Source organism: Haemaphysalis longicornis, unplaced genomic scaffold (assembly GCF_048455015.1).
Source record: "Haemaphysalis longicornis isolate Haplotype H1 unplaced genomic scaffold, Haemaphysalis longicornis Haplotype H1 scaffold_2, whole genome shotgun sequence".
Lineage (NCBI taxonomy): Eukaryota > Metazoa > Arthropoda > Arachnida > Ixodida > Ixodidae > Haemaphysalis > Haemaphysalis longicornis.
The window spans coordinates 35,349,328-35,421,416 of NW_027526295.1; the positions used below are offsets into that span (position 1 = coordinate 35,349,328).

At 47.6% G+C, this 72,089-nt stretch overlaps 1 protein-coding gene across 1 annotated transcript; it reads left to right on the forward strand.

Moving 5' to 3' along the window:
• Positions 1 to 11,635: 11,635 nt before the first annotated feature.
• LOC144170896 (uncharacterized) lies at positions 11,636 to 43,051 on the forward strand. The gene is made up of 3 exons (XM_077700911.1): positions 11,636 to 11,816; positions 12,268 to 12,462; positions 41,435 to 43,051. The coding sequence occupies exons 1-3, from the start codon at positions 11,636 to 11,638 to the stop codon at positions 42,049 to 42,051; spliced, it is 993 nt and encodes a 330-aa protein (XP_077557037.1). The 3' UTR covers positions 42,052 to 43,051.
• Positions 43,052 to 72,089: the final 29,038 nt, after the last annotated feature.

Genomic DNA, 72,089 nt, shown 5'->3' on the forward strand with positions numbered 1-72,089 from the left:
GTCAGTTGTATCGTTACTTTTGAGATACGTTTTTCAATTTTCTCAGAGCGCACTTTTCTGTGTAATTGGTTTTCGTTGTCTGAAGGCAGCATCCCGTCATATGACAGCAATCATGCACTTACGTTTGACTTAGCTTCATAGACGTCACAAGTTTTCAGCTCGAAAGACCAGTACAAACAAAAAATCCGCGTTTTTTACATAAACGTACTTTTTAACTAATTCGTTGTCAGGTGTAGAGCGATCGGAGGAGCACAGATGCTGCCTTACTGGTGTCATTAACCGTCTTGTACTTTTGTCTAAATGTAGCATTTCTACATCTGCGTGTTGTATGCCATTGCATGGCGTTTTGAAGACGAGTGTGTGCGTGGCATAAATTAGAAGTGGGCAGTTGCCTGTTCTCGTGTCTGAAATGCCCATCAGTTTTCTCATTCTGCAATTTCTATATTTTTTTGAGCAATTTAGCTGGCATGTCAGTGGTGCCGCACACGTTTGCGGTACATTTCAAAACATTCCGAAGGTTCATGTTCGCAAAAAGGCACCCCGCGAAGTTCACAACCTTCTTGCCACTGTAGGGTACAGTCAACAAGATTCTGGATTAATTAGCAACCCCCCGAAGGTCTGACAGCTCACAGCCCTCTTTAGCCAGAGCACCTCTACCGTTTTTATCAAATGAACAGCCAGTGACCATTGAAGGTTGTGTTCATGGATGCCCTCTTGGCGAATCGGATCCTAGTGCTAATCTCGGTGGTTGGGGGAGGCCACCTGACTCCCAAAGTTTTGCCGAGCAAGAGCTTCAAGGAATCAGCCCAATCACTGATGAGTGGACAGATGAGTGGATTTGGGTAGATTCCGATGATGAGTCAGGTGATTTCAGACGTGCTGGTGATGGTGATTCAGACAGCCAACCCACTAGCTGTGCCAGCAGCCTAGCAGAATGGGCTGTAACTCATAACATCACCCACAAGTCTCCCTCGCCAAGTTTAGTACTCTTAAAAGCGCACGAGTGTTTTGTTGAACTCTCTAAAGATGCTCATAACCTTTTAAAGACTCCACGCACGACAGCAAAGAGAGCTGGCTTTGTGTTATTGAAGCCCGGATCTTATTGCCACTACGGCCTCAAAGAAGGATTGCAGCGGGTCATTTTGAACTCGTAGCAGTGCCCCGAACCGATCGCAGTTGGCTTTAACATTGATGGTCTTCTGTTGTCCAAGAGCACTAATAGAGTCCTTTGGGCGATTCAGCGCCTTGTTCATGGCTGTGTTGGCAGTTTGCCAAATCCGTTTGTTGTATTGGCATTTGTTGGGACTTCGAAGCCAGACTCGGCGAATGACTATTTGAGGCCTTTTGTCGGAGTTTACTGATGTCATTTACAACACTTTGCCTATCTCTGGTAAGGCAGTACGCATGGAACTACGGCACATCGCATGCGATGCTCCAGCCCGTGCTTTTGCGTTTAGCGTAAAAGGGCATACAAGCTACAATGGTTGCCCCAAGTGTACAGCCGAAACTGATCGTGGTGACAAGGTGCACTTCACTACAACAGCAGGCCATCCCCGGACTGAGCAGTCTTTGCGCGCTCAGAAAGACATAGAACACCACAATGGGACGTCTGTTCTGACTGAATTGCCGATCGACCTTGTGCGCTGCGGGCTTCTTGACACGATGCACCTGGTGTACCTTGGCGTGACCAGGAAGCTTGTAAATCTCTGGCTAGCTGCAGGTGGGATTGGGGGGCTGTACGTGACTGCATCTGAGAGCACCACTGCTCGTTGCAGAAGCACGTGCCAGATGAGTTTGTGCGCAAGCCAAGGTCTCTGAAAGTGGACAGGTGGAAAGCCACAGTGTTTCGGCTTCTTCATTACACTCGACCAGTAGTTCTTCAGTGCATGCCAGAAAGCATTTACCTAAACTTTGTAACTCTGCATGCAGCAGTGTCTATTCTAAGCACCAGGTCCTTATGTGAGATGTATGCAGACTATGCAGATCGCCTTCTAGCACATTTTGTGAAGGAATTTGCCGACCTGTATGGAGGCACAACTGTGTCCTATAATGCACAGTGTTCTCCATCTTGCAGCTGCCGCGGGACAACATGACACCCTGGACAGTTTTTTTGCATTTCCTTTTGAGAAGCATATGCAGGCCATAAAAAAGCTAATCCACAAACCAGCCTCCCCCTTAGCCAGATCTACTACAGGATGGCACAGAGAAATGTGCACGTGAAGTGCTCTGGTGGGAGCTCCAGAGAAAGCTATGAACTGTTGGGCAGCCATGAGGGAGGAGGCCTTCCATTGCAGTGTGTACCACCCGAGTACAGTGAACGTGGGTTTCAACGTTTTCCGTTGAGCATAAAGCAAGGCAACAGCTGTGGCAAAGTCAACAAAGACATCATTATGATTGACAGCTTTGCTCACAGAAAGGAAAATGGCCTCCCATGCATTGTAGGCCGGCAGTTCAAGGAATTGGAACCGCTCTATGAACATCCTTTTGACTCAACGATACTTGGTATTGCTGTTGTGGGAAAGCTGTCCTCCACGAAGTGTTGGTTGATAGAAGCTGTTACGAAGTACGAAGTTGGTTAATCTTCCATACAAGCAAAAGTTTGTGGTGATTCCCATGCTACATACAAGCTGAAGTTATCTGTGAGTGTGCTAGCTTGTCTAAGAAGACAAAACTGCAAATTGCAGTCATGTAGCTGCATTACCGTATTTGCTCAATTATAAATCAATAGTTTCAAGCACAAAGTTGTATGCATAAGTCGGTCAACTTAGATTTACAGCCAAACGTGCCGAGTACTCATTAAAACCAGAATAGCATGAAGTTCGCACCACCTAAAAGTAGAGTTGCTTCAGTAAAGTAAAAGTTGCTTCACTAAAAGTAGTGTAGCCTATAGTATCCACAGATCTAGCCAAACAAAGTGCAAGCGACGAGCTGCGATTTTGATTATCCTTATGCAGCGTTTTATTTTGGGTTAATTTACAATAGACGTTTGCCTGCTTGGCGCCACTATGTACCCGTATCATGATGGGGCTGTCTTTAAAGCAAAGTTTTGCTTGCATACACAAGCTCACCGAGCCTCTCAACAAGGGTACAACTCAGCATTGATGAAACATCCGCATTGGGGGTGGGGTGGGGGTCTTGATACAATTAGCTGTAGATGAAAGTGTACACAGAATAAATCGTGCACGCAATGGAGTCACCAGGAAAAACACAAGAACTCGAGCTCCTGTTGAAGTGCTCATTTGTGCCTGGGCTTTTCAGGGGGCTCGACAAGAAACGTGCACGGGAGATATATGCTAAGGAGAATTTCCCTTTTGTCGCACCTTAAGAGTTGGTAGTGGGCCAAAATGCAAAGTACCACTGTGCCATTGCCCAAGCTCCTTTCTGTCCTCAGTGACATTACAGACATCGCTGCTCATTTCATGACACCAGACTGTAATGACATTGAGCCTCGTGCCTACAAGAACTTTACAGATGGCATGGTGTACAGAGAGCAGCTTGGTTCAGCGATTTCAAAGGGCAGCTCATGTACCATTGTTCTGATGTTCTATACAGATGAGATTGAGGTATCCAATCCTACAGGTGTAAAGCGGGGACTTCATCAGCTCCTAGCAGTCTATTGTTCAGTGCTGAACATTCCCATCAGATACAGGTCACAGCTTCAGAGCATATATTTAGTGATGCTCATCCGTTCTGCTCATGTAAAGACGTATGGTCTGCATGCTCTGCTGCAGCCTCTGGTACATGACCTGAAGCAGCTGTTTGAGGAAGGTTTGGAGTGTTCACCTTTCAAGTTGCTATGGAAAAGGCTCAAGTAATGGTGTATGCCTTCTGCGGGGATAACTTATCCCTAAACCACCTAGGTGACTTTTCCTGCTGCTTTAGCCGTGGGCGGGTCTGCCGATTCTGTATGGTGTCAGACAAGCAGTTGGCACTGAAGACAAGTGGACACCTGTGTCAGATACGTACAGCAAGCAGGCGTGAGCACCATCTGCAAGCCATCACCATAAATACAGCTGTGAGCAAAAGTCTTTATGGTGTAAACGAGGCATCTCCACTGCTAAAGCTGCCTTACTTCGATGTCACTCGCCAGCTACCACCTGACATTATGCACGACATTTTGGAGGGAGGAGCGGAGTGTGTCCTATGGGATATCTTGAATGGACTTCTGTCTTATGGGCTTCTCTCCAGGCAAGACCTGGATGTAGTGTCCTCATTCGAGTTTGGGCCAAATGACGCAAAAAACAAGCCTGTGCAAATCAACATGACCTTCCTCACGAATATATGTACTCTGCAGGGAACTGCCTCCAGCAAGTGGTGTTTGCTGAGGTTTCTGCCGTTCATTCTTGGAGAGTGAATCCCTGAAGAAAATTAGAACTGGGAGCTTCTGCTGCTATACCGAGTAATTGCGGATCTCCTGTTTGCACCAGTGATTCACTCACAGGACCTTGCTTGCTTTTATGTGCTTGTGAAGTCATTCTTGACGGCATTTTCAGAGCGCTACATTGCAAACTCAATAACACCAAAGCTCCATTATATGGTGCATTATTTAAGGCTTATTCGGGAAGTTGGACCCCTTAAGCACGTGTGGTCGATGCGGTTTGAGGCGAAGCATCAGTATTTCAAGAAGATGGCAGCCTCCATCAAGAACTTCAAGAACTTGACTCTCTCTCTTGGGAAGAGGCACCAGGTCAAACAGAGACATCAGCTATGCATTTTCCAGGTGTATGAAGGGCTAGAAACATTTCAGAGTAAGCCTGCAGACTGGAGTACATTCCCAGATTTTGTCCAAGAAGCCTTGCCAGAAACAAGCCACCAAGTCCAATGTGCAGTGCTCGACCACTGCAAGCACAGACAAGGGAGTGTTCTGGTTGCAAAAAATGAAGACTCCCTAGAGTTCCATGCCATTGAGTTTCTTCTTGTTGCAAATGGCGAACTGTACATCCTCACAAGAAGCCTGGTGATAGAATACTTTGAGCGACACAGGTTCTGTTACCATGTCCACAAGTCTGCTAAGCAGCAACTCCACAAAGCTGGAGAAAAGTTCCAGTACTGTCTGCTGGACTTGTCTGATGAGTGTTGTACCCTAGTTACATGGGCACACCTAACCATGGTTACGCCTAACTATAGTTACCCAGCTTAACCGCAGTTAGCGCTAACCATGGTCAGCTGCTGTTACACGCAATCCGAGCGTGTGTGTCAAGCAGTCACGTGGTCTATGCAATTGCGAAATGACAAATTATGTTCAAGCTACTGTAATGACAAAAAATAGATGTTGCAAGTTTATAACAAACTATTCGAAACAGCAGTTGCAAAACTATCTATGTTAGCGCACACGTTTACGTTTTTTTTTCTTTAGACAGCGCGAATGTAAAAACAACCCGTCAACACTGCCTACGAAGCCACCCAACAAGCCAAGGTCAGCCAAAGCTAGCACTGTAAAAACGTTGTTGTGGGTCGTCGTCGTGTTGTTGGAGTGCACTTTTGCCATTCCAGATCGCTTCTGCTACCTTTTACCTCTTGCACTGTTTCCGTTGCGTCAAGTATTTAGTGTGACTTGTTTGCCGTGTGTAATGTGTGTGTTTTAAGTGATGTCCGCACGACTTGCGCCCCATGAGCGAACGACGGCTGCAAGCGTCGGAACGCTTTTACGTGCTATTTCACTTGTCGTGAAGTGTTCGGTGTGCTTTGTTTACTGTACGTAGTGTGTGTGTGTGTTTTACGTAACGCTCGCGTGACTGCGTCACATTGAGGACAGTGGCTCTAAGCGTGGGAACGCTTCTGCTATGTGGTGCTGTTTTACCTATTGTGATGTGTTCAGTGTGCTTTGTTTGCTGCGCGTAGTGTGTGTGTGGGGGGGAGTTTGATGATGGTTGGTGTTTTATGGCGCAAGGCCAACGAGGGCAAAGAGCGCCAAAGAAGTTATTGAGTTTTCATCAGACCGTAAGTACTAAAACATGTAACTAAAAGTAAAGGTGATGCAAAACAAAAGACAATGGAGATGGCTGGTGTATAGGGCCAGGGTGATTACACATGATATGACAAGAGCTGCAGGAAGTTTACCTCAGCTAAAAACTTAAAAACACGTTGACTAGAAAACATTGGTTCGTCGGCTAAAAAGTGTGATGGGTGCAAAGGAATGTGTCGTCTGTATAATTCAGGGAAATGTTTGTGTCGTGTTGTGTCAAGTGCCTTGCATGTGATTAGTATGTGGACTACGGATAGGCCCTTTCCACACCTGCTACACGTGGGTCCCGAAGTTCCAGTGAGCAGGTGGGAGTGCGTAACATGTGTGTGGCCTATCCGCAGCCTAGCCAGGGCGACTTCAGTGTATCTGTTGTGTGAGTCAGTTATGTAGCGTCCCAGTTGTGGTTTTATTATGTGTAGTTTGTTGTCTGTTTGTTGACTCCAGCGTAATTGCCATGTGTTACGAAGCTGTCGTCTGATGAGTGTCTTTAGGTCGGTGTAAGGTACTGTTGTTATGTCAACTGTGGTCATGAGAGCAGCAGCACCAGCCATTTGATCAGCAGTCTCATTGCCAGGGATCCCACAGTGACCTGGTACCCAGCATATAGTTATTTGAAGATTTGAGGCATATGCAGTCATTATTACCTTGAAAAGAACATTGATCACATAGTTTTTAGATGTCTTTCCTGATGACAGTGCCTGTACAACGCTTAGAGAATCTGTGTAGACGATGGACTTTGGAATTTTATGTTCGAGGATGTGGTTTGAAACGAGTAAAATGCCATAGGCTTCTGCCGTGTAAATACTGCTATGAGAATTCATTGTTTTAGTAACGGTAAAATTTGGTCCGTGCGCTGCACAAGATACACTAAAACCATTTTTCGACGCGTCGCTATAGAATTCTGCGCACCTGTACTTGTCCTGCAGGAACAAGAAGTGCTGCAGAATTGCACTCCTGGGTACCCTATTTTTTTCTACTAATGTGAATGATAGGTCGCATGATATAGGATGTAGATGCCATGGTGGAATTAAATTATGAATGGGTGTCTTGTGCGTGTCTGAAAGAGGGACCGTGAGTGCAGAAGCCTCCTCCCTAACTCTGAGAGAGAAAGGTAAGGAAATGGATGGCCTGTTTAAAAAGTGTTGCAAGTTTGATGTATTGTTCATGACGGAATTAAAAGGATGGTCGGTAAGGGACACAATCTTAGATGCATACAGCAGGTCAACATACTCCCGCTGATGCCCTAGACACCACTTGTCGCACTCGACATAAAGGCTTTCGACAGGGCTAGTGCGGAAAGCGCCGCTTGAGAGGCGAAGGCCAAGATGCAGCACTGGGTCGAGCATTCTCAGTGCGGTCTTTGTCGCCGACCCATACACGACACTGCCGTAGTCGAGCCGAGACCCCACCAACGCCGTGTACAGGCGCAGCAGGAGTTGTTTGTCGGCCCCATAAGATTGATGTGACAGAACCTTAAGAATATTCATTGTTTTTAGGCATTTACATTTGAGCTGTCTGATATGAGGGATGAATGTAAGTTTTTCGTCGAATAAAATACCTAAAAACTTGTGCTCCTTGTTCACAGGAATTGGCACATTCGCAAGAGTGATGTCTGGGTCCGGGTGGACACCACGCTTCCTGGAGAATACAACACAAGAGCTCTTTCCGGGATTAATTTTAAAACCATTCTTGTCTGCCCAGCCGGCAAGTTTCTTTACACCAAGCTGGACTTGACGTTCACAGATTGACATATTGCATGATTTATAGGATATCTGGACGTCATCTACATACATGGAATAAGAGATTGTAGGTGGCAGTGCCTTACCTAGAGAGTTCATTTTTACTATGAAGAGAGTGCAGCTCAACACGCCACCTTGTGGCACGCCATTTTCTTGCACGTGAACTTTTGAGAGGGCACCACCGACTCTTACTCGGAACGTTCTGTCTGACAAGTAACTGACAAGAGCGTTCAACATGTTACCTGAAACACCGAAACACTTCAGGTCACTGAGGATCCCGTAGCGCCAAGCGGTGTCGTAGGCCTTCTCGAGGTCGAAAAACACAGTTACACAATACTGTTTATGCACGAAGGCATCCTTAATATAAGATTCAAGAGCTACGAGTTGATCATTCGTGGATCGCCCCGCCCTGAAGCCTGCATGGCAGCTCTAGAGAAGACCGTTGTACTCAAGGAAGTACACGAGCCTGCGATTTATCATCTTCTCGAAGAGCTTGCACAGGCAGCTCGTCAGGGCAATAGGACGGTAACTTGAGGGGGACGACGGGTCCTTTCCCTCCTTCAGGAAAGCTACAACTATAGCCTCCTTCCAAGAGTTTGGAATGTTCCCCGAAAGCCAAATCTTGTTATATAGGTGTAAGAGTGTTAGAAGAGTGTCTGCGTGCAGGTGTTGTATCATTGTGTATGTGATGTTGTCTGGGCCGGGAGCTGAGGGTTTACACGTGCTCAAAGCAGCCCTCAGCTCATGCAGTGAAAACTCTGAGTTATAAGAAGATGTTGACCTATTGTTATCTAGTATAGGCTTCTTTTCGGCCATTTGTTTGTGTTTAACGAAAGTGTTTGTGTAGTGTGCTGAACTAGAAACGTGTTGGAAGTGTTGTGCGAGTGTGTCAGCCTGGTCTTCGAGTGTGTCCCCTGTTGTGCTGACCAGAGGCAGGCTGTGTGTTTGTTATCCTTTGAGTGTACGTATTCTCGTCCATACTTTCCGTGTGTCTGTGTAGGAGTTAATTGATGTTATGAATGTACGCCAACTATCGCGTTTTGACTCACGGCGCACACGTTTTCCTAACGCCTTGGCCCGTTTGAACAAAATGAGGTTACCCGACGTGGGGTACCGACGAAGGACACCCCACGCCTTGTTCTGGGCCTCTCGCGCCCGCCTACAGTCCTCATTCCACCACGGCCTCCGCTGGTTGCGCGGGGCACCAGAGGCGTGGGGAATGGACCTTTCGGCGGCGTCGAGGATGTGCGCCGTGAGCAGTTGGGTAGCTTCTTCAACGTGTAGGTGTCCTATGGATGTGTGGTGTAGTTTGGATGTCTCTGTAAATGTATTCCAGTTAGCTCTTGCTTCATTAAACCTTTTATGGGAAGATGGACTGCTCGGGCCTGTACCTATATGCGTTAATGAAGTGGGGAAATGGTCACTACCATATGGGTCTGTGCCCACGCCCCATTCAAGACATGGAAAGAGAATTGCAGAACCAATAGCCAAGTCAAGATGTGAGTATGCGTTGTGACCTGTGTTATGGTATGTAGGCTGTTTCTGTTGAAAAGGCATGCTCCAGAGGATGTTAAAAACTTCTCTATCAGGCGACCTCGGGCATCCGTGCGAGAAGAGCCCCAAAGAGAGTTATGAGCATTAAGGTCGCCTGTAAGGATGTACGGTTCGGGCAGCTGGTCAACCAGCGCCTCGAAGTCAGAACTCAAAAGTGTAACATCAGGAGGAATGTATATGGAGCATACCGTTATCAACCTATTAAATATTATTGTTCGAATTGCTACAGCCTCAAGGACAGTGTTCAAGGTGACAGGGTGGCATGCTAAGGATTTGTGGGCAATTATGGCCACACCGCCAGAAGAGTGTGTGCAGCCATCCCTGTCTTTCCTGTATACCAGGTAACTATTCAAGAAATTTGTGTGTTTGGAATTAAGATGTGTTTCCTGGACACACATTAAACTTGGCTGATTGGCATGCAGAATCTCATGCACGTCGTCAAGATTATTCAGAAGGCCTCTGCAGTTCCACTGAACAATGTTTTCTCTTCCCATTATGATGTGTTAGAGCTACTGGAGTGTGATTATTTATGTAGGGTCTTTCGGGGCTTGCACTCTTGGAAGGGGTTTTCTGACCTTCTCTACTGACCTGGACGTCGCAGCCCGTTCCTTCCGCTGCGATGAAAGCCGGAAGGGCTCGACGTCCATGTCGTCATCTGATGGCAAGGGGGTGCCCAGCGGACTGGGCCCCCTTGACGTGGTACCCTTTCGGGTGTTCTTTGCCTGCGCTGCCAGTGCCGAAGGCGTGGGGAGCACCACAGGTGGCACAGGCAGTGAGGCGGGAGAGGGGGTCGCTGCGACTGCCTCCGTCTCCATCTCCGTGCCCTTGCGTGTGCTTTGGGCCGGTGGAGAGGAAGCAGTGGATGCAGCGGCATCCCCAACAGACGTTGTTGCCACCACAGCCGCTGCTGGGTGAGCGAGCGGTGCGGAGGTGGGTTGGGCTGCCATAGGCAACCCAGGGGGGGGCGGGACCAAGTCCGACTCGCGGTACTGGGTCCCCGCCGAAACCAAACGCCGCTCCGCCCCCCGGCGAGCTGCGTCGGCGTACCTGCCCAGAGGGAAGGAGGCGAACCTCTTTCGCGCCTCTGGGAAGGTGATGTTTTCGGTTATCTTAAGGTTAATGATTTTTTTTTCAAGATGAAACTTTTCACAAGCGCGAGAGTATGCTGCGTGTGGACCCTGGCAATTCGGGCAGGTGAAGTTGGTTGCAGTGCAGTTGTCAGAGAGATGATCGTGCTGGGCGCATTTGGCACATGTTGTTCTGCCTCGACAGGAGTTGGTACCATGCCCGAACCTCTGGCACTTGAAACAGCGCCTCGGGTTCGGGATGTACGGCCGGACAGAACAACGGATGAAACCTGCGTTGACATGCTCGGGCAGTGTGCAGCGGTCAAAAGTCAGGATCAGATGTTTGGTGGCTATTTCTTTGTTCTCTCTCCTGATGACGATGTGCCTTACTGCTGTCACGCCTTGTTCTTTTAGGCCTTCGAGCAGATCAGTCTCTGTCTCGGTTAGGAGATCTGCCTCAGAGATCACACCTTGACAACTGTTGAGGCTGCGGTGGGGTGTGACCCTGATCTCCAGATCTGCCATGCGGGTTTGTTTCAGGAGGATTGTGGATTGCTGCTTGGTTTTAACTTCAACTAGCACTTCACCAGTTCTGAGTTTTTTGGCGTCATATGTTTTGCCGATGATACCTTCAAGGTATTTAGAAACAAGAAATACCGATTGAGAGGAAACCGGCTTCGATTTGTCCACAGATTCCATGATCAAAAAACGAGGGTAGTTATCTGGCTTTGGGAGCGAGATAGAAGGCAAAGAAGGAAAAGATACTTCGGTGCGGCCCCTTTTAGGGGGCCGATCACGTCTGGGGGGGGGTTTGATTTATCCATATGGCATAGGAAAAAGCAGGGAGACGGGGGTACTTTCTTCCTTGACCTTACCCTGGTAGTCAAAGAGGTCCCGGAGCTCCCTGCCTGGTGAACAGACAGGGAGCCCATCCGCCGGAGCTTGACCTGGGCTCCGACGGCCACCGTTCGTGGTTTCTAACCCTCCACCTATAAACACATCGCCACGGTTGGATCCAGCTTATGTTTGGGGGCTCGGGGTCCGCGGTATCGCCAGTACCGTCACCAAGATTACTCAAGGTGCCCCATGCGGGGTGGGGGGGAGTTTAAGTGACGTCCACATGTCTTGAGTGACATAAGCGAACGTTGGCTAAGTTTCGGAACGCTCATGCGGCGTGGTACTGTTTCGCCTCTGTTTAAGTGTCCAGTGCGTCTTGTTTGCTGTGCGTAGTGTGTGTTGTTTTGGGTGAAGTCCGCACGACTTCGTCCCATGAGCGAACGATGGCTCTTAGCCGACCGGTTTTGAACAATATGAACGACGACGGTGAGCTTCAATTTTGGACTGCCTTTGCCGTTAAAGAGGCAGCTATCTACCAGCTACAGATGCAACAGCAACATCTGCAGGCTGAAATTGACGAAATAGATGAAGAGCTGCAGCAGACGGCCAAGAGGCGTAAACTGCGCATGGCGGCAATCATGGGACTTTGCTCCCGTGAGCGGCATGTGTGGTCGTACCACCGAAGCAGTTCGTCGTATGATACCACACTTCCAAATCTCCTCGCCTCTGCCTTCAAAGAAAACTTTCGTGTGAGCCGCACGACGTTCGCATACATAGTAAACGCATGCGAGTGCATGGGGCGACAAGACACCAACATGCGTCGAGCCAACCCCTTGGACAAGCGTGTGGCCATTGGATTGTACCGTCTCGCCACCTCAGCCAAGGAGAGAACTGTGGCACACCTGCTTGGGGTTAGCCAGCCATCGGTAAACCTTATATTTCGGGAGTTCTGTCGGGTGGTCGTGCAGCGCCTCAAGCACCTGTACATCAGGTTCCCTCGAGCATGCGAAATAGCCAAACATCTGCGCCAGTTTTAGGCAGTGCTGGGTTTTCCCCAGGAGTGGTGCCCTAGACGGTTGCCACTTGGAAGTGTGCCCCCCCACAGTTAATGCTTCCGACTACAACTACAAGGGCTGGTACAGCATCATTCTGTTGGCGGTTGCTGACCACAACCACAAGTTCTTGTCGACAAATGTTGGGTCACCCGGGAAGAACCATGACTCCAACGTCTTCCGCAGGTCGAAGCTGCCAGGTGTCCTGGCCAGTCAGCTGTTCTCAATGGAGGCAAAGGTTGTGGAAGGTGTGAATGTTTGTCCACTTCTCCTCGGAGATCAAGCGTTGCCCTTGCAGGCACACCTCATGAAACCATTGTCCGCACCCTGGTCCTCGTGGATCTCCCTCACAGACATTCAATTATAGACTGTCAAGCGCTAGGCGCGTTGTCGAGAATGCCTTTGGACGGCTCAAGGCGCGCTTCTGAATGGTGCACAAGGGCCTTGACTTGAATGTTAGGGATGTAAGGCCGGACCGGACATCGCACAAAACCTGCATTGATGTATTCTGGAAGGCTCGCCCTGTCAAAAGTTAAGATAAGGTGCTTTGTGGGTATCTGTTTGTCCTCTCTATGTATGTTTATGCGCCTGACCCCTGTTATGCCCTGACCTCGAAGGCCCTCCAGCAGGTCGGCTTCAGTTTCGTTCAGTAGATCAGGATCGGAGATCACGCCCTGGGAGCTGTTTAAGCTGCTGTGGGGCATGACCCTGATGTCAAGATCACCGATTCGGGTATGGCTCAAGAGTTTTTCTGCCTGCTGCTGCTTGGTGACTTCGACTAGCAATTGCCCAGTTCTTTGTTTCTTGGCTTCGTACGCCTCACCAATTATACTTTTCAGGAACTTCAATACCAAGAAGACAGACAATGAAGCGACAGATCTTTCTGTGTCAGTTGACTCAATTACAAGAAAACGGGAATAGTTGTTTACGGTTGTTGGAAAGACAGTTGTTGAAACAGGTGGAAAGGAAACTTCGGTGCGGCCCCTTTTCGGAGGCCGATCACGTTTGGAGGGGGGTTTTGAAAATGCCATATAGCATAGTATAAAAGCAGGGAGACGGGGGTACTTTCTCCTTTGACCTTAACCTGGTAGTCAAGGAGGTCGCAGAGCTCCCTGTGTTTGGTAAGCAGACAGGGAGCCCATCAGCCGGAGCTTGACCAAGGCTCTAACGGCCACCGTTTACGGCTTCTACCCTTCACCTTTAAACACCTCGCCGCGGTTGGACACAGCTTCTGATTGGGAGCTCGAGGTCCGCGGTGTCGCCAATACCATGAGCAAGATTGCTCAAGGTGCCCCGTGCAGGGGGGGAACGGGGGTGGCTTAGAAGAGTGGGACCGCCTGTTAGGAATCTTACGGTAGATGTCCCATGCCCTGAGTGCGGCCTTCAACATTTTGCACAAGCACTGTGACAAATGTGAGATTATATACCTGAGATGAGTAACATGAAAAAAAAAAACAAGCTCTACATGCCCACTTCTGTATTATGAAAGAGCCACTCAAAACAAGCACCATACAGTTTGATCTCAATCAATTTGGTTTGTTTGCGGTTTTGCTTTATTCGAAGCCTTATAGTACGAACTGCAGGAAGATGAAATGCAGGCCACTGACGAAGTAAAAAAAGAATTGATGCCTTGGGGGACACTGCGGATCCCTTGTACACAATGAACTTGACAGTGCCGATTTATGTGGCTTTCAATGATCTTGTCTGAGCTTTGGCATCTCTTGGGTGCATGCAGCCACCAGTCCTGTTGATTTTGTGTGATGTAGTCTGGATAACGAACAACTCCAAATAAAGGCATGCATGTTATGTCGCGCTCCGTGGTCAGAATCTGGGCAACGTTCCAGTATATCTTGTGTCCTCTTTTCTTCCCATGCTCAGCCATGGCATTGGTAACCACATTCTCTTTTCGGAGTGGCTGTGCAGAGCCAGCGAATTTCTGTTTTTAACAAAGCTTGCTGAGACCAAACTGAATTTTATGTCGTGAGGACTGTTTATAAGGTTTAGTGTATGTACCTTGGGTGCGTCGATCTCAACAGTGTCTTACCCCATCACTGTACATCAATTTAGCACAACACCCGCCGCGTTGGCTGAGTGGCTAAGGCATAGTGCTTTTTTAATAGAGGTGAAAAGCAAAAGTGCCTGTGTTCAAATTTTCGGCGCCTGTTACAGATCCCCAGGTGGTCAAATGAATCTAGAATCCTCCAGTACGGCGCGCCTCATCGCCTGTGTACCATGGGCTCGTTAAAACTCATAATCACTCAGGAAAACATCCCACAAGTGGGTCACAAACAGGCTGTCTTAAAGAATAACTGTGAATAAAGACAGATGATAAACAAAAACTTCGTGCACTTTATGTACAATGTTCATCACTGGTTAGAAAATGCTGTGTTGAAGCCTAGAGTCCCCTGAATGCTTCACGTTGTTGTTGTGAGCACGACCAAATGTTCGAAATGCTTCCAAAACTGTTTGATCTATGTTCATTTTCAAATCCAGCACTAGTGGTTTAACTGCGGGGCATCTGGTGTTGTGTTGTAGGTGCCGTGCAGAAGGCTGTGCACGGCAACCCATTCGATGGGCCTCCTGCCAAAACGATTGCCCGAGAAAGGGCCCTGCGTGACCTTCTTGCTGAGAGGGGCAGGCAGCTACACATAAAAGCTCCTCTCCTTCCCAATGACAAAAATGTTGCAGATTTCGTTGCTAAAACGAAAAAGGGACCTTCAGGACCATCTAACCTACCTACCACGCCAGGACTGCCGTTAAGCTTATATTACAGCCCTAGTCCGAGCGGCCGCCTCCCTGAGCTGCCGCAGCCGCACGCGCACCTGCCATGTACCATGCCCCCTTGGCCAACCCACAGCTGCGATACAGCGCGTGACAACACATCGTCACTGGCAGAAGACCTTGTCAACGGAAACAGCGCAGACGGCCACATGGATTTTGACGTCTCGAAAGGTAGAACTGCTCCGACACCTAACCAATGGTGTCAAATCATAAACACCCACAGGAACAAGTCCATTACTGGCAACCAGGTACGTACGCTTCATGAACGCTGCAAGACCTGCCGTCTCCGCACGAAAAATACCGCCTCCTCGCTTTCCACCAAACCACTTTATAACTGTCATTCGACCGCATGACAGCCAAGGTAGAAGATGGGATGACGCTGATATAAAATATGCCTTGTCGTTGTATCTTCGTCATCCCCTGTTATCTTTTTCCTCATGTATTCATCCCGCATGAACTGATATGAACTTGCCAAAAGGCGATTTTTTTGTAATTCCCGCCGACTTGGTGAGGCGGATATTATTCCACGTCTTTTATTGATTTTGTCTGTCAGAATAAACATGTTTTCGGCTAGCCTAGCTGATGTGGGAACCACCTACCTTGAGCAATATCTAATGAACTTGTTATGGCCTTGATAAATCTTCCAAATCTACAAAGTCGTCAGCTGAACTCATAATTCTGCTGATAATTACGCAGCACAATACATTAACTACAGCAGTAGATTAACTCTGTGACTTAAAACTAATCCAGAGCCCTTCGCTACAATAACCTACGTGTAGCTTCGTTGTGTTAAGCCCACCAAATTTTAACAGATTCTGCGCTATAGTTTGGGTTCTATTTTCTGTTGGCTCTTGAAGCCACGAGTCGTTTCAACGCCCAAGTTTCAGAAATGGAAGCAAAACTCGTCAAAGTGCAACAAATATTGCAGACAAGAAGCTTTCAAGACATTGACCAGTACCTGCGACCAAAAGCAGAATTCTCTGCGATTACAGAGGTAAGGGAAGTTTGCTGCGTGGGATAGAGATGGTGAACTTCATTCTAGAAACACATAGGCCTGTGAAATAAGAGCTGCACAAAGAAGCATTACCACATGCTTCCACAAAACCTTGATTTCATAAAATATTCAACTTTGAACTGATTTTTGTAAAAGTATGCAAGTATGCTTTACCAAATGACAAACAAGTCCAAACAAGTTTACTGTACATTAAACCAAGGCCTATTTTTTATTTAGGGGCACCTTGAAGTTGGAATCCCCAAACCAGGCCCTTACATCTTAATCCAGGATGGACAGATTGAAATTGATTACGAGAAAACTGTTCCCGTCACTCCAGGATGCTCCCTGGAACATGCCCTGATACAGTGCCTTGTGATATTGTCACGAAGACAAGGACGATGCAGTGGTGTTGAATGAGAAACACGTTTATTGGAGCGAACTTGTGCTCCCCTAACAACTCAAAAGAATACAGAGGCGGCGAAGCAGCGGTCAACAAAGTGACTTGCACAGGCGAGTGACGTCGAATCGAATGCCCCGGCGTCCGCACTGCAGGCTTTTTATCTTTTGGCGCGCGTGGTTCTCGAAACGTCGATTCGCATCGAGAACATAGTAGATCCAAGAAGATTATTCTGGGCTGTTCACGTTAGATCGGAATGCTCTCCCTATCACAACAGATAACACATGCGGCACAGAAAGAAAGAATGGAACACGCGCTTCCCTTGGCGCAGAGATAACTAAGACCGGCGCAGCCGGGCGGTAAAAGCAAAACACAAATAAACAAACCCAATGTATGGTTCGCGGCATTACCCCCCCCTCTAAGAGTGCATCGACCCGATGCTAACATAAGCGACAGTCCGAACAAATGAAAATAAAAGTTCGTCATCGTCCGTAGAAAGGTTTTAAGCGAACCACGTGGACGACTTCAGGCCGCGTGCGTCGTCGTGATGTGCCGGAGTCACCATCGGGGATCAATTCGTAGGTAAGTTGGCCAACACGTCGTAGAATCCGGTAGGGTCCGAAATACCTTCGCAGGAGCTTCTCACTGAGTCCGCGTCGTCGGATGGGAGTCCAAACCCACACACGATCCCCTGGTTGGTACTCGGCGTCTCGGCGTCGGAGGTTGTAGCGGCCCGCATCCACCAGCTGCTGGTCCGTTATACGAACTCGAGCGAGCTGGCGGGCCTCCTCCGCACGTTGAAGATATCCGTGGACGTCGGCGTTGAGGTCGTCGTCTTCTACGTGCGGAAGCATGGCGTCGAGCATCGTAGTCGGCCTTCTACCGTAGAGAAGCTCGAACGGCGTCAGCTGTGTCGTCTCCTGGATAGCCGTGTTGTACGCAAACGTGACATACGGGAGCACTTCGTCCCAAGTCTTATGTTCAACGTCAACGTACATTGACAGCATATCTGCGATTGTCTTGTTCAGACGTTCTGTTAGTCCGTTCGTTTGGGGGTTGTACGCCGTCGTTCTTCGGTGATCCGTGTTGCTGTAGCGTAATACTCCTTGCATCAGCTCCGCAGTAAATGCCGTTCCGCGGTCTGTGATTAGGACTTCCGGGGCTCCATGTCGCAGCACAACCTGGCTTATAAAGAACTTCGCCACTTCTTGTGCAGTCCCCCTCGGAAGAGCGGCGGTCTCTGCGTAGCGCGTCATGTAGTCTGTCGCTACGACAATCCACTTGTTCTGTGATCGTGACGTAGGGAACGGGCCTAAAAGGTCCATTCCAATCTGTTGAAATGGTCTCGATGGGACGGCGATCGGTTGCAGAAGTCCGGCGGGTCTTGTCGGCGGCGTTTTTCGTCGCTGGCAGTCACGGCAGCTCCGGACGTAGTGGGTGACGTCAGAGGTAAGGCCGGGCCAGTAGTACCTCGCCTTGATTTTTCCGATAGTGCGGGCTGTGCCCAGATGTCCGGAAGACGGGTCGTCGTGGCACGCTTCCAAAATTTCGTCACGAAGGTCCGCGGGAATGACGAGAAGGTAATTCGCTCTTGTTCCGGGGCTGAAATTCTTCTTCACAAGGACGGAGTTTCTCAGGCTGAATGCTGGTAAGCTGCGTTTGAAGGTCCTAGGAACGGCAACGTCGCATCCCTCGAGGTACTCGATTATGACGCGTAAGTCGGGGTCGGCACGCTGCTGGGCGGCTAGGTCGCTCTCCGTCACGATCCCGAAGAACGCGCTGTCTTCATCAGAGTCTTGTGGTGGTGGGTCGACGGGGGCGCGGGACAGGCAGTCGGCGTCGGAGTGTTTCCTGCCGGATTTATAAACGACTGTAACGTCGAACTCCTGCAGGCGCAAGCTCCACCGCCCAAGACGGCCAGAGGGGTCCTTCAAATTGGCGAGCCAACACAGCGCATGGTGGTCTGTTACAACCTTGAATGGCCTTCCATACACGTATGGGCGAAATTTTGAAATCGCCCATATAATAGCCAGGCACTCTTTCTCAGAGGCAGAATAGTTTTTCTCCTCCTTCGACAGACCACGGCTAGCATAGGCGATTACCCTTTCGCAGCCGCTTTGCTTTTGGACAAGGACGGCACCCAAGCCTATATCACTGGCGTCCGTATGCATTTCCGTTTCGGCATTTCCGTCGAAATGAGCGAGCACGGGCGGGCTTTGCAGGCGTTTTTGCAGCTCGCCGAATGCTTTTTCTTGGTCGTTTTCCCAGCTGAAAGGGGTGCTATCTTTCGTCAAGCGCGTGAGTGGCTCTGCAATGCGTGCGAAGTTTGCGACGAAGCGCCGGTAGTATGCGCACAGCCCGAGAAATCTCCGCACGCCCTTCTTGTCTTTCGGCCTAGGGAAGTTCGCGATAGCTGAAGTTTTTGCCGGGTCAGGTAGGACTCCCGCGGCGTTGACGACGTGGCCCAAGAACTTGAGTTCCCCGTATGCGAAACGGCACTTTTCAGGCTTCAGCGTCAACCCCGACGTACGAATGGCCTCGAGTACAGACTCCAACCTTGCAAGGTGTTCGTCGAAAGTCCCGGCGAATACCACTACGTCGTCGAGGTATACGAGGCAGGTGTGCCACTTAAGGCCAGCTAGCACAGTGTCCATGACTCTTTGAAACGTCGCTGGTGCTGTGCACAGCCCAAACGGCATCACCTTGAACTCGTATAGGCCGTCTGGGGTTATAAATGCAGTCTTCTCTCGGTCTCTCTCGTCCACTTCAATTTGCCAGTAGCCAGTCTTCAGGTCCATCGATGAGAAGTACTTCGCGTGGCAGAGGTGGTCGAGGGCGTCGTCGATTCGGGGGAGGGGGTACACGTCCTTTTTCGTGATTTTGTTCAGTCGCCGGTAGTCAACGCAAAACCTTAATGTGCCGTCTTTTTTCTTTACGAGTACGACGGGCGCAGCCCAGGGGCTTTTCGATGGCTGTATAATGTCATCGCTCAGCATGTCGTCGACTTGAGTCCGGATGGCATCCCGTTCGTGTGAAGAGACGCGGTACGGTGACTGTCGGGTAGGTCGGGCTCCATCTTCGGTTATTATTCGGTGCTTCGCTAGAGGGGTCTGACGTAGTTTTGCGCTCGACGAAAAACATTCGCTATAGCGCCGCAGCAAAGCCAATAATTTTTTCCGTTGTTCTTGCGGTAGCGCCGGATTCACGTCGAATGGCTGCGGGAGCTTGAATGTTTCTACGGGTGTGCGTTCAAAGTCGGCGACTGCGATCACATCACTTGCTTCTTGCGTTTCTTCGAGGAACGCAATTGCAGCTCCCTTGTTTAAATGCTGGTACTCTTCGGTGAAATTAGTGACCAAAACGTGAGATTGGCGTTGCTTAAAGTGCGCAATGCCTCTTGCGACGGAGACACCGCGGTCGAGAAGCAACCTTCGATCACTCTCTACGATAGCGTCGATGTCAGAAGCAGCATCCTCACAGTAGACGGCGATCATCAAGCTTGCGCGGGGTGGCAGGGTGATGTGATCGTCGGCGATCCTGACAGCAGCACGGTGATCGGGGTTCGGCTGCGGCGTCGTGGAGTGATTGGAGGAAAATGTTATCGACTTGGTCTGCAGATCAATTATTGCGCCGTTGTCCGTCAAAAAGTCCATTCCGAGAATCACGTCGCGGGAGCAGTTAGGCAGAACGACGAACGCCGCAGGGTACGTTGTGCCGTCTATGGTGACGCGCGATGTGCACGTTCCACTTGGCGTCACGAGGTGGCCTCCTGCTGTGCGTATGTGCGGACCGTCCCATCTGGTCATAACTTTCTTCAGTTTAGACGCAAATGGTCCGCTCATTACCGAATAGTCAGCTCCCGTGTCTACGAGGGCGACTACGTCAAAGCCGTCGATGGACACCTTGACGTCAGATGCAGTCGTCCTCGAGTTGCGGGTTCGTCGGGGCGTCGTATCTCTGCTTGTACGTGTTGATGGTCGGGCACTGTGCATCGTCGTTGTCGTCGTCTTCTCAACGGACGTCTTGGTCAGGTCGGGTACGCGTCGCGCCGTGTAGCTGTCGTCGTGTTCAGGAGTCTCGTTAGGGCTAGGTCGGGTCGTCGGGATGAGGGCATGTCGTGAATGATGGTCTTCAGCTAGTCGCTGCGTCGTTGGAGGGTTTTCATTTTTCCGCCGTTGTGCAACTTTACCTCCCGAAGTTGCTGCTTTTAGTTTCCCCCGCGTGGGCTGGGGGACCTTCCACGTGAGAAGTCAGCAGTGCTGCGGCGGTTTGGTGACTGAGACGGGTAGGGCGACGGTGAACGGTTGAAGCGGGCTGGTCCTCGGTTGGTGTTGGAGAGGTATTCTTCGATCTCAGCAGGGCGCTGGCCGTATCGGGGGCGTGGGGCGTCGACGGAGAACCCTCGCAAACCGAGCCTCTTGTAGGGACAGCGACGGTAGATGTGGTCGGCCTCTCCGCAGTGGTAGCACAGCGGGCGATTATCGGGCGTTCGCCACACGTCGGTCTTCCTTGGCGTCTGGTATTGGTCTACAGGGCGTCGGGCGGGCGGCGTTGGACGGCGGTATGGCTCAGCCTCTTGACGACGGGTTGGAGCAGGGCGGGGTTGACGAACAGCCGAGGAGTAGGTCATGGCTTGTGGTTCGTGGGGTGCTTCCGACGGCGTAGAAGTTCCCAGTGCGTTTTGGACTTCTTCTCGGATTACGTCGGTCAGGGAAGCCACTTGAGGTTGCGGCGTCGTTGGAAAAAGCTTCCGAAGCTCCTCCCTGACCACTGCTCGGATGGTCTCTCGCAATGTATCGGAGCTTCCATTTGCAGCACCGATGGTCTCCGAGAACAGCGCGTTGACGGGGCGGTCGTACTGCCTGGTTCGAATTTCTAGCGTCTTCTCCATCGCGGCCGCCTCAGACGCGAATTCGGCCACTGTCTTCGGAGGGTTACGGACTAGACAAGCAAAAAGCTCTTGCTTCACTCCTCGCATTAGAAACCTGAGCTTCTTTTCCTCGGTCATTTCAGGGTCCGCACGACGAAAAAGTCGCTTCATCTCCTCAACGAAAATCACGACTCCTTCGTTGGGGTGCTGCGTTCGAGTTTCAAGCAAAAGCGCAGCTCGCTCTTTTCTCACCACGGTAGTGAAGGTCTTAAGGAACTCCCTCTTGAATTGAGTCCAGTCGGTCAAAGAGCTCTCATGGTTCTCGAACCAAGTTCGAGCAGCTTCTTCTAAGTAAAAGAAGACATGCCGGAACGTTTCTTCATCGTCCCACCTGTTGAAGATGCGGACGCGCTCCAACTTCTCCAACCATTCTTCGGGGTCTTCAGCGGGGGCTCCCCGGAACGATGGCGGTTCTCGGGGCTGCTGCAGGATGATTGGCGACGTTGTTTCTTGCACCATGGTGTTGGTTGCAGCGTTCCTTCTCTTGGGCCCTTCTGGCAGAAGACCGAACTCGGGCGGTAAATCTTGCAGGCGGGGGCTGGCTCTTGTTGGACTGGCTTGGCGGCTTTTCGAGGTTGTAGTGGGCATGAAGGGTGCGTACCCAGCACCTCCACCAGATGTCACGAAGACAAGGACGATGCAGTGGTGTTGAATGAGAAACACGTTTATTGGAGCGAACTTGTGCTCCCCTAACAACTCAAAAGAATACAGAGGCGGCGAAGCAGCGGTCAACAAAGTGACTTGCACAGGCGAGTGACGTCGAATCGAATGCCCCGGCGTCCGCACTGCAGGCTTTTTATCTTTTGGCGCGCGTGGTTCTCGAAACGTCGATTCGCATCGAGAACATAGTAGATCCAAGAAGATTATTCTGGGCTGTTCACGTTAGATCGGAATGCTCTCCCTATCACAACAGATAACACATGCGGCACAGAAAGAAAGAATGGAACACGCGCTTCCCTTGGCGCAGAGATAACACAGACCGGCGCAGCCGGGCGGTAAAAGCAAAACACAAATAAACAAACCCAATGTATGGTTCGCGGCAATATACTTTGTTCTTAACATTTCATATCCACATGCCTTTGGGCAGACATTAAGGGCTTCTTCAAACTGTAATACTTCAGGACGAAGAGTTCCACAGATGCTTGATGTGCTTTAAACTAACGGTGCTTATCAAGCAGTTGAAGCCTACGATAAAAAACTAAATCCCTAATACATTAAAGCACACCCTGTTAGTTGCTCATACCATAGAGACACTACTGTTCGTATACCTGCTCAAGTAAAATAACTCATGTTTGTATGCACCTAGCCTCGTTGATTAAATCTTTCATAAACTTCTCTGACTGGCGCCCCTTTAAAATTGGGGGGTGTAATAAACTAGAAAAATGCAGGTATGGCCTATTGTGTTCTGTGCGTTGATGAACACTTATTGAGTACACTCAAAATATCTCAAGGATTGTCGTGGAAGATAACCATCTTCATTCTTAAATAATTAGATGCTGGTGCTGTGGTAGCAATGAGTCATGTATACTTTGCTATGCCATCTTTTTTTTCAATATATGTATTTTCAAGGAGCTTACACAATAATCTAAGACGCCTATTGATTGGCCTATATACCTATTATGCAAACCCAACTCTTATCAGCCCAATCATAGTTTTTGATTGCAATTGTCTAATGCGCATCCTCAGCATCACTTTGTTGGTAAAAAACTGAAGGGCCCTTACAGCAACGTGAATGTCTTGTGTTTAGCTTAGCATGAGAGGAGAGAATTCATAGCACAGAATACAGCGTTGAGAACATGGTAACTACATTGCATTACAGAGAACTGAAAAACAGTCATTAACTTTAGCTCAAAAAAACTTCCTATGTATTATATTTAAACGTGGAACCTTAAACGTGGAAGCAATACATTCGACACCAAGAATGTGAAAATCAGTCCCTATGATTGTGTGGTATGCATATGCATTACAAGGAGGTTTATAGCCGGAGGCCAGCAAGAAGTTTGAAAAGAGACAGAGACCAAAGACGAGCAAGGCAGCGAAGGCCGATGTCTCAGGACGTTCTCTTAGAGCACGCTCTCGTCCCGAGCCACACGATACTGGTCGTGCTGCTTCTTTTCGCGCGCAGCACCTTGTGCCTACCATCATCGTCCGGCGCATAATAGTCTTTCTCCCGGCGCATACCCCGTCCGCTGCACAAGAGATTGGCGCACACCGACATAGGATGTCGTCTTGTCAGGGACTACTATCTCCAGTACAATCACCCCACGGCGAAAAGAGGAGCCATCCTGGTGACTTAAGGGGTTGAAATGACAAGGGGACCGTAATATGGCTTAAACAGTTGATGTGCACAATTTCACGACCTCGACGACGTAGGTCTCAGGTGGGTGTCACCGGCTCGACGAGGTAGTTCATGGGCGATGTTTGTTCGATAATTCCTCATAGTTCTGCATAGTCCCGTAGTTCTTCATAAACCAAGTTGCGCTGCGACACAGCACCACTGAAGTCCAAATCACGGACCGCGGAACGGCCTTTACTGCGGAGCTGATGCAATGAATCCTACTCTATAGCAACATGGATCACCGAAGAACAACGGCGCACCATCACCAAACGAACGGACTAACGGAACGTTTGAAAAAGACGATTGCGGATATGCTGTCCATGTACGTCGACGTTGAACATTATACCTGGAACGAAGTGCTCCCATTTGTCACGTTTGTGTACAACATGGCTATCCAAGAAATTACGCAGATGACACCGTTTGAGCTTGTCTACGGAAGACGGCCGACTACGACGCTTGACACCATACTTCCGCGCGTAGAAGACGACGACCTCAACGCCAACGTCCAAGGATACCTTCAGCGTGCGGAGGAGGCCTGCCAGCTCGCTCAAGTTCGTACAACGGACCAGCAGCTGGTGGATGCTGGCCGCTACAGCCTCTGACACCGAGACGTCGAGTGCCGCCCAGAGAATCGTGTGTGGGTTTAGACTGCCATCCGACGACGCGGACTTAGTGAGAAGCTTCTGCGATGGTATTTCGGACCCTACCGCAATCTACAACATGTTGGCCAACTTACCTACGAAGTGATCCCCGATGGTCATTCTGGCACATCACGACGACGCACGCAACCCGAAGTCATCCACGTGGTTCACCTCAAACACGACTGGGCAAGATGGCATACTTTTTTTGTTGTTGTTTGTTGGGACGGTCGTTTTATTTTAGCATCGGGTGGATGCACTGTTAGAGGGAGAGTAATGCCGCGAACGGGTTTGTTTGTTTGTTTTGCTTTTACTATCCAACCGCGCCCGGCTGTGTAATCTGTGTCCCAAGCAGAGCACGTGTTCTATTCTTTATTTTTATGCTGCACAGGTTATCTCATTCTGATACGAAGAGTGTTTTGCCCTAACATCACTAGCCTCGAACAATCTTTGATATACAATGTTCTAGATATAATTCGACGGTTCGAGAAACACTCGCGCCAAAAGAGAAAAGCCTCCCAAGCAGACGTCGCGGTATTCCGGTCGACGACGCTCGCTTGCGTACGTCGCTTTGCTGACTGCGGCTTCACCGCCTGCTTATTCTTTGAGTTGTTAGGAGAGCACAAGTTCGCTCAAAAAAAACTTGGTTTCCTTAAAAACAACTAGGCAGGTCCATCACAAACTTGATCAAAAGGACTGGTATGGGCCACATTTATATTTGAAATCAGCTAAATCATTTAATTTGCTCATATGAACACTTACTATTTTTTGACGTTTTAGGGGGCAAAGCGAGCGCAAATGAAACAACTAGCGAGTCCGACAGTGACACTGATTCCCTTTGTGCAAAGAGCGAACTGTGGAAAGTCCTGGAGGACAAAAAATTTTGGAAAGAGAGGGCTTTGAACCTGGAGAAAAAAAGCCCTCTATGAGCAGCTGACCTCGCTACAACAGTGCCTGCACTCGAAGATTTTTGAGCGTGAGTGTTGACATAGCTTTTTTGAATAAATTTTAATTTTGTCTCTTATCGGCCCTTCATCATTTTTTGGTTGAACTTCGTATCTGAACTCCCAACGAGGCTACATTAAAAGGAAGCTAGGCTGCAAGCTTCAAATAATGGGAAGCATATAATGGGATCATATAATATGTGATGTTACGTGTTGGACATAATTTTGTATATGTGACATGTGCCCTGGTATAGTGTTCAAGCTCCAGGAAATGCCAGCCTACTCCTTTAAAATACACACATTGTGTGCTATATGTGAAACATTGGTGTTGTTACCAGAGCCTAACATACTTGCAAGTCCTGGTAATAAAGAGCAGCCAAGTGGAGCCCCTGGTATGGACATACATTATTGCAAATTCATGAGCATATTCTGCAGTTTGTATTGCAGTTACTAGTGCATGTCTTGCTGATCCAGTTTATGGTAAAATTAGTGTTTTGGGGTGTTGCAACGACTGTTGGTTGCAAGCTGTTCATTTGACCACTTGGTAGTGATGGGATATCGTTACACAAGCATGGTGAAATACATTATATTGAATGTTCATATTTTTGCAGAACAAGACTTCAGCTACTGTGATGATGGATCTGCAAGTAGAATTCTTGGTAATTTATCGAGTAATTGGGTTCTTTTTCTGGCATGGTGGCAATACTTGAAGCTGGAGAAAGCATTCATCATTAGATCTATTGTACATAGCGCACCCTACCAGGCTGGAGAGGGGCATAGTGTGCGCAGTTTTACTCATCATTAAGTCCAAAGTGAAACCTACCCAGCGTATCCGCATGATTACATATATTGTGAAGAGTGCACTGCTTCCATGTGAATGCTGTTGCTTGAGCGCGCACTTAGTAGTGCAAGCCACACTACAAATACAGCTGGCTTTTCAGGTGAAAAAGCTCAAAACCTGGTTGCTTGCTGTGTTTAACTGTTTTCTACTGGAATTTCTTGAAATTTGCATCTGTTTCCCTGCAGTTTCATTTGGCAAAGGGTGTGACGGTAAGTGCGGTCCAGGCCGCCAAAATTCTTGGAATCAAAAAGGCAACCTCATTATGCAAGGACGCCGCCCAGGCTATTAGGACAAGCGAGGTGCTGGCAACGAAGAGCGTCAGTGGGCACCTCCCACCAGCGAAAAGTTCGTCGGGGGTGGCGCCGAAGGATCCCCTCACACCCCTGAAAGTGGATGCAGTGGCAGGTAAGCAAAGGTGGCCTTGCTTGAAAATGTCCCTTCCCTGGTTGTAATTGCAGGACGTGTGACTGTTAACAAATTGCAACGGCAGCAGTCTTGCCAAAATGTTGCTTAAAATTTAGTTTTACATCAGCAATAAAACTGGCAATGCAATATTCCAGCAAAAAATATACGTAAAGAATAAGATATCACAAAGGATAACCTAAATGTTTTTTTGGTAGCAATTGGCATCGTTCATTTACAATATGGCAACTATTACTTAGATTGCTTTGCATTTAAATTAATAATGATATTTTCAGCGGAAAGCTTGTGTTGTTGATGATGATGGTTGGAGTTTTTAGGCGCAAGGCCAGCTGGGGCAAAGAGCGCCAAACAAATGTATCTTTAAAAAAATAGTGGCTACTAAAGCCAGAACAACAATAAAATCAATTAATGGCAATGGTGATGGCTGGTTTATAGGGCCAGATTTGATAATGCGTGATAGGAAATGAGGTTTAAAAACTTTACGTCTGATAAATACTCAAACACACATTTCACGGAAACCATGGCATCGTCACCTAGAAAAAAAGATGGATGTAGGGGAATATGTTGTCTGTAGAGTTCTCTGAAGGGTTTGTGTCGTGTTGTGTGAAGTGCCTTGCATGTGATTAGTATGTGCACTACAAATAGGGCCTCTCCGCACCTGCTGCACTGGGGTCTAGAAGATCCCGTCAGCAGATACGAGTGCGTTGCATGGGTGTGCCTATCCGCAGCCTACCCAAGGCGACTTACGTGTCTGTTGCGTGAGTCAGCTGTGTACCGTCCCAAGTGTGGCTTTATCACATGTAGTTTGTTGTCTGTCTGTTCATACCAGTGTGTTTGCTATGTTCTGCGCCGGTGTTGTCTTATGTGTGGCTTGAGGTCTGTGTAAGGTATTGTTGTAATGTCTACAGTGTTCCTGAGTGCAGCAGCAGCGGCCCTCTCGTTTGCCAACTCGTTCCCAGCGATCCCAGCGTGTCCTGGGACCCAGCAGAGGACCAGCTCATGCTTTTGTGCATACACAGACATGATAGCGTTGATGATGATGGTTTGTGTTTAATGGCGCAAGGCCGACGAGGGCAAAGTAGGAAATTGTAGGAAATGTAGAATAGCATCAGGAAGAAAGTGAGAAGTGGCAGCTCGGTACAGCGGCCTACAATCTTCTCTTCGCCTCCCCCTTTTTTACACGCATTATTATCAGTGAAAACCCCGAAATCTGACATGTGCGTTGGAAGAACAGGACGATTCAAGGGAACATATCTCTCAGGCGAACAGTCTTTGCACAATACTGTCCCGGTTTAATGTACTTACAAGACGGTATGTCTTGGCACCTCAGCTGTAACTGCAATACTAACAGTCAAGAAGCGGGCCTCAATGATGCATTATTATGCGTGTGCTGGACTCGTTTGGCCTTGTGGGTGTACGACGCGTGTGAACGGTATTCGAGAGGGCAAGAGAAAAGAAAGTATATTAACAGCGCACCAGAAAACGAGACAGCGGAAAAGCGGTACCATTGCGAAGCACAACAGCAAAAAAACACCATTCGAATACCCCTAACCAGCGTTCCATAGAGGGGGAAAAACGTTCTCACAGACGCCTCGACGGTCGATGTTCGGGGAAGTCGATGGCAGGTCGCCGCCAGTCCCGGTCGCGGTCGAGCGCTGGCCATCTCTCGTCTGCTCTGCCCGAGCGAGACGGCAGAAGATGCAGCACGTCTTATGTCGCGGGTGCAGCGGTGGTTCTATCTTGGGGCGGGATCCCGAGCCTCTGCCAGCCTCACGATCATGCCCCGGTCGTCTGCGGGTCCACACGCGTCGGCGGGCCCCGACTCACACGCCTCGAACTACTGGAACTCGGACGGGATCACAGGAACTGCGGGTCCGCCCCCGGTCCTTGCCCGCTCGTAAGCTCCGAGTCTCCGCTGCCACCTTAACCTTGTTCCACCTCCAGCCCCTTTTCTTCCTCCTTGACGTCTTCGCGCTCCAGCGCGTGGTCCACTTTTTCGAACAATGATGGCCAATCCTCTGAATGCGTGTTATGTTTAAAGTGTAAAAACACTGCGCTCACTAAGCTTACAAAACGAAAACGCAGGAGAAACGCTCGATGCACGTATATGCGGAAGCACATGTGTTTTTCCTTGTGCGTGTACCTGGACAAAATGTCCAATAAGACTTTCTTGTTGGGCTGACAGCACGCCTGTGGGGCCAATAAGAAGTTCTGTCGGCACTCTATCGTTCCAATAGCCTAGTCTTCCAACAGAGAGTTTAACCTTGATGACATTTGTGGGGCCAATAAGAAGTTTTGACGGCACTCTATCGTCCCAACGGCGAACCGTGATGGCGTTTACCGGCTCGCCAACACGATCAGTGAACGCCAACAGACGCCTTGTTTGTAATCAGCGGTGCGAGCGCGCCATCAGACAGAACCGACAGATGCCCTGAAGGTGTTTTTTAGGGCCTACACAGCAGCGTCTATATCTGGCATAGACGCTTGACGTCAATGTTTGTGTTCTGATTTTTCCTTTCAATAAGTAACAGTCAGACGGACGATAACATAACGATGTCAAGACATGCTTTAGCTCATACCACGTTAAGCACAATCGTTTGTTGCTGCAGCCTCGTTTGCTCTTCATGAAACCATTCGAAAGCATTCGTGAAACCATGCCGAAAATTCTCTACGCCCCGCAGGTTTTGCTGACCATCTTTTTCGTCTGGCCATCTCGTCCTACGCGCATCAATCCTGGGCAGGCCTTTCACGCGTCAACTGGCGATGACGTTCTGGATATCTACAATCGTGGCTGCGACGGTATCAACCTTCGACTAAGCAACTCGACGTTCACTCGGAACACGGCCAAAGTGACGGCGGCAGCACTGTGGCGCACGGATATAAACAAGCCGCGCAGCACGCTTGCCTTCAGTGGGCATGGGAGCAGCATTCGTGAAACCATGCCGAAAATTCTTCTCTACGCCCCGCAGGTTTTGCTGACCATCTTTTTCGTCTGGCCATCTCGTCCTACGCGCATCGATCCTGGGCAGGCCTTTCAAGCGTCAACTGGCGATGACGTTCTGGATATCTACAATCGTGGCTGCGACGGTATCAACCGTCGACTAAGCAAGTGGACGTTCACTCGGAACACGGCCAAAGTGACGGCGGCAGCACTGTGGCGCACGGATATAAACAAGCCCCGCAGCACACTTGCCTTCAGTGGGCATGGGAGCAGCATTCGTGAAACCATGCCGAAAATTCTTCTCTACGCCCCGCAGGTGCGTAATCAGTTCTCTCTTTTCGCACAGCGATCTAACAATCGCTCTTTGATGCTGCTTCCATGCCCACAAGTGCTTTGTGAAACATTGCTCGATTGCGTTGATGTCGCGCTGCTGCTGCTTCTGTCAGGCGACATAGAGACTAACCCTAGTCCTTCTACCCGAAACCAATCCGCAGCTCGCGATGAACCTCCGGATGCGAACTCGGAGCAAATAAACACAATGCTTCAGATACTCAAAGACATCAACGAACGGACACTCATATTAACTAAAGGGCAAGCGGATCTTCAAACAGATATCAGAGAAATCAAGTCTGGCCAGCAGGCCATAGTAACAAAGCTGGTTGACATTTTCGGTTGTCTTGAATGCTTAGAATCAAAATCGGAAGCGATAGAGCAGATCAGTGATGACCTGGCGGCTGTCACCAACGCTGCAGAGCGCTTGATGTCGCAGCAGGACGTCTTGCAATCTCGGCTGGACGACCTAGAAGACAGTCACGGAGAAATAACCTGCTCGTTCATGGCATCCCGGACTCGCGGGAATCGTGGCAAGACACAGAGGAGAAGACGCTAGCTGCGCTATCAAGTGCGACAGGAAAAACAGTTACTGGAAACGACGTCGATCGCGTTCAGCGCATAGGTACCTTTTCCAGCTCAAAATCTCGCCCGGTCATCATTAAATTTCACAGCTTCAAGATGAAGGAAGCGATTCTTTCCGACCGCGCTGTTTTAAAAACTAAAAACATTGCGGTATCGGAAGACTACTCAGCCGCGACATGGCAGGCTAGAAAGAAACTTCTAGAATACGGCAAAGGCCAACCACACACTCCCCAATTCCAGTTGCGCTATAACAAACTAATAATAGATGACCGGTGCTTCATGTACGATGCCGTGTCTGACAGCGTAAAAAAATCAAACGGGTGCCGCCTACTGTGCCACTTCCCGAGACCACGTCCGCAGCACCGCTTTTGGCGAGTGCGTCTGCTTCGCCCGGCAGCCCGACCAGCTAGGAAACACGCGAGGGGAGCTGGTGCACCGATGTCATGTGTCTCCATAATTCTAGCAAACACTCGCAGTGTAACAAGCAAACGGGAATCCCTTAACTCTGTCATTAACACCGTCAGCGCAGATATTGTAGCACTCACTGAAACATGGTTGCACACATACATTCATGATGGTGAAATCTTGGAAATGTCATGTTTTGACATCTATCGCTGCGATCGCACCTTGCGTCAAGGCGGTGGCGTATTACTTGCTGTCAAAAAGTCTTATTCATCTCACTCAACTCACATTCATACTGATTTAGAGTCTGTATGGTCTTGCGTTGACATTGGGCACCAGAAATTTGTTATTGGCATTTGTTACCGTCCACTTTCATATCCCCAACGTTTGTCTCTGAACTACACGATGCCCTGAATATTGTTTCTGCACGACACCCCAATGCTCCTATATTCCTTATGGGTGATTTTAACTTCCCACATATTTCTTGGTCTTCGGAAACTCCCGCATCCAAACCACCTTCATCTCAAACAACTGAATTTCTGAATCTTTGTTCATTATTTTCCTTTTCCCAGCTTGTTTCTCAACCGACAAGAACCACGCAAGAGACCGCTAACACACTGGATTTGATATTAACTACGCACCCCAATTTTGCTTCCCCGATTTCATACTTACCCGGTCTCAGCGACCACTCGCTCCTTTCATTTAATATAAACGTTCCACTAAGCAAGGCTACGATCTCAACTAAGCAAATTCGCGACTATTCAAGTGCTGACTTTGAAACTATTAACAATGAACTAGCTTGCTTTCTGGACATTTTCTTGCTGCATTTTGATACGCGTACCGTTCAAGAAAACTGGAACCTATTTAAAAATAAAGTTCACGAACTAACTAATAAATACATCCCTCTGCACACAATAAATTCTAACCCGGAGGCGCCTTGGTACAACAAGCAGTTAAACAGGCTATCTAATCGAAAAAAGCGCTGCTATCGTCTGGTTAAAAAATCCCCGAGTGATTACCGATGGAACGCATACACAGCCGCCAACAAAGCATACATTGCAGCAGTAAAACTTGCAAACTCACACTTCCTTCAGCACACGCTTCCTTCTATGCTTATTAACGACCCTAAAAAATTTTGGCGTGTGATCACTCCTTCTAAAACGAGTAGTATTACATTGACTGGGCCAGATGGTTCCATCATACCCAGTAGCGAATGTTCTTCCCTACTCAATACGCAATGCAGTTTTTTGCCAGAACTTTGTTGTTTCTTCTAACCCCTCGCTACCTGAACTTCAGAACTGTAATTATCTTTCCATGGACCCCATTGTTACTGACCCAGGTGGTGTAAGTAAAATAATCCAGTCATTGAAACCCTCATCGAGCCCCGGTGTTGACCTTATTAATACGAGTTCTTAAAAAGTACTGTTGTGTATTCCTCCATTATTTTGTGCAAAATATTCCAGCAGACCCTCGACACGAGCATCTTGCCTGCGGACTGGGAAGTCGGGAAGGTGGTGCCACTCCATAAGTCCGTTAACAAACACACGCCTAACAATTTCCGACCAATGTCGCTAACAAGTATTCCATGCAAAATTTTTGAACGTGTAATTTTTTCCCATTTGGTCAAATTTCTTGAATTTAACTCTTTCTTCTCACCCGCGCGACATGGTTTTCGCAAAAAGTTCTCGTGCGAGACCCAATTGCTTTCATTAACCCACAAGCTGTTGCCGCTTTTTTTTATACATCCGCTGAATGTATTTTCCTCGATTTCTCGAAGGCTTGTGACAAAGTGTCTCACAAACTACTCCTTTACAAACTAAGCAAGTTAAATCTAGATCCTAAGTTGTTTGCATGGATTGAATATTTCCTTTCTAATCGTTTCCAGTTCGTCACAGCCAATACCTATGAATCTTCACCCAGTTCTGTTCCTTCCGGTGTTTCCCAGGGCTCTGTCTTGGGACCACTTTTGTTTTTGATATACGTTAATGATCTACCTAGCTGTGTTCTCTCTATTATTCACTTGTTTGCAGATGACTGTGTTGTTTTTCGAGAAATTAAAAGCGATAACGACGTTACGGCACTGCAATCAGACATTAATGCAATTTCTAACTGGTGTGAGCAATGGTTAATGGATCTTAATACTACTAAGTGCAAAGTCTTATGCATTTCAAGAACAGGCCCTTCGACTGCTTCCTATTATCTTAACAACACTCTTCTTGAACCTGTAACGTCGTACCGATACCTGGGGATTCACATCACAACTGATCTTACCTGGTCGTTTCATATTAATACCGTTATTAATAATGCCAATCGCATCCTTGGCTACCTTTGCCGCAACTTCTTTTCTGCACCTACCTCTTTAAAAACACTTTTGTACAAATCCTTGGTTCGTTCCAAACTCGAATATGCGTCATCCATTTGGGACCAGAGCCATGACTATCTGGTGACATCGCTTGAGCTTGTGCAGAACAACGCAGCACATTTTATTCTCAGCTATTTCACCCGTGCGGCAAGTGTCACGTCCATGAAAAACTTGCTTCAATTACCCACTCTAAGTTCACGCTGCAAACACTTTCGCCTCTGTCTCTTTCACAAAATTTACTACCATAATTCGCCCCTATGCAGAGAGTTAATTACTCCTCCTTCATATATTTCTTCTCGTATTGACCCCCAACACAAAGTAGGAACAATATCATGTAACACCAATGCCTTCTCTGTCATTTATTCCTCGGACGTCACAAGATTGGAACCGCCTTCCCGGACTGACCGCCGCAATCGAAGACAACCGTCAGTATCGTGCAGCTCTAGCTAACATTGTATGATTAGGGCCCATCTATGTTTGTACTTACCTGCTTACTACTTTTGTTGCTGCTTTCTAGTTTTGTGTATAAACCTTGTAACCCACTCCCCTCTGAAATGCCTATCGGCCTTGAGGGTACAAATAAATAAATAAATAAATAAATAAACAACAAACTGAATTGGCTGTACAGGTTTCTTCGAGGGCGTGTAGGCAGGGGTTCTATCTTCGTTTTTTCCGCAGGCCGCCGGGGGTAGCCCGTGTGAAATCTTTTTCGCTCGTCGCTGCCGTCCACAGTACCTGCTTGCTGTACCTATTATGTCGCCGCCACCGCATGCTTCGGTCGCTTTCTAATATTGCCTTGCATTATCCCCACTTGTTAAAAACTCAGAGGTTTTCGCACTGTCAGCAGTCGTTTTACACGACGGGTTTCATGCGCCTGACACGCCAAGAGTGACATCGCTTGTAGTATTAACGCGACGTTGCTTGTTTGCAAGATGGTGCCGGACTAACACGCGTTATCAAAGCCACAATTCCTACGGCACATTCCATTTCATTTTGGCTACCGTGGCTTGCGCAGAAAAGGTCGGGTTGACCTGTGATAGCTTTTCTTGAGTCAAATAAGGGAGCTTTTGCTCAGTTGCTTGCAGCGCTAGCAATGTGGCCTCGTCTGCAAGATAGGTGCGTGAGAAACAAGCGTTAGGACAGCCAGAATTTCAAAAATGCAGCATAAACTAAACAAGCGAATATATTCATTGACAACTTACGTAAGTATACAGTCGTTTTAGGCGCTCGCAGATCCCCCGCCGAGATAGCTGAGTAGTAACGCGTCCGCTTACTGTTTTGTAGGTACATGGTTCGATTCCTCATCGAACCTTGCTTTTTTTTTTCCGGTGAGGGTTTCATTAGCTCTTCTTTTGACCAGGGTAAGCACCTGTTCCTTGCTTTCCATTACGCTAACATTTACCACCCTCTTCATAAACCCAAAGTAGCTTGTTTTCTCGCACCTTCTCTCTTGAGAAGCCCGCCGTGAAAACAAAACCAAAACAAACGTTAAAACTTCTTTACAATATCAGTACATATGTCAGTTACTTTATGTGCATTCACTTTTGCGTTTAAAAACCTCAAATTCAAGTTATAAACACATATCAGACTTTGAAAGGAGAAAGATAATTACCAATATTACAGTACTAACACAATTTTCGTCAAACATTGAGGTGCTGCTATTGAAGTCTGGCAACTATCTCGCACTTTTTGTGTGTTTGTTCATGGCGTTTTGTGCCGAGTGGTTGCTGGCGCGATTTGTTCAGTTTTATCTATTTCAAGCTTAAATCATGGTTATAAAAGCTTTATGAGTGATGTCTACCCTTCCAATCTAGGCGTGTGTTGAACATAGGTACCCGGGAAGAACTATCATCGCCGCATAAAATATTGCCCATCAAAAATGGATGACATTGCATATGTGGTGTCCACGAGATGAAGACGACAGTGAAGGAGAATTGTACGTTGGAAACATCGTTTTTGCTCAGGTAAGTATGCATTTTTTATTCTGTATTTTGTTAAAACGGGTTCTGCTGTTTATGGGTTACTGGTTCACTAGACCCTCATTACATTTGCTCTGAGAGCCTACGTAATTTAGCATACTTGCTTGGCGCCCAGTCCACCGCTTCCGCAGAAGTCAGCATCAGTTTACGCTGAAGCTAGACCTTGGCTACGATGCTCGCGCTGTAGTACACGGCTACTAATTATTTAACATCCCCCACCAACCCTCCACCACCCAGATCCCCTACCCTTGAGCAGTGGGAGTGCGCGTTGCAGAGCTGCCAGCTCGAAGACCAGGAGGCCCTGATCTCTCGGCCGAGGATGGCAGCCGCGGCACGCGGCCTACCGGAATAGGATGGCCGCCCACAGCTCCTAACTCTTTTTCTCCCCTACCCCGTCCCTGCTTTTCAATAAACGTTTTCTCTCTCTCTCACGCAAGGCTCTTTAACTCCGGAGCATTTGTTTATGTGTTTCTCAAACAGTGCCTTTGGGGCTGCAGATCGCAGTCGGAATTTCGCGTCAGTTGCACGACGCTGTGATTAGTCTTCCTTCGTGAATACCCGCGGTATACCCAGAAATAAGATGAACAGGAGGTTCCCTGGAAGTGCATGCGAAAAAGCGTATTCCGTGCAGTGCGCTTCGCAGCTATTGCGCTCGCGAGACCGGCTGCCGCTATTGCGACCGTACGCCTCGCGGTCTTCGGGCCACGATTTCCTCGATATCACCAGAACGGCCGCGATTGGGGCTGTTCTCGTGAAGCTCGGCAACAGCGTCATGAAATTTCCGTACTCGCTCGCCAACGCGCCCGGACAGCATACGCGTCAGAGATGAGGACGCGTCAGCAGGCCAGAGATGAGGACGCAGGAGGTGTAATTAAACAGATGAGAATTTATAAAGTGCAAGGGGGAGAAAATAGTATGCAAGGGCAAGAAACGGTGAGAGAGGGCCGCGCGCCAGCGAGCGAGTACGGCGATTTCACGACACCTGACGTTGCCGAGCTTCACGAGTCCGGCACAAATATGACGACGCCCGTCTGAGAGTTCATAGAGGTATAGAATTCATACGTGGAAATTGAAGAGGAAGTGCGCGCATGTGGCCTCGCAGGGAATTAGCATAGTCTCGGGGTAGTGGGGGAGATTTCACAACGCCTACGAGGCGCCTGCCGATTCCGTCAGAGTAGCTCGCGGGAAGTCTGGGGCTCGATATCAGAGGCATATGTCTTGTTTAAATTAGTGCAGAAAATTTAGCGAATTCGCAAGTTCCCATTTTCGCGAAACCGCAGGCCATACAGAGACTAAGAAGAAAGCTGTAGGCACTCGCTCAACTCGTTTTATATTGGAGAATTGAACGTGCAGAGACAAGTCAGACATTGAAATGGAGGAGCCTCAACTATCACACCAGTTCCGATTGAAAGCAAGGGATACAGATGGGCTGCTAGCATGCGTTCCATGCAAATTAGCTTAGCAGTGAGCTTTGCATATATCATGCATACCTCACTTAAAGTACCTGTGGGCCTAATAAATACATTCTTACTGTGACCTAAATTTTACTTTGGGTGTTACGGGAATGTTCGTATTAGTGCCGTGGAGGTTACTGTCTTTAAACGATTAAAAATGTACTTGATGTAAGCATTCGTGCTTTGTGTGTGCTCTTCTTGTATTTCAACAAGTGTCAGCACACTCGCAGATTATGCACCTGCAGGTGCTGCTGCTGGCTGTCCTGGGTCGGCTGCCTTTCAGTCCAGTTTCAAAGGCTTTGCCAGGGCCTCCCCTGGCCAACCGACACTGCACCTGCTGTACCCAAGTACTGCTGGCCTTTTGTTGGTTCTCCGTACGCTTTGCTGCCAGGAATAGTCATTCCTTCATCCATCATCTGGCCGCTTGGCCCACCCGTTCAGAAGCCAGAGCATTTGCCCGACACATCGGTCCAGGCACTGCTGCCATATCGGTGCACACACCGATTACGTACTTTCAGGTTAGTTATTGCATGTTGTGGAACCTGCCATGATGTATACCTGTTAGTGCTGTGGCCTCTGGTTATTTGAAACATTTTCATGAAGCAGTGCTATGCGTTTGGAGCGTGTCATTGCTTAGCAGAGATATGGAAGAGAATCTGGGGTGGATGATCTAAAGGGCAAGAAAAATTGAACTGACTTTGAAGCAAGTATTCGTATTTAATCAAGCCAAGCAAACATTTAGGATCTTTCGATATGGTTTTGAATTAGCAATACAAACTGGTGTGGAACTACTTTCCATTTTAAGTAAGCTTACAATTTTATCTACTTCAGATCATACTGGTATTAATCACACTATAACGAAAAGTACATCCCGCAGTCTGTAGAATTCGGACAGCACTTTTTTGCAGTCTCAAGACAGGCACTATTCTCAATGATTGGAGGATAGTCGAGGTAGCACCAATCTTTAAATCAGGTGACGGTACTTCACCATTAAATTCCCCTAACAAGCACCATATGCCAGGTCGGGGAACATTTCATCCACTCTCAAGTCACTAATTATTTATAAAATATTTATAAAAAATTCAACGGAAAATCAATGAAACCACGGTGGCCACTTTCCCTGAAAAACTCAACAAATCCTCAACAGAATCACAACAAATTCTTTGGATACTCAACAATGTTTGTTGAGTCAATTCAACAAAATTTCTTATGAAACTCAACAAACATTTTGTAAGGATGACATGTACGGAGAGTTCATGCATAGCCGACAGGCGATGAAATGCTGCATGATTTGTCGTACATATACACGCACGAGTTATATGGTAAGCTACGAGGGAAAAATACATCACCAATTCGGTAAGAAAAAGACGAAAGCTTACGGATAGAACCGGTGGCTCTCCGCCGTGCAATCGCGAACGCGAAACCATGAGCTCCGCTACGCCAACCCCAGCGATGTTTTTTTCGACATAAATGGCCTATTCACATGCATAACTATCTAAGATAGAGCGGCTATTACGCATGAATATCACAATGCAGGCTCGCAACTTTTTTTAGCCGATTTTGTTTGTGTTTGCACCCGAATGTGCACACGAAGGTAAAGGAATAGGAAATAGTGCGAAAAGTATTTAAGTCATCGCCGCCGCAGATCTGAGCAAAATAAGACAGCTGTCATAAACAAAAACGCACCTCGCACGCACGGCATCTCTCCGTACATGCTACCTAATTTCCTAACTTGTTATGTACCGATCGACTGCTTCGTGCATTCAAAGCGTGAAGCAAGTTCAGCACTGCCTTGTTACTGAGGCTAAGTCACTTGCAGATTGAAAGGCGAGGAACAGGCGGACAGTTTTTTGTAAAGGTGATTACAACCTCACCATACCATCACTAAAAAAAGAGCGACGGAGATTTGAACAAAGTAAAGGAAGGTGCAGAAAAAGATGCTGGCGTTCATTATTTTTAGTAACATATCAGCATTTCTTAAAGCATTCTGACTGACTAGTTGGTCTGACATGATGGACACACCACGCAGCGCAGACGGCAAACTTAGGTCCGAGGCTGAGGACATTTGTGACGTTCTCGGGAAAGTGGACATCGCCTAACAGGTGCACAGTATACTTCGTAGGTGGACGTTTGCAAAGAGTGAGGCTCGGTGGTGTGGAAGGATCAGTTGCCAGTAAAACTCTGTAATGCAGTCAGCAATTTTCGAGTATCGTAATCATCGAACATCGGAGTGGCAGCATAAAGTGCGCATCTTTCGTGACTGTTTCAGCCTTTGACTCCACCGTGCAGCTGAGCACCGGACTGCCTGGAACCCCTGGTTGCGATGCTCGAAGATTGCTGACCGCATTGCGGAGTTCTACCACCAACTGATCCTTCCGCACCACCGAGCCTTACTCCCTGCAAAACGTCCATCTACGAAGGACTCTGTGCACGTGTTAGGCAATGTCCACTCACCCGAGAACATTGCAAACGTCCTCAGCCTTAGACCCAAGTTTGCCGTCTGCGCTGTGTGGTGTGTCCTCTTCTGTTGTCCCGTCCTTGTAGCACAAATTTTATGTCCAGCATTTCTTGTCATAAAACAAAATGAAGAGGTCCGAAAGTTATGATCTTTTATGCTGTATTCGGGTGGTCGCTCTGATACTGCGACTCGGAGTACGCCGATGCGCCGCTTCCCCCAATCCGAGCAGGAGTCACCGCTCCCCAGCCGAACGCGTACCCGATCTTGGAGCAGCACGCGACCGTAGCGGCGCGGCGCGGCCAAAACGGCAACTGCAAACAGCCAGGCACGGCCGGACTAGAGGAGCGGCGAGCGCGCTCTTTCATACGGCCTGCGCACCCAACAAGGAAACGATACAGCAGATTCTTGACAGAGTGAGGGCGCTTCGAACCAACCCTCTACCCTCCCAACCCTCTTTTTTCTTAGTCGACGCATCGCCCCTGGCCGAGCGAGCCGACAACGCTTGCCGCGCGTGTTTTGGATCTGCCGCGGAATATCACCCGTACCAATGAATGCCTTCGCTGCTATATCTCACCAAAAAGAAGACTCGTTGTGCATTTCAGCTGCATGATTAAGAGTTTTAGCTGTATGTTTTTGACAGTGCGCTCGCTGCCAGCGGTCCACCGCTCAGCCCGACCGGAGCGTGAGCAGCAGAAACACGTTTAGCTAAGCGATAACCGTATCTCCCTCGGCGGGAAATCATCCGCGTCACTGGTCGTGCCCTGTGCGCGTGCAAACCAAGGCATCATCCGAAAGGAAAATAAGAACTGATATTTCAGTCACGGAAAATGCCGCGTTTATTGCCTGCCTCACCATTTTCATACAATACAGTCGCTGATAAAATATGAAGGCCTCGCATATTTTTCTTCATGCGCCAAGAGTTAAAATGTTTCGTTCAATTTTTTTTATTAGGTGCTTCCGCATGATAATGTTAGGCTGTTTGACCCTATTAGACCAAAAATTCAGAAGGGGGGAAGGAGTCACCTATTTTAATGACGCACATGTAAATTTACACGGACAGGTATCACTTGTAGCCACGGCACGGCTAGGGCAGTGGCAAATGCGCGCGCGCCGCCGCTCTAACCCGCCCGTGCTGTAGGTCAACCGGGGAGGGTTGGTTCGCAGCGCCACGAACTAGCGGCGGTGAAAGGTGGGAACTATACCCGAAGCGCAGGCCGTATGAAAGTGCGCGCCCGCCGCTCCTCCAGCCCGGCCGTGAGCCAGGCCGGCCAAGGTGTCCCAACAAATGGCGGCCTCCGGATCGGACGCGTTAGCTCCAAGCCAAAGTTCCCCGAGCGTCTGTTATTAGCAATAATTGAAGGTAAGTTGTAGCACGAGCTCTGGATTGTAATCCCAGCTTTTTTTTTGTCTGGATGAGTGACCGCGTAACTGAAGCGAGCACACGCATCCCGCCAAGTTATCTGAAATCGTGTTAATAAAACATATGGCCTCTGTAAAGTGAACTGTTAGCAGTTATAGCTCGCAGGTTTCGTCAGTTCACACTTTTATACTGGAGCAAGCGCAGTGGGCGAAATGACATGGGAAGAGAGCGGGATGTACTGATCATTTGCTGCTACGACACGACTGCCGAGACGGGGCTCTCTTTACGCGTTCGTCGTTGTTTCCGCGAGCTGCTGTATTGCGCTCTTAACCGAATGGAGTTGGTGACGGCGAATGTCAAGGAGGCACACGTTTCACAGGATCAGTGCTTTAACCCCACATGTGCTCACGTCTAACAAAGCAGTCTACAGCTTGTAAACTATTTGAGCTGTCGCGTTCATTGTGTTTGGCGTCTTTGCTGCTCTAATATGAGCCATGTAAAATGCTCAGGATGGCTACATTTCTTACACGATGGCTGTGTCGTTTGAACTTCCTGTAACTCTCGTACAGGCACTCCACCGAGCTCTTATGCTCTGGACGGCGACAAAACTGCGGATGATAACGCAACATGCTCTGGTAAGCCGCGTGTTTATTTAATTGATCTTTACAACAAATATGGACTCTCTCCAAAGAGCTATGTGTCATATTGCAACTCAATGATTGCAATGCACATTTCATGGTTGCTATACTCGAAGATAGGTAGTAATTAGCCACAGCGCCAAAGGCTAGAAGCCAGAATTAAAAGTACACCGAAAAATTAGTACTATCCTGGTTTAGTAGGGACTAGTATATGCAATTGCCGTTACTAAAATCTGTCAGCTGCAAGTGATTAATCACCATGTAGGGTGGCATGGAACATCTCACATTTTTTTTGTTTTGATTGATTGCTTATCTAATTCGCTTAATATTTTTTATTGTTTCGTTCTGAATAATCATGAATCAGGACGTGTCGTCTCATCACAGTAGTTAAAACAGCTGCTCTGGTCTGCTGTCCACCTTGTAAGAGGCAAAATATTTTGAAAATATATCTATTGCTCTGTGTCTTACTCTAACCCTGGCTTTCTCTATCTCCTGTGAACAGCACCCTGGGACGAAGGGCGAGACAAGGATGCTGCTACCGCTGTACTCCCAGTACTGCGACGAACTTGGCCCTTTAAAAAAGTTTCGAACAAAGCGGGCAATGTACCAGCAAGTTGCCAAAGAAATCTTGAAAATTCTGGGGATACGCAGCTCAGCCGAGCAATGCAACTCGCGCTTGAAAACCATCATACGAAAAAAAAAAAGAGGTAACAATAACAGAACATCAGGTCGAAGTCGCTGCAGGGTGTCCTACGAAGAAGAATTTGCAAAGGTTAGGGCTCTGGACAACAGTATCGAGCCACAAGTCCTCCGGGGTGTTGGTACAGTGTCCCACAAGGCCGCAGCTGTCGATTCACCGAGCACCAGTGCTCAGACAACAGACAGCTCGGGGAGTGCTGGCCCGAGCCCTCTTCCGTCATTTCCAGAGACTGAAGGGGACTCCAGTGGGAGCAGCAGTTTGCCGGAAACAGAAGGCACGCAAGCAAAAAGGCCGAAGAAAGATCGCACAACTCGACCAAGCACAGCAAAAAGCAAACACTGAGCAAGAGGACACAACAGAGAAAACTGAGGAGGCAGTGGACAAAACTCGAGAGGGAACTGAACAATAGAAAATAGGCATAAGCTAAAGCTGTACTTTTGAATGATGAAGATAGCTTTTAAGTACATATATATATTTCTTCAAACTTTTAGTGTTTAATGCTCTTCAGCTACAGCTGGACTTAAAACATGCCGCAGTGGAGGGCTCCTGATCAAGTTTTCACACCTTCTGCAAAAACCTTTCATGTTTTATTTAGGTTTTGATGCTGCACTGCAACAAAAGCGAAACCTCATTGTCAGGCATGTGTAATAAAGTCCATTTTTCTTGCTTCAGCACAGTCAACTGCCTCATAAGGACAATCATGCTCCGCTGTAGCGCACAAGCATGGCAGCAATAATGCAAGAGTGTACAAAGGATAAAGGACTTTCTACATTTTCTAACTGAGAATGACATGCTAACGGAAAAGGGGGTTCTTGAACACCATCAAAGCAGATGGCCTAAGGGTTACACTTTCTGTTATCTTGGCGCTATTAGAGTATCCGGAACGCAAGCCTCCAAGCCCTGAGGGCTCGGTGGCTTCGCCATGACAAGGTCGTCTAACCCCCTCCTCTTCGCTATGCAGGCGCCCGCAAGCATTCTCGTGCTTGTGTTCACCCCGTTTCTCCTCATGGCCTAATCTGGCGGTGCGGGGATGGACACTTTCCCATCTTTCGCCAGCATTGCGCGTCCTCGGCCGCTGCTTCCCGGTCTCCCCGACGCCGCCATTCTCTGGTCGGCATTTCTGATGCCCCCGGCAACAGAACGGACGATCGTCGGCAAAGCGCCACCCTTTTCAACTTCCGCTGATGGAACGCCTATAAAGGAGCGACAACACCGCGTGGCTCCCTGTGGGCTCGGGGGCTTCGCCACGACAAGGTCACCTAACCCCCTCCTCTTCGCTATGCAGGTGCGTAAACCATATGCCCTTTTTGCTAAAAGATCGAGCAATTACTTTTTGGTTGAGCTGCCGAGCCCACAATGTTGCGTTGTTGCCGTCGAGTGCGGTCATGCAATATACGAGCTACTTTTGATGTTGTCGGGAGATGTCGAAACCAACCCAGGTCCTGATCCACCGAAATTTTTAATCAACTTAGGAATATCACTGACGACATTAGAGCAATAAAAGAAGAGCGGTTGGCGGACATTAACAAAGAGTTGGATTCTCTATCAAGGATTGAAACAGATCTGGCACGTTGTCAAAAGGGGATTACTTCTATGCATAACATAATAGAAAGAGTGGAAAAGAGGGTCGATGAGCTTGAAATCAGAAGCAGGAGACCAAATCTAATCGTTTCCGGCCTACCAGAGGGTAAAGATGAAACAAGCGAAACACTCGAAAAAATTGTGAACCAAATGATTTTAAACGACACGCTTCAGTTAGAGCATGAACTAATACATCATCTAGGCAAGCCAACCTCCGACAAAACGGGGTCGGTCATTTTCAAACTTTTGATTCGCGACAAAAATCTACAATTCTAAGCAATGTAAGAAGCTCAAAGACATGAGGTACTCCATTGGAGATTTCTCACACAGAATTGGAGAAGTAACAAAAAAGGTTTGGGACTGCGCAAAAGAAAACCGGGATAACAAAGAAAAAAGCTTCATTGACCTTCAACAAATTGTACATAAATAACCGCGCCTATGTCTGGAGTGAAGAAAAGGAAGAAAGGCTACCAGGGGTGAGACAGCTGAACCAGATTTGGGAGCAGTTTTCGGAGCAGCGAAATCTCGATTTTGGAGCAGAAGAACCTTGATTTGGAGCAGAAGATGGACATTTATTATGTCACCTTAGGAGCATAAAAAATCACATTTTTGGCCACTCGGGGGGGGGGGGGGGGGGAGTGCGCTTTTTAATCAGTTTTGAACGTACATAACACTGAAACAGCCTTTCAATAAAGTTTTTTTCTACCAGAGTAACAGAAGGGACGAACTGCACTGCTTTTTTACAAACCATTTTTAAATTCTTAGGTTCTATGAATAGATAGATAGTCGAGCTCCGTTGAAAATATCTAATTGAAAAACTAATTATTCGTAAGGCATTTTTATTGTCATGTGAATGTTAAAATTGTTATTTTTGTTATCCCCGACTCGGCTTTACGCACAAGAGTACAGCGTAGAGCCACGACAAAAGTTGCGCAAAGCGGGGTTACAGTCGTCGCACCCCACCAGCCCTCCCATTTCATTCCCCAAGGTACACATTCACTACGATCGTAATTGGAGTAATGTTGGTATGTTTACCTGCCTCCCTCTTGGCAATAAATTTCACTTCAGATAAATGAGCCATTATTACTAGCGTGAAATAATAGCCCGTCTCGCTATCGGACACTGCTTGAACATTTTGCGGCGATGTAGCCTGCGCCGCTGCTTCTGCAGCGTCGATCGTCCCATTCCTGCCGCTCGCAAGCTCGCTGTGAAAGGCAGCAATAATTCAGCGTTTTATAACACCACAATGAGTCCGAAATTTCACTTCAAGCACACGCTGGCCTCACACTCAAAGTCAAAACACGGCGAATTCGCGGGCGCGCCATGTTGTTTTTGATGAACTCCCGTCTTTTGGATCCCGCAATGTACCCACAACAGATCAAAGGACTAAATGTAGACCCAGCTACCCCCATAACTAAAACCAAGGTAGACATCGGCGAAGAGCACTCGGCCTGAACCACAAGCAAATGCTTCGCCCGGCGCCCACGTTTTCCCACCTTCACCGCACCAAAACGGCGGCGCCCAGTAATGTCGTTTCGGAGATTCGGTGTTCCAAAAATTGCCGTTTTTTCATCAACTTGCACAAGTAGTTCGACGCCTCAGTACACATAAGTATTTTTTCTACAGGACTTTGCAATGGTTTTCAATGGGAAAACTGTAAAAACGCACAGAATATAATATGTGCATCCCCACATTGTGAATTTCGAAAAAACTATCACGGGGACAACTTTATGCCGGTTTTTTATTGAATGATCAATCAATGGAATCTTTACAAACACCATCACATCGGAGGTACTGAAAAATAATGCCTTCAGTAAGCATTTCCCCCAACTGAAACTGACGGGAGCGTTGAAATCCTTGGCTCTGAGACTGTTTGGGAGCAGTTTGGCGCAATTTTTGCAATTTTGAAGCTTTTGGAGCAGCCTGGCGCAGGAAAACAAATTTGTATCAAATCTGCGCAATATGCGCAGCTGTCTCACCCCTGGGCTACCATTAGCCACAAAAAAACGACAAAGCACGAACGTGGCCAATAACCTGCTACCATTCACAGAACAAAAATAACACCACTGAACCTCAACGCACGAAGTATCGTCAACAAGGTACAGCCTCTTAAAAATGCTTTGCTGCTTTACGAACAAGACATCGTAGCTATAACAAACTTGGCTATCATCAACTGTCCACAATCACTCAATAGTGCCACCGAACTACGCGAAAAGCCTCTAGAGCAAGAGCTGGGGCGTTTGTCAGAGGCCGAGATATTCGAGAAGATGCAGGAGCCGACAGACTGGGCAAGTCGCTCAGACATTGCATCGAAGAAAGATGGGAAACTTGGGATTTTTTTAAACCCCGGAGCCATAAATCAGTGGCTGAAGCGAAAACGTCAGCATCCTAAACTAGGGGATATCGAGGTTGACCTGGCTGGTGCAGAATGGTTCTTAAATCTGAATGTCAGCTCAAGTTTCCATCAGATCTCATTGGATTCCTGAACATCAAGTAAATGTACGTTCGCCACTCCCTTTGAAAGGCAGCGGTATCACCGACTGCCATTTCGCATTGCATCAGTTCTGGATTCTTATCAGAAGACAAGGCGTCGCATCCTAGAGGGACCACTGGGGATTAGAGTTAATGTTGAGGATGTTCTTCTGTGGCACAGAACATGAGTTGAGCATGACAAGCGCCTGCACGCAGCGCTGAAGAGGTCCAAGGAGTAGGGGCTCATTTTCAACCTGAGCGAATGTAAACTGGGCCTGAACCAGAGTTCCTTTGTGATGTTATCAGCAACAGACATCTCTCCTGGCCCCACACTGGTTCAGGGCCTTTTTATTTTTCCTCTACCAGCTACTCTGACAGATGTGCACAGGAGATTAGTGTGTATCAACTATTTTGGAAAATATTACCGCAGCTTGTCTGTTGTAACACCCTTATGTGTGATATTATCAGGCACGACGCAGTCTTCGAATGGACATCGGCGCATCAAGCTGAGTGGGAGGCGCTAAAAGTTCATTTGCACTAAGTCCTGTGCTTGCGCTGTTTAACCCAGAGAAGCCTGTAAAGATGCCATGCTGCCTCTCAAGACTTCGGGCTCAACTTGTACAAAAGCATCCGGAAGGCTGGCGGCCGATTGCTTATGCCTCCACGGTTCTCACTGATGCTGAAAAGCCATACTCGCGAATTGAGGAGGCCTTGGCAGTCACATTCAGTCGGGGAAAAATTCACTGATTTGTCTATGGTCGACACCTTCAAGCAGAGACGGGCCATAAACCTCTCATTGCAATTGTGCCGAAAAGTTTGGGGATGTGCCACCCCGCTAATAATGCTTTTTAACAGGTTAATGAGGTATAAATTTAAATTGCAGTATGTTCCTGATAATCAGCCGGCGGTAACAGACGTACTTTTCAGAGCCCTATTTACAGGCGAGGCTGGCAACCCTGTACTGATGGAAGCGGGGCTCGTCCGCAGTAGGGCTCGTCCACCGTTCCTAAACGTCAGCGGTTGTATCATGTCACGAATTCCATCAGGGCAGCCCTGTTCACCCGCTTTGTCTACTTGATGACGCCTGTTTGATGGTGGTGTAGCAACTCCTGTTTGTGGCGCTGTGCGGGACTTTCGGATCGGCGAAGCGGCTGCAATCCCTATGCGGCCACTTCTCATCGTATGCACTGTTGGAGTAGGTGCACGCAACAACGGTAACCGTATGGGTGAGAGGACGAGAACTATTTCGCGAGTTCCATATTGGGGAGAACTGTATCGTGAGTTCCAAAAGAAAGGTTTCGACATGTTCGGTGTAGTGGAGACCCACCTCCGTGATGAAGAACAACCTCCGCGGGAAGAGCGAGTTGCATGGGAAGGACTCAACAGAAATGCGGGGCAACGAGGGGGCGGTGATTGGGATGCTGTGGAGGGCAGACGATCAATGGGCTCGGGTGCGGCTGGACTGTAAAGAACACATGTGGATGACAGGAAAAGTGGGGCGCACAGCAGTATCAGTGGCTATTGTGTACATGAGTAAGGGTTCAGCCGCGAGCACGAATGCCGAGCTTTACGAATGCCTAAAAGAAGACATTACAGTGCTGGAAGGCGATTATGAGGTCTTCATATTGGGTGACTTCAATGCCCACTTGGAAGAGCTGGATGGGGACAACGACAGCGAAGGACGCAGACTCCTACAATTGACACGAGGCAAGCACCTGGTCATCGCGAGCCTGTCCGAAAAGTGTATCGAACGGGTGAAGTGGACGGCGCGGAATCTGGCAACAACTATAGACTACGGCCTTGTCTCCGTGCGGTTGCTAGAGGAGTAGAGGGAAATGAACATCAACGAAGACGGTGCGGGAGGGCATGGTAGCGAGCACAACACACTTCGCCTCTGTTTTGGAGGTGCCCGACACCGCCAACCTGGGCGAAGGTGGGAAATTCCAAGGCATTGGTCTGACAGTGAGTTGCAAGTTATTGCGCACTGCCTGGAGGAGGGTTACCAGGGCGGAGGTCACTATGATGAGTTTATTTTCAGACATGGCGGCAGAGCTGAAAAAGTGCCTGCCTAGGCCGAAAGCAAGTGGCACAAAACCTTGATGGAGCAGGGAAGTGCAGTCCACCATCCGGAGGCGCCAGGCAGCAAGCCGCATGCATAGAGGCATGGTAAAGAACGGCGACCGCGAGGTCGTGCGAATGGCCTGGTAGGCCTACCTCCAGTGCAAAACTGAGGTAGCAAAACTGGTGCAAGACCACATCCACCACTTGTACCGTAGCTTCATGGCGCAACTTCAAATAGCGGGACGGGATGCTCCACGTCGCTCCTGGCACAAGGTGAACAGGACCCGTGAGGGAACGCATACCGTCCAAGCTCTGCGGCCATCCCCTGAGCAGCAGGAGCTGGAGGATAAAGATTGTCTCCCATTACTAGTGCAATGGGTCCGGAATGGACAAGTACCTTGAGCGGGACTGGAAGTCACGCCAGAACTACCCCCCAGTATGCTGGCAAGAGGGAGTGGAGGCCTGACACAGGGGTCAGCAGACTTGCGCCAGCCGATTACGGTGGAGAAGCTACAGTGGGCCATCAAGTGAACGGAGAGCAGGACAGCGAGAGGCTTCGATGGTTTACCATGTAGACTGCTGCAACTGCTGGGCACCAAAATGTTGGGACTGTTGGCGGAGGCACTGTTGGCCATTCTGGAATCCGGAAGTATTCCCCCCAGTTGGCGTGTCAGTAGGGTGAAACCACTGTACAAAGGGGCAAGGGACAAACGGGACCCTGCTAACTACAGGCCCATCATCATTACGCCAGCATTATACAGGGTGACCACGCAGATACTAGGGCGCCGACTCCAGCTTTGGGCAGAAACTGGGGGCATACTGGGGTGTCTCCAAAATGGTTTTGGAGGGACCGGAGGATACAGGACAACCTGTTTGTGCTGACTCAATGTTTGGAGGTGGAACTTCAAGAAAGGAGACCCTTGCTGGCGGCATTTCTGGACCTATCGAAGGCGCACGACAGCGTGGACAGGCGGATTCTAGGGCAGCGCCTACGGAATCTCGGCCTCGCGGAAACCGACGTAAGCCTTATTGAAGCCCTGCTGGGAAATCTAGAAGTGGCAGTGGAGTGGGAGGGGCCAACTTCACCTGCCATTCCGAGCACAAGAAGACTCCGCCAAGGTTGCCCGCTCTCTCGCACCCTCTTCATGTTGTACATCACGGACATGGAGAGTCAGTTGAAGAATGCCGGGGAAGGTTTTGACGTGTCATACCGCAGGGATGGAGAGCTGGTGGAGCGAAGCATTCCAGGCGTCATCTACGCCGATGACGTAGTCCTACTGGCGGGGACTTCGGATGGCCTTCAGGTACTACTGAACATCTGTGGGGGGAGGCCACAAGGTTAGGTCTATCCTTCAACCAGCGAAAGTGCGCGATTGTAACCTGGGGGGCACACGCGCCGGAGAAGGAAATGAAGATCCAAGGCAGCCCCATCCCCACCCAGAACGAGGCTAAATACCTGGGCGTCACCATTACGGCCGGGCCTAACTACCTGGAAGGCTGTGCGTGGCAGGGGAATGATGATCCACCAGGCACTGTGGTGCTTTAACCGCATCGAAGTACTCCGCGCCCTATGGAAAAGTGTTGGTACCGGGCCTTACATACGCCAACGCGGTGATGTGTGTCAGCAGGGACCAGGGAGGCATTGGAGCGGTGACAGCGAGATGCGGGAAGAATGGCGTTGGGAGTACATCGAGGGGTCGCGATTGAGGGTATCCAGGGAGAACTAGGGTGGTCCTCGTTTGAGGCCAGGGAGGCTACGGCAAAACTGGCCTACGAGTAACGAGAGTACTGTCTCCCGGAGGACAACCTGGTATGCTCGGTGTTGGAGTACAGTGTGTCGAGCGTCGAACACGTTTGGTGAACCGGGCGGGGCAACTGAGGGCAAAATATGGCCTAGCGTCGCCGTGCCTGATGGGTGGACCACCCCCACTCTCGCAAAGCTCTAACAAGCCATATCCGCCAAAGGGAAGCAGCTGACTGGATAGAGGCGGCTGTGAAGAAGACAAATTTGCGGATGTACACCAAGGAGAAGACGACCATTCTCAAGGAAGTCTTCTATGACAACTCTCGTGGCAGTGGCCTGCTCGCGGAAGCTCGGCTCGGGGCACTGAGAACGCGTCTGTGGCGGAGGAAATTTGCTACCGGGGAAACGACCATGTGTGCTGCGTGTGGACGCGCGGAAGAGACATCCGAGCACGTTCTGCTCCAGTGTGCCGCACTCAGTCCACCACCTGTGACTGCGTCCCTGGAGGAGGCACTGGGATTCAGGCGACGAAATCGGCGGGCTCAAGATGCCACAACACGCGACACAGCGGAAGGGGCGGACGAGGAAGACGCGGTGCTGCGTGCGGGCGCTCCTAGGGGCGAGGGACAGTGGTGTGTGGATGGCCAGCGAGATGGCAACACTGTCGCCGTGCTGGTGGACAGCCGGTTGCTCAGCAAGCTGCTCAAGGATCAGCACATTAGGTCCCGACTTCCTGACATTGCACCCGATGCCTCTCTTCAACCGGTCAAATGCGAGCAGAACGGCTACTACGGAAGGCATCTGTATCCACTGCAAACAGGTGACGTGGTGCGGCCAAGGGAGAATAAACGTTAGGGCAGGAGGGGTCAAGTGACGGGAAAAAGTGGTTACGCAGTCATTGCTGGTCATCACAGAAGATGGACAGGCATTATGATGCAACAGGATGCACCTCCTTCCTATCCAGAGTACCTTTGTGGACGATGGCCCCACAGAGTACTGATAATGGCGCTTGGATGCTAATGGCACAAGGCCAGCTATGGCAGACGCTGGCCCAGGGACGTCTGAAGCCCAAGTTCCTGATAACATGTAGTACTGGCCCACCATGTCAGAATCCCAATCTTCTTCAGCGCCAACACAAGAAATAGGGAGAGAAAACATTTATTGCTCAGTCACCGACCTCTTTCCAGGTCAGCTAAATGATGGAGTCAGGTGCCACTGTCTCCATAGTAGTCCAGGGTGTGTTCGGAAATCTTCTGGACATGAAAGTAGAGAGCCTCCTGGACGGCCCTTATTTTCTTCCAGGTGGGGGAGCCAGCAAAATCTCCAATGAGGTGATGGGGGAGAGCGACAGGGGGTGGTTCGAGGGTGGCAGTGCCAGTAGGATTGAGAAATGGAGGGGTGGGCACCGCAAGATGGGCCAGTATGGGGACCGACGCACTTGCATATGCGATGTAAAATGTGGCGAGATGGGAGGGAGTAAGTACGAGCATGACAGAAAATGATTTGGGCACGAGTGAGACGAGCGTCTGGAGAAGGGTAGGCTTGGCGGGCGAGGCGATAGGAGAGTAGAGTGCATTTATGGGTCGAATGGACGGAGGATGGTACGAGATTGGCCAGAGCATAGACAAACCCGGGGATAGATCTCGGGAAAGCGCGTTTGCTCTTGCGTTGCCGTCCATGCTGGCGTGGCCAGGTACCAATACCAGGACAGAAGTGAAAAGGATAGCTTTTGAGAGTGTCAGTCACTAGGTTAGAAGAGGGGGCTACGGTTCGCATTCGCCGTAATCGTGGCAACACTTTTGCTATCACAATCACACTGCTCGCTCACTCACTAGTTATGGCTTCGCCAACTATATAGGGCTGTGTGTTCGCCATTCGCATGCACTAGAAATTACCATAATTGCCTGTCTTAGAAGTCCAGTGGCTCAGTCACAGGGATCGGTTGCCCATGGGTCATCTGCACAGCTGATCAGGAGGTTGCTCGCCTCAAGGCTTGTCGCGCTAGGGATCGAGAACAGAAACGAGAACAGATAGCCAACACAGACCACATGGCTGCAGAGAATGCTGCCCAGAGACATCAGTGGGCCAAGTAAAGGTTGTTGAGGTAGCAAAGAAACAAATTGGCTGCAATCGTGGACTAAACCGTTGTAATGGTCGAGAAAGTTTTGTACAGCTTTACTACCTCAAAATCGTACGTGTTAGTGTGAACTCCCTTAATTTTTTCTTCTTCTACAAGTTCGCACATAATCCACCTTTACTTACTATACTTCAAAAGCACATAAGTTAATGTTTACTTTACTCCTGGTTTCTATGGGTGAGGTTAACAGGAAGCCGCCATGGGTTTTATAAAGGAAGTTGCGAGTACTTAATATTTCCTTACCGCATGGTTCTCTCGACCATCTGCTCAGCCTTTCAAGGAAGCCTAAGTGTCATAACGAAGTGTCATAGCGAATTGATTCACGTGCTTAGAAGTGAATGTGATTAAACAGAAGGACTGTGAAGTTCGTAAAAATTCGTTCCTTGTCTGTCTTCATTCCTTGTCTTCATTTCTGCTGTACTGGTTCGACTTCTAAAATACGCATACCAAAGAGATACTAAGGCCACTGGTGTGTACATATGATTACCAGGTGAAAACATGATGTCCAAATACAAGATACAAAGTATTTTGTTACTTTGTCATTGTGTTCGAGTTGTTACCATAAATAACAAGGTAAACGAATTCATTCCTAGCACCATGAGGCTCTCATCGCAAAAACACAAGCCCAAACAGATTACCTCCACAAATCTGCTAGAAAACAACAATAGGCAATCTCTCAGCTCTGCCCTTGAGCACTGAGAACTGTGCCTTTGAGCTCGTAATGTCACAATTTAGGCTGCTTTGCCATGGTATTATATTGGTGGCGTGTAGTAAATGTGAAAACTCCAAGGGCGACCGTGTGCGGGACGAGTTACAGAGCCCCATAAGAGCAGCTACGTGCCCTCAGCTTGATATTTAAAGAGAGTGGCACGATGGCTGGATTACTGGGCTAGCCTTAAACATGACAACGGCTGTCTCAATTCAGAAACGCACTTGGCACTAACTCACACAAGCTATGCTTTTCACGAGGTGTCTGAGTACTGTCTGGAAGACCTATGGTTTCGGTATGTAATGCTTGGCAAATTTCACACTGTCTCGAGAGGCAATTAGGAAAATACCATCAGTTATCTGGTGCCAACTACCATGTATCAGTTACAGATACACGAATCCGAGAACAAGCTGAGGCTCCAGAAGGTGCTTGACATACCCGGTCTTGATATCATTGCACAGCCCATCTATAAAGTAAGCTTGCTCAAACTTCTTGAGCAGTTTAGGATTTCAGTGACCAGCGAGGACATTGACCGTAAAGAATCAAGGCTGCCGGCCATCACGTATGTTGCCGGATATTGTGCTCGTGCTATACTGAAAAAGCTCGTGTGGTCATGCAAGCAAAACTTTGTCCTCGAAAACATTGATCTTAAACTTCCAGAGAATGCACTTGTAACTACCTTGGCCAGAGGTGGGCTAAAGTTTCCACAGCCATTGGTTGTGAATGTTATACTTCATACAGACATAGTTTTAATCAAGCTGAGAAGCAAAGATCTTGCTTCTAAGTTCCTCGCCCTGCCAAATCAAAAAGAAATTGTTGTTTCTCTCGTGTCGGCAGTCATAGATGGTGATGGGGACCTAGAAATTTGTGACTTCGGCCATTCACCGCAGCAGGTAATGAGCCATATCTTGAGTGCTGTAGTCAACACACTGCTGAAACACTTTTTCAAAACTGAGAACGAGAAAATATGTGTACAGAAGCAACAGAAGGCAAAACGCAAGCTTCAAACTTTGACAAAGTGAAGTGCTTTAGCCTGAATGCTCATTTTGGTGATTTGTTGCGGTGTGTCACATTCTTCGTGCTTTTAGTATTGTTCGCACATTTTCGTCATTTGAAAAAACTCTCATAAGGCCGACCTCCATGCAGTGAAATTTCTTGGCGAACTTCGTGCGGAGGACGCCGCGGTTTGACGCGCCGCTCAGTTTTCATCCACCCCTACCTCCATGCAACGTGATGCCAGGTGATGCTAAGAACGCCGCAGACAAGCGAGCTGCTTGCATCAAGGTTGCCAGATGTTCAATCAAAAACAACATAAGCGTAAATACAACCCTGCCTATAATTTGCCTTCAACAAAACCCAACTAGAAAGTAATAAAACTTGATTTAAACACCTGAAATAATGCTTATTTAGTTGTTTGTTTATTGAGCAAGCTTTTTTTGGAGACTGGTTTCATAGCGCACAAACATTTCCAAATGGCAACAATGGGTGAAACTGCACGGGCGTTTTGCGTTGCTCTTGTTCTCCTTCGCTTACACTTTCAGTTTCGCACGCTGAACTTCACCGTGGTGCACTCGAAATGGGAAGTACCCGCCGCCACCATTTTCTTCTCTTAAAAAAGAAACTGTTACTGCTGAAGATAAAGCAGCAAGAACGCAAGAATCGATACTGGGTACATTCACTCTGGCGTAACACGAAGTCAGAAGGTGAGTACTACATAGCGGTAAGACGATCACAAGTACTTTCCCCGCGTTTTATTTCTTGTTTGCGTTGCAGTAGTTCATGTTATGCATAGTACCGCCTGCCTTGATTTGTCTCTTGCTGGCAAACCGTTGACTGAATTGCGCACCGCTGTCAGCTGCTAGACTTCTGAACAAGGGGTGGCACCGTCGAATGAATGAGAGATCGAGTATCGTAATTCCTGCGCTTAAACATTTCTAGCCAGAAAAAAAAAGAAACAGAAACTGCGGCATCTTGAAATTGTATATACAAATAGAATAAAGAACACTTCGAGCTTCAGGCACGTGTTTGGACGTGCGAAGCTGGCACCGTTCCCCAACAAACAGAGCGCGAAAATTATAGTTACTTGTAAGGTTTGTCAATCGTGCGCTTTGAGCGCGAATTGTTACACTGCAGACGCGTGTTCGGTATAATTAATTCCTAGCGGCCTTTTACTTTGCCCAAGAGTAACTATTTATTTTGTTCTAACTTGTGAACTGCTGGGTTAGGGAACAGTTCATATGCTGAGTATCTTGAGCTGCTTTCATGAAAAATATGGCATGATATTTTATTTAGTTTCCGGCAATGAGGAAGGATCCCGCCTTGGTTTTCAAATTCTATCGGATGACTCCGGACAAGTTCGACGAACTGCACGACATTGTCAGGGTGGAGCTGACAAAGGAGTACCTTTGCCGGGAGCCTGTGTTACTAGGAGGGAGGCTCGCCATTACAATAAGGTAAGGACGGATGAATATTTCTTCATCGCATATAAGCTTAATATTTGTGACAGAGTGAGCATTTTGAACATATGTTTCTGTGCAGATACCTCTGCTCCGGCAGCGCTCTTAAGTATGTGGCCCTGGCATATTGGTTAAGCCCACAAACAGGTCCCAGGATTGTGCACCACACGTGCAGAGTCCTGCGGGCCAAACTGCAGCCGCTGTAGCTTTCTGTAAGTATGACCGCTGCTTAACTGGTATGCATAAGTGTAGTCATGGTAGAAATTTTTGTTTTAAACTTCACCAAATTATTTTTTCATGCTGGGCTTCTCGTCACGTTACCTAGCACATTTACACTTGCTTACTGAACATGCTCTATCCACACAGTATGTAGGTGTACAATATGTGAAAGAGGGCAAAATTGTGTTTAGGAAGCTATGTACATAAAGCAAAAAGAATGGCCTGTAGCCTGTAGTCTCGTGCTGTGCCATGTTGTACGCATGTGATGAAGGGCAAAATCTCATCCTAGTTCTTGTGACAATAGTCAACGTACATTAAGATAATGTTAGTAAGAGTCATCTTTGTGCACTTTGTCAAGTCATTCGTTTGGGGATGATAGTGCATCGAATGGCAAAAGTGGGACTAACGAAGGCACAGCAGGTCTTCTGTAATGTCAGCGACAAATTGGCGACCACACTAATACTTGCTCGGGGAGCACCGTGCCTGAGGTCAACACAGTGAAGCAGCAACAATGAAGTTTTCACTCATCCAAGCTGTTGCAGACGCAGTTTCTGCGTAGCATGTGGGGTGCTCCATGCACAGTTTGGTGCGTGACAATACCTTCTACTCGAGTTTGTTCCCTTATAGAAGAACCACGTTTTCTTTCTCTATGCATTACTGCTATTATCTTATGCTCCATGGCCCTTTGAGCCTGCCAATGTTTCAATTCCATGGTTTTAATGAGGCGCCAAGTTTCTGCACTATGTCATCACCAGTGTTCGCATTGGCCGTATATTTTTTTTATTGATAGCAATGCCTTTCTATTCATTTTTGTGGAGTGCTAACCAAATGCTCCCAATGATGAATTACAATTAGTACATGTGGATGGGTAACCCATGGTAAGTCACTGTGCTTTATAAAAGTACATTTTTCTTCAGGTACCATCCAAGGAACAGTTGGAAAGCATTCCGCTGGGATTTCAAAGGCGGTGGAATTTCCCCAACTGCTTAGGAGCAGTTGATGGGAAGCATGTGCACACAACAGCTCCACCCCACTCCAGCAGCAACTACTTCAACTACAAGGTATGTGAGGTATCATTTTGTATATGAAATATTTTCCAGTCTTGATTTTAGGCTTTAGTTTATTGCATAGAACACAGTGTCAGTACATCTGTGCCCGAGGATCAGTGGTTTGGGCAAACAAAACTTTACAAAGTTGAAGTTTTGGCAGATATACATAGTGTGCAGGACAGTAGCATCATGCCAACCAACGGGCATCGAGCCGACGTGCAAGGAAAAGAGATATATCTCCTTTACATTCTCTAGCTGCTTCTGGCTATCCTGTCCTACATCCTTTGTCCGTTCAACCTTTTCATATCGTGCCAGATCTGCCATTGGTAGCCACAACGCAGAAAGTAGTGCTTTTACACAGTGGCACATTTCATTTAGAAGGAACATTTAGAAAAAAGACAATAGAGGGAAAACAAAAGGAGACCCTAAAAACTAGAAGGAAGGGAAAAAATTACCTGTATTAAAAGACGTCAGAGCAAAGCGGGCAGACCATTTCAGCGTTTTTCCTGTTTTCTTTTTGTTTGAAGGCATTGCCTAATGAATGACTCTTGGCATAAAATCATGGCATTGAAGCAATGTCAGTCTAGTCTTCGTGTGTGGAAAAAAAATTATTGTACGTCATCATTTTATTTTGTGCACCGCACACCGCCCTTCTCAATCCCTGCAGTTTCAGGGGGGCCTTCTGGCCCTGTTCACGTCTGCACCTTCACGGAAGCTCGGCTTAGTGTGAAAATAGCTTGTTTTGAGAAACTCTTTAATGGGAGTTCCAGAAAGGGTACTGCATTCTTTGCTATTGTCTATGGGGTATGAAGCCAACTGAGGTGTCATGCATTGATCCTTCCTTTCAACACAGTGTGGCAGCAGTGACCTTGGAGTTGTTGCAACGGTCTTTTTTTCTTCCTCCTTTCAGAAAACTTTTTCTATAGTACTCATGGCCATGGCGGACGTGAACTACCAATTCGTCATGGTTGATGTTGGGGCACCAGGCCGGCACAGCGACAGGGGTGTGTTCAAAGCATCCGAGTTCGGTCGCCAACTGGGGAATTCGACCCTGGATATTCCAAAGCTATCCTGGCTCCGAAACAGCACCAAGGTTGCCCCGTACGTCTACGATGGAGACGAAGCCTACTAGCTCCTGCCTGACTTCATGCGTCCACTCCCAGGAAAGAACATGCGGCCATGCAACAGTCTTCAACTACCGCCTGAGCAGAGCAAGGTACGTAAACCCACGAGCAAACCCAACTTTAGATCATCATAAAACACTGTACGCCACTTCCGCAATGACACACGGCTAAATGCAACGCAAGAGAAACCAACAACATACTCCCATACCATGCGCGCCCGCCACAGAGGAAATTTTCAACAGCGCCGTGACGGCGTAGTGCGGCAAAAAGTTTGTTTACAGCCCTAGGTAAGATAAAGGCTCGTGTGGGGCTAAGCGGTACCATTTAACAATGAAATGAAGCGGGCGCAGAGCCACATGGATGAGTGAAGAAACAAAGCCTAATTTTGACAATGTGTGGTACTGTTTCCCCGCTCGAACGCCGCAGTCAGTCACATAAATAGGTGGCGCACGTTCAGGCTTCATTTAGAATACCAAGGCTGGACCACGCAACTCCGACGCAGCTGTATTTTTCATCCGCACAGCGAATACGAAATCCCGCACTTAGCGAACCAACGACAAATATTTGCTCCCAGCACGCCGCGCCCAGCGTGTCACAAGGTTGCTTGCGCCGGCATAGTTCGCGTCACAAAGTTCGTTCAAGAGCGTGGAACTTCACGTACGTTTTCTCTATTTGGACCGGTATTTCCGCGTTGCGTGCATTGCAGCACACAGCAGTGCTCCGGCATTGTAGTCCACCACCAAGAGCGGTCAATGCCCGCCTTCTATGTTTCGCGCCGCTTTGCTACTTGGTTTCGGTTTCAAACAACCGTACCAAAATGGCGGACCTAGTTACCGGAGTCGACGCGAGATGGCGGGGCGCATTTTTCATAGGGTCTATTGCATCGTAAAAAAATATCTCTTATGTACTACGTATTGTATCCTACTTGCTTAACGTAATTATAAATTTACTTTTATGCATTAACAGTGATACTATCACGCTATACCTAAGCTTAATTACATGTCAGACTTGGGCACAGATAGCATGCATATACTGAAGGGCCAAGCTGTAGTCACATGCTTTTTTCCCTCAGATTTTAAATGCACATGGGCCCTATATATGACTCTGCATCTAACTCATTTTCAGGATGCTGGGTCACCGCTTAGTGAATCATCAGAGCAGAGCGTGTCGACACTACCAGTGCTTCTTGGACAGAGCGTGTCGACACTGCCAGTGCTTCCTGGACAGAGCGTGTCAACACTACCAGTGCTTCTTGAACCAGCGCATGCAACAAGCCCCGGCCTCATAACTGCGGTAATTTTGATGACTCGGCAATGTGCGTGCTAGGAAAGCAGCCTCGCTGTTAGGGGAACAAAGTTCACTAGTGTCTAGATTTGCCTCCTTAGTGTTACAAAGAAATGGGAGCAGCCGCATAACGATTGGTATTCTTGGATTCATGACTGTTAACTTCACTTGTTGACAGCTGCAAATGAGGCACTAACGCATTGGGCTTGTGACAATAATTTGCAAGACTGAACAGGTACGGTTGAGATGGATGTCCACTGTTCTCTCTGCAGATGCATTAAAATTATCATTGCTGTTATCGCAATTATTATTTGGGACGTTTCCGCACTTCACATGTTTCAGGTTCCTTGGTCAACGCAACGACTGCTTGGCGAATCAGTGGAGAAAAGCGAGTCGACACTACCAGTGCTTCCTGGACCATCGCATCCAGCAAGCCTTGGCCTCATAATTCTGGTAATTTTCATGATTGCATTTTGCATGTCAAAACAAACAGCTGGCTTTGTTCTGGGAAAAATTCTAATAGTACTGCATAATGGGTTCACACTGCTAGAGAGCACTAGTTCTCAGGTTTGGACAAGCGTAATGTCTTCACACTACTAGAGAGCACTAGTGTCTTAGCATATTCACTGTTGCTGATTAGTGCCCACACCTTGCATAATATTAGTGTGGTCAAGGGTACACTGAAATCTCAGTGCATGGAGGGGATACAGTCACGTAAAACTTGAAATTTCCCCCAATTCGACCTTCTGAAAATGCCATACTTTTGCAAGCATTATCTGGGAAGGCCAGTTGGACTTCTCTGTACTGAGTAAATGCGGAGGACCACTCGGTGCCTTAAGTATACCATATAAGGCATTGCTTGCTATGCTTGCAAAGGTTGAAGTGGTTTTGACCATTCTGATTCTGGCGCTTGAGAAAGAGGCTTGTAAATAATAAAAGCATTTCAGCCACAATATGTTACACCTATTCCTGTGTCTTCACACATTTCACAGATGTATATCTTCACTCTATAACATTATTTTCTTCGTCTCTCTGCGTGTTCCAGAGTGCGGGGATTTTTGTCTGGAGTGGGACAGGCATCATCTCTATATTGAAAAAGCAAGCAGCCTCAGATCTAATCAGTGAAGTAATTAACAAAAATATTTGCCTGTTCTCCCCCCCCCCTACCGTGAATATTTGCTTAATCGTTCTTATTACTTTTCATAGGTGTACCACAAAAGTGTTTACCTGTATGTAGTTAATGCAGAGAAAAGCTCTTGCAGGACCTGCCAAGCTCACTACCCTTACAACCTCCCACAAAACCCTGAGGAAAAGGAAACTGCAGTTGGCAACGGTAAAGCTATCTTGAATGCAAACTCGGCTACAGAAACCATTGCATGTGTGTGTTTATGTATAGCTGTCGGTGTGTGTGACCAGTGCATCCCCAGCATGCGTTTTCAAAAAAAGCTATTCACAATGCATGGTGAGGTACACAATGATGTGGTGTGGTTGGATTCTGACAATGATTCTTACTAATGTGTGATAATCAGCATCTATTTTTCATGCCATGTGCAATCAATCAATGGACTAATGAATTTTTAAGTGCATGAAAGGCCGGCACTTCAAGCTGAATGCATCATTGTGGAGTCTATTCACTCACTTGAGAGGAATTCGGAGCCAGAAAGAAGGCAAGTACAATTCATAAGCTATTTTACTTAAATCTAGTGGCAATGTCCACATTTAGCGAGAACTGCAAACCGACAAATGCAGGCAATGTTAATTGATAGGATGTTAATGAGTACATTTTTGCTTCAAAATTATGCCAATTTAAGGCTAGGTGGTTTGTTCTCAAGTCCCTAATCAATTTTTTACCAGGCATTTTGTACTTGCATTTTCTTTTTGAGCCATATGTTGTGAATTCCTGACATTTGTGTTAGTTGAACTGAAAATAATTACATTTGGCCATTTCATAGAGGAATGAAATTCAGAACTGAAGTTTGGTGCATCATGACAAACCTTTAAAAATGTCAAAGGTTTTATTACAGGGCTAGTTAGATCATGTAAAAGTGTCAGACCAGCGCGGAAATTTTTAAACCAGCGGCCATTGTTCAGCCTACAACAGCTGCCATACTGAGAATTCAGCCTTCACCTGAAGAAACTGTACTATAGAAAAGCCCCAGGTGTATATATAAAGTTTGCAGTTGCAACAATTGTAGAGGTTTAAAGTCTAGAAAATGCATGTGGTTTATATGAATTGAACCTCATCATACATCTATACACAAGAGAAGATAGTATCCTATCACAGTATTAAGATGCTTGACTGTCATTTAAACCATCAACCCGGCGAGGCCCAGCTGTGCAATTTTTTGAGCAGTGACCAGACATAGTGTTTTAAAAATCGAACACAAGCTTCAGGCATATTGGCACTACCTCAATCTTTAATTATATGTATGGTTACAAGCATCAGCCTTAAAAAAGCAAATATAGAGAAATTGACTAATCTGTTCCATTTCAGTGAGACAAATATATATCTTACGAAAATAACGTATTAGCTTTAGATACCAGTGCTTTACATGTGTACCACTGTAAATGGCAATAAATTAGGCTTTTATGTATAATCTGTGTGCTATAGGTATTACAAAAAAGACAGCCAGTACTTTGCTGTGAACAAACATCGGTCTAATGGAGTTCACGTGAGAGTTTCATTGTTTTGATTCCCCAGAATTACATATCAAGAAGCATAAAACCGTAGCCGACTGAGCTTTATGCACGCTTGTGGTCAAGTGTGTAGCATGAGTCGGATAGTTTGGTAACTGCTTGCTTCAACTCCCAGGAAGACACACCTGAAAAGGCCTACTTGAGAGCCTGGGCAACGCGGCTCGCCTTAGAGCAGCGGGTGTCTCAGAAAGAGATCAAGAGGCTCGAAGAGTCCCGACGACGGCTCCAAAAGAAAAATGCTGAGCTCAAGTCTGTACTTTCAGTTCTGACTCGGCGAAACATTCTTTTGAAAGAGCAAGCTGCTGTGTTAGGAAGAATTGGCGCGGCCAACCAGCAGCTCCTCCAAAGGCAGACAGCAAAGTACACTGGGCAAGGTGTGCCGATTCAGTACCCACAGGAGCTGAGGGCCTTTGCTCTAACACTGAACTTTTATTCCCCACGGGAATACAATTACGTTAGGAAGAGCTTCGACACCTGCCTGCCGCACCCGCGAACTCTGAGGAAGTGGTGTGAGTGTAGATGGGCAGCCAGGTTTTTCCGCTGAAGCTTTTATTGCACTTAGGATGAAATGTGCAGCGAGCAGCGCTCAAGGCCACCCAACCATCTGCAGCCTCATGGTGGATGAAATGTCCATCCAGCAGCAAGTGCAATGGAACATGGGTAGCTTTGAAGGGTTCGTAGACATCAGCACTGGCGTTGACAGTGACTGCCTAGCACAGCCGAAAGCTGCTTTTGTTATCATGGCTGTCGCCATCAACGGTAGGTGGAAGTTGCCCCTTGGCTTCATTTTTGTAGACGGCATTGTGGGGGAGAAGTGTGCAAACCTAGTGACACAAAGCTTGCTCCGTGCTCATGATGCTGGGGCGATGATCGTGTCACTAACTTGTGATGGTGCACCGGCCCACATCGCCATGCTGCACGAGCTAGGCAATGCTACTCATCTAAGAATGACGTTTCCACACACTGCTACGAAGGAGCCTGTTGCCACTTTTTAGACCCGTGCAATATGCTGAAGCTTGTCAGAAATGCCTTCGCCATGAAAGGGGCTTACCTGTACAAGAACGAAAAAATTGTGGTGTGGAGCTACATCGAGCAGCTTTACAAACTGCAGGAGAAGGAAGGCCTGCACTTTACAAACAAGCTGCACACCACACATGCAGAATGGCAAAGGCAGCCAATGAAAGTAAGGCTTGCTGCTCAAGTTATGAGTCTTTCTGCTGCCACTGCACTCGCCAAGTGTCGAGAGTTAGGGCTTGCTGGATTCATAAATTGAAAACCAACGGAAAAATTTCTATATGTGCGGACACACACACCTGAATATACCATTCTACTTTTCATAACAAACCTTAATTACTTTGTTTGCTGTAAACAGTCTGATTGTTGAAATATTGTTGAAATTTTTTTCTTTTTTTTAGTAGCAGTGGCGCACCAAAACATACTTTCTCTGCGTACTGCGGCGCTGACATTGCTAACACCCCTCCATAACACATGTAGCTCTGTGGGTCTTAGTGAAAAAAATAAAAAAGAAAACAAGGAAATCTGGCAATTTTTAGAAACGCTTTGTCAGGCAGTGTCCGGTAACCATATATAACCATTGGGTACCCCCTTAACCATCCCTCACCAGCCCCTACAGCACATACGTTGAAATACCATGCTGTTTGTAGTGATCAAACAGCCATGCTGGCGTACATTAAGTATGAAGACAAGCTACGTGCGATAGTGCCTGTTAGTTTAATTAAGAATTTTGATCCACACCACGACACGGATTTCGATAGCTCCAGGAGGGTGCAAGCCTTTTGGACAAACGAAGATAGTACAGTGGAAGGTTATTATCGCGGCCGCGTCGTCGCCCTCGCCGGTAAGTACGCTCGCCTTCTCATACATTTAACGCAAATGCCACAGATTTACTTCTACCCTTCTCATGCATTCATTTCGTGCAAACAAAAGCAGAAATGTCGTGGCATACAAGATTTTTAAATTGTGCATTGATGTCAAGCCTATTCGGCGCTGTGAATCCTGACAACGTGCTTGTGCTTTGTTAAGCCCGAAGTCGGGGGTTTGCATTCCCGCCACTGGAGGTTCTTAGCGTTTCAATTCGCGAAGCGTTTGCCGGGCGTGAGAACCGAGAATGGCCGTTGTCTGAAGTGTGAATTGCTTTTTTTGTATTTCATACGTCGCCCGGCGTGATCAGTGAGGATTGGCTGGGTTCACGTTGTCATCGATCAGTGTAAAAACACGTTCATTAAATAGTCAAAACAGTTGCCCATGCCCACTGCATTCATTTTGATGTTCAAGCACATCGCCTCAGGCTGAAGGAAGTTAGGTTGTGCATTGTACACTTTTGAAAGAAATAGACATGTTGTGACATAGTGTTCAAGCACTTGCATATGCTGTCTAAAAGTGTACACCTCTGTGCAATGTGTGGGCGAAGGGCAACAGCTTCGTGCAGTTTCTTCACTCCACATCCGGAAGTCTGTCCCTCGTACAATACATAGCGGATTCGAAACGCCGGGAATATGCAAAACTAGCTAAGGGTAGTGTTAGATTTTTCGAAAGGTTGTGGCTGGTATTTCACTAAAATCTGTTATTTCACCTTCCCTCATCTTGTTACCCATGTTTTAACAATGCGCTTCCTTGGCTTTCCTCATTGCTGGAACCTAATAAAATAAATTGTGGCCTTTCATGTCCCTTTTAAGGATGATATTCACTGTGCAATCGCACTACACCAAAAATGTGGCTTATGTGTGCAGCCGCAAAAAAGAAATGCGCAACGATGTATAGCAATAGAAAAACAACTGATATAACGCTACCACGTACTGAGCAATTTGGTCAGTTTTGGTCAAATCAGTTGGGCTTTCCCAAACCTCCTTGTCCTTTGCTGCTCTGGACCACTAATCAAAATGATTCTTTACGGGACCCATGATCCGTATTGCACGCTTTACTGAAGAGCATATTGTCGTTTTTAGGCCGTGTGGGAGTTGGCGTCGAGCCAACTGCTCATGTGTAGTGCCCACGCACCTCTTCACACAGCATAGCCAACCACCTTAAGTGTGGAAGAGTAGTGCCATACAGTGGCGCCTACAGAAGACATCGCGCACAACAGACGTGTGCACACCTGCCATGCTGGCTCAGTGGCTAAGGGGTTGTGCTGCTTAGCACGAGGACACGGGTTCGATTCTCGGCTGCGGCGGCCGCTATCCCAATGGAGGTGAACAGAGCAAACGCCTGTGTCAGAGATTTCGGCACATGTTAAAGATCCCCAGGGGCTTCAAATTAATCCGGAGCCCTCCACTACGGTGTACCTCACCAGCTGTGTATCGTTGGTGCATTAAATCTCGTAATCAAATCAATCAACATGGCACACACTTGAAAAGACTGGCGTTAAACAAAATAAGCGTCGGTTTTTTTTCCCAGCGCAACTAAAGCATGCAGAAATCCATAATAAATGTTGCTGTGCCAACAATATTGTACATAGATTGCACAATTATCTGGCTGCGTATTGCTCCAGGTATGGCACCGAAACCGAAACAGACTAGCAAAACAAGCGTTTGGAGTCGCTGCGGGATCTATCGCTTGGGCTCTTAAGATATTGTTTCTGGCTTCATTATGTTCTTCGATGTTTAAACATGGCACTACAAAAGCTTCCAGTTGAGATTTTATAAATTTCTGAAGGCGTATTGTTAAAATATTGGTCGTGCAATCTCAACCACTTCCAGTGTAAGTTGCAGGGTATAGCCAGTGGCAGCGACAACTGTCTTCATTTTGTGCTATTTGCTACCTTATTTTAGAAAGGTTGTTCATAAGTGTTCTCAGTGAGGTCTAAAGCAACTTGCATTTTGTCTTTAGTGTCACCTTTAAGAAAATACAAGTGGCCTACTTTCAGGTTTTTTGTGTGAATTGAGTTCTTATTCAGTGCCCTCATGTTTCCAGAAAACCTGGATTCACTTCAGGTCAAGGCTAAAAGCATGCGGGATCCGTTCCCGAGGGTCCTTGGAGTGGGCAAATAAGAAACCACCGCACCAGCTGCATCCAAGATGCAGCTGGCCGTTCTGTAAGGCAATTTAACGATGTGTAATTACAAATTCCTATTAGCAAACATATTCTTTTAACAGGAAGAAAGGCTCGGGAGAGGATTGTAGACCCTGAATTGGTTCTGCGAAGTGTGGAAGAAGTTGAGTGAGAGAAGCTCTTTATTAGAAAACAGAGTAAAAGTGTTATAGAGATCTGGAAGCTGCCGCGCACAGCCTTACGAGCAGGCCATGACTTGGCACCATGAGGACTCGCTTAAATTATGTGTCGATCCACGACCTGCCTAGCATGATAACTTTGATCCGCTCGTTCCCCATGCATAGCCGCTGGCGGGCAACCTCAACAAAGATTTGGGACTTTTAGTGGTTATTAGGGTAAATAGCAACAGCATTGTAATGGTGGTGCTGAAAGGCTCGCATACCAAAACCCATGTCGCAGTAAAGCTGAGCCGATGTCCACTCCGATGTCCACTGGTTGTTTGGAGCAGTGACAGAAGTGAGTAAGGGTGAAGGAAGTGGAAAGTGTGAGCAAAATACTACAAAAGAGACTGGGGAACCTTCTAAGATGGCATTGCACATCACATGAAACTTCACGCGAAGGCTGGTTAGAGCCTCTCCTAAGCTTTTCCTTCCCCTGCGTTAAAAAGCACGACTAAAAACAGTTATAGACATGCTGGTGTCCAATAATCAAGACGTGGGTGATGGCTAAGAAAACTTGCGGTACCAAAGGGGAAACAATGTTAGTATCAGTGCACAAAGTTATTGCTTGTTTTTCGAGACCAAGGACACTGAGAAACAAACTAAGAAGAGGAGGAAGGATGCCGCTGAAGCTCTGCATGAAAGTATGATGGAAGATTTAAACAGAAGAACGGATGCAAGGGTATGTGTTCTTTCATTGGATATTTTGGTGGAACCCAACACAAGGAGTTGCATATGCCTGAGTCATGCTTAATTACATACACTTATTTTGGATCAGTTGATTGAATATTGCATGGCAGGTCAGCTTCCAGTGGCTTGCTCAAGTACCAGCAAATAAGGCGAAAATTCGAGGTAACATTGGGGATGGGCAACAAAAAATTTACATAATTGCAGCTACAAACTCTAACCAGATCAAGCAACAAGTAGTGGGATCCAATGTGTTTATTCGCGAAGAAGCCACGGTGGTTACATTGGCAAAACTACAGTTTATTCCCATGCTTATTATTACTAATGCACAGTGCCTTAATAGGTATAATATCTGCAACCAAATAGTAAAACTGAAGTACAGGACACCATTTGTGTTTCAGTTGCATCTGCCTTCATAATTTACAGGCTACAGCAGAGCCGAAACGACCTCGCCTTGGTGCGCGACTGCGGCAGACCAGAGAAGCGATGAAAAAGCTTCAAAAGAATCTGGAAGTAGTGGAGGCACAGGTGCAACGGCTAACCAACGTACTGTTGGATAGAATAGGTAAACATGTCTTAAATCTTGCTAATGTGCCTACATTGAAGCATTACACCATTCTGCAGTACACCGTACTGATAAAGACAATGCATAGGATTGCCACTTCGGTAATCTGTAGCACGGCTACATTAAAACTATTACGATTTATTGGGTGTTATTTTTTCTGCATTGAAAATTTTGTTACGTGTTTCCATGAATCTTGTTCGGCTGTTCGAGTGTCATTGCTTATAAAAGATGCCCAAACAACACCGTGTGTATAACCAACCTCTCACGCATTCTTTCCTTGCATCACTGAAATTCCCACAAACTTTATGCAGGATTTTGTTTTGTCTTGCAGCTGCTGTTGAGATATTTTTGCTATTCACAGACCAAGTTCAAGCTTTTGGCCAAGCAAGACATTCTGCTATACTAGTTGATGAAGTCCCTAGGTATGTAGTGCAATGAAAACTCATGGACAGTGAACACAAAGGAGGGAGGACAAGAGCTACGTTTTTAAAGACGATAGTCTTTCTTGGGCTACTTAAACCCAGAAATTTTGGTCTGTCCATATGTCTGTCTGTCAGTCTGTGACTCGATTCAGCCACCCGGCCAAAGTAGTACAAGGCCTGAGCAATAGTCTTGTATAGTCACAGCTAAATCTACCCGTCTAAGTCTGGTGTAATGGCCATACTTGTCAACGTTATTGAAGAAGAACAAATTACGCAAATATAAGACAAAAATTAATACAGAAGTGATATTTGCAGTGTTCCTTTATAAAAATTCATACATGCTTGATTTTTGCCAAATTAAATACTTCAGCTGCACAAAAAAAAATTCAGTCACCCGTGGCCTACTGTCGCCCACGCCACTATAGCTTCTGGCACCATTTGAAGAAATCAACTGGCAGCAGTTACGAAAGGTTCCACTAGATAGGTTCCACGTTCTGCTTGGAACGCACCTGGAGTAGGGAAAACGTGGTTCTATAAACGCTGAAGCAGGGCAACTCAATTCACGCGCATCTCCGCCGTACGGCAGCGTTGGCATCGATACACCGGGCCTGGAGCAGTGGAACGCGGTAAATTTAAAATGATTTAAGCAAACCTTCGGCGTCTTTACCTTGAGAGGAGCGCGACGCAAGAGGAACTACAACATGAGAGGGGAGCGGGAAAGCGAAAGGAAGTATTTACTTGGCAAAGGCCGATAAAGACTATCGTCTTTTGTCGACAATTGCTACGAAAGGTGCAGATACGCTGCATTTTTTGTTTTGAGGGAGTGCTTGTTTCTTGCCTTTCAGAAGAAAGGATTTTATAGTGGTGTACGACATTTCGGCGCACGCAAAGATCCCCAGGTGGTCAAAATTAATCAGGAGCCCTCCACTACAGCGTGCCTCATCGCCTGAGTAGCGTCGGCGCATTATACCCCACAATCAATCAGGATGCTATAGTGGCAGAAACGTGGCTGAAAGTGCTGGCAGAACACGACAAGAAGGGGTTACTGCGTTGCATGCTACCTTGTTCACTGAGAGCAAAAGATTCAGGTCAAGACAACTCGGCAAGTGGTGCTAGCTCGCTGTATCCGGTGATTGTAGTTATATGTGAACGATAAAAGGTGTTTTTTTTTTCACTGCCAAGTCCAAGAGGAATGCCATGCCTAATTGCCAATTCTTTCTTGCACACCAGCTGGTCTGTTATTTTAGTGAGCCACCTAAAAGACGGCAGTCGCCAGTATTGCATTCAAGCGACTGTTTTTGGTTTTGTGGTTAGTGAACTGGTGGTCGGAAAAACCTGCATGATATTGCTGCGAACCATGTTATCGCTTTATTTACTTTCGTGGTTCATGAACAGCGACAGTGAAAGGAACAAACATGAGTCACCATGACACACTGTTTTTACCCACACTTAAAGCGCAAAGAACAAAAAATACGGGCGCGTACAAAGATCGTGGGCAATACAACCCATACATAGTTTAGAGAACACCGCTAAGGTAGCGGACCGTCCCTTCAAAATAACACAAGAAAAGCTTAGGTGAAGAACAGTCCCTTTAAAATAAACCCCAGAAACAAAGCTGGACGGCAGCCCCTACCACTCGCCCTAAATTCCACGGCGGTCGATGGCTTTCGGAGGTGCTGGGTACTCAGCATTTAAAGATGCTCCCTACGACATCTGGAAGCTGCCAAGCCAGTCCAACCAGGGAAAGCCGCTGACTGCACGGATTGCTGCCCGAGTTCGGTCTTCTGCAAGAAGGGCCCAAGAGAACGAACGCTGCAACCAACACCATGGTGCAAGAAGCAACATCACCAACCGTCCTGCAGCAGGCACGGGAACCGCCATCATTCCGAGGAGCCTCCGCAGAAGACCCAGAAGAATGGTTGGCGAAACTGGAGCTCGTTCGGAAATTCAACAGGTGGAACGACGCAGAAACGTTCCGGCATGTTTTCTTTTACTTGGAAGATTCAGCTCACACTTGGTTCGAGAACCACGAGAGCTCTTTGACCGACTGGACTCAATTCAAAAGGGAGTTCCTTAAAACCTTCACTGCCGTGGTGAGAAAAGAGCGAGCTGCGCTTTTGCTTGAAACTCGAACGCAGCACCCCAACGAAGGGGTCATGATCTTCGTTGAAGAGATGAAGCGACTTTTTCGCCGTGCGGACCCAGAAATGATGGAGGAAAAGAAACTAAGTTTTCTGATGCGAGGCGTAAAGCAAGAACTCCTTGCTTGCCTTGTCCGCAACCACCATAAACGGTGGCCGAATTTGCGTATGAAGCTGCCACAATAGAGAAGACTGCATTCATAACCCCGGACGGCCTATGAGTTCAAGGTGATGCCGTTAGGGCTATGCACGACACCAGCAACGTTTCAGAGAGTCATGGACAGTGTGCTAGCTGGCCTGAAGTGGCACACCTGCCTCGTATACCTCGACGACGTTGGGGTATTCTCCCGGACTTTCGACGAACACCTCACAAGGTTGCAGTCTGTACTCGAGGCCATCCATACGTCGGGGTTAACGCTGAAGCCTGAAAAGTGTCGCTTCAGGAACGCAAGTTTTTGGGCCATGTCGTCAACGCCGTGGGAGTCCGGCCTGACCTGGCGAAAACTTCCGCCATAGGGAACTGCCCAAGACCGAAAGATAAGAAGGGAGTGCGGAGATTTCTCGGACTATGCGCATACTACCGGCGCTTCGTTGCAAACTTCGCCCACATTGCAGAGCCACTTACGCGCTTGACAAAAGACCGCACTTCCACCAGACGTCACGAAGCCAAGGACGACGCAGGTTCTTGAAGGAGAAACAAGTTTATTGGAGCGAACTTGTGCTCCGCTAACAACTCAAAAGATTACAGAGGCGGTGAAGCAGCGGTCAACAAAGTGACTTGCGCAGGCGAGTGTAGTCGAATCGAATGCCGCGGCGTCTGCTCTGCAGGCTTTTATCTTTCGGCTCGAGTGTTTTTGGAACCGTCGATTCACATCTAGAACGTTGTAGATCCCAGAAGATTATTCTGGGCTAGGGACGTTAGGGCGAAACAGTCTGCTTATCTGAATGTGATAGCTCGTGCGGCATAAAAATACAGAATGGAAGACGCGCTTTGCTTGGAACGCAGATAAGACAGCCGGGCGTGGCCTGGCAGTAAAAACAAACAATATATCAACAAACCCATACATGGTTCCCAGCAATATTAATTGCTTTACACAAGGACTTACATTTCAAATAGCCCCACTTATTTGAACTTGACTGGTTATTTCTGTTCCGTTTCTCTTGCGTGTGCCTTTCGCAGGTCACTGTTAGCCTGCTAACACACGGTTACTGATGCATGTCAGCGGCCATGAAAAGCTACCTGGAGGGGTGTAAAAGTAATGGGGCTTTCGTCATTTACAATTAACAGGGGCAGCTATTTTACTTTGTGCTGTTTGCAATTTTTCTATTAGTTCCAGTTATGCAATTGCTCATTGCATACTGCAATTTCTGTTATTGTTGCGATTGCAGAAGCTGCTGGTACAAGCTCGCAAGTGCTGGCGTGCCAATGCAGACAACCTGCAAGCGAGGTTATGGCAGACTTTGTTCTGCCATCACTGGATACAGGTAATGTTTTGGCAATTGTAGCTACTGAGATCTGAGTATTAAGCTTTTGTTTCAACTTTCACAGCCTCAGGCCTCCCAAATGCGATGATTGAGGAGCTATACCTGGACAAGCCTCAATATGATGATCGAGGTATGTTTGTCAATTCAAAACTCATCTGAATTATTTGAAGTTAAACACATCCGAAAGGCATGCTTTGCCTGTACAGTGTACGCCCACGGGCAGCTGCAGACTGTTGAAGGTGACCGAGCGGGTATATTTTGGGTAGATCATATTTTGTGGGATTCTGTAACACCTATACTTCATACCACAGGCTGCATGCTGCACTGTGGAGGCTACATTGTTGTCAATAGAGTGCCAATTCAGGGTACCTAATTCACCATGAAAGGGGTTTTGAAAGAACCTTTCAGTCTCCTCTCTCAGCAGGTAGAACCGCGAGGCTCGGGGCAGCAATTCTCGCTATCCTTCACGGCGAGTTAGGCGCCCTCAGTGGACGCTCTAATGACAACAGTGTAGCCTCCACAGTGCTGCATGCAGCTTGTGGTATGAACTATAGGCTTTTGTGTTCACGAATGTGTGCTTTCACCTGACAAAATGATGGCTCTTCAAAGGTATCGCTTGTTTCACTAGGAAGCTGCCACCAGGTGTAGTCGGCAAGCGAAGAGCGACACATAAAGCGAGCTTTTAAGCTTAATATGCCATGTGCTGGACTTTGCAGCTATATTTGGTTCTGTTTATTCTTGGTCCTCTAACATTGTCACGTGCTGTCACCAAATATAGTTCAAGAACCACTTTGCTAGTTGAGAAGCTTAACAAATGATTGCAGGGTGCCTTAGCTGCAGCAATAAAACAGGGCAGTGCACATTCCCTGTGGAACATCCGAATAGTAGTTTAATTAGCCCACTGTGTTGGTAAAACTCGTGTTGTTTGGTTTTAAAATGTGTCCTCAAAAAGCTTTGTTTCAGCCCCTTTGGGGCTGGGGCTTTATACTAAAACGTCAAACTTTCCAGAGGAATGAAAAAAATGAAAATACCACTGCTTGCTTTTAGTAATCCTCTTTGAACATAAATATGTCTTTTGTGGGGCTGAATTAGGTGCTTCTTTGCTCTTTCTCTGCAGGCATCGACTTGAGTTCACTAAGACTTTGTGGTTTTCTTTTTTGCTAATCGGCATTGCCATATCACCCTATGAGCGATTCCTGCATGATTTCTAAACCCAATCATGTCGGAATCGTGTCACCAAATTTTGGTCAAATGGAAGGATGATGAGAAATGGGATGTTTAACCTATTAGAAACAGTCAGTCGGTAGAAATACAGCGCCGA

Bases quoted from the DNA above. Each gene is read 5' to 3' on its own strand.
- LOC144170896 (XM_077700911.1), top strand. From the start codon at position 11,636: ATGAACGACGACGGTGAGCTTCAATTTTGGACTGCCTTTGCCGTTAAA. The intron at 11,817-12,267 runs GTGAGCGGCATG...GCCCCCCCACAG, and splicing joins AATCATGGGACTTTGCTCCC to TTAATGCTTCCGACTACAAC. The intron at 12,463-41,434 runs GTGTGAATGTTT...CCACCTTGTAAG, and splicing joins GGAGGCAAAGGTTGTGGAAG to AGGCAAAATATTTTGAAAAT.